The 66,017-nt window shown below is 44.0% G+C and overlaps 1 protein-coding gene across 3 annotated transcripts; it reads right to left on the bottom strand.

Moving 5' to 3' along the window:
• Positions 1-9,159: 9,159 nt before the first annotated feature.
• Positions 9,160-62,182, bottom strand: LOC139212656 (vacuole membrane protein 1-like). 3 transcript variants are annotated; one of them, XM_070843146.1, is made up of 12 exons: positions 62,107-62,182; positions 60,526-60,628; positions 60,280-60,418; positions 57,804-57,894; positions 56,378-56,488; positions 44,443-44,688; positions 40,646-40,777; positions 30,907-30,987; positions 30,398-30,514; positions 26,685-26,746; positions 11,751-11,853; positions 9,160-10,520 (listed from the first exon to the last, which is right to left on the bottom strand). In XM_070843146.1, exons 2-12 carry the CDS (start codon positions 60,602-60,604, stop codon positions 10,377-10,379), a joined length of 1,305 nt encoding a protein of 434 aa, XP_070699247.1. In that variant the 5' UTR covers positions 60,605-60,628; positions 62,107-62,182; the 3' UTR covers positions 9,160-10,376. The 3 variants fall into 3 exon arrangements, with proteins under 3 accessions (XP_070699247.1, XP_070699245.1, XP_070699248.1); XM_070843144.1 differs by having other exon boundaries at positions 60,526-60,625; XM_070843147.1 differs by lacking the exons at positions 57,804-57,894; positions 60,526-60,628; positions 62,107-62,182 and having other exon boundaries at positions 60,280-60,351.
• Positions 62,183-66,017: the final 3,835 nt, after the last annotated feature.

Here is a 66,017-nt window from a genome sequence, read left to right as displayed (position 1 = left end):
GTTCCACCCAGTTACAATCAGATTATATCTCTGTAATTCACTGCAGAGTCCGTCTACAGCCCCCCCTGTACCAGCAGGTGGCAGCAACAAAAAGGGAATTGTTCTCAGGGTGTGAAAGCCATTTTTCATTCATCCTAATATCTTCCTGTACAGCTGCACTTTGCTGAGGCGCTTTAGTCCCGTTCCAGATCCTGACTACATGCCCACATCATTAAATTGTGTGTATCAAGGCTTGTTAATCCCCTGAGTGGTGTAGTACTTCATCTGTAGATTTGTACTTCAGCCAGTAGCAGTAGTTCTATGTATTCCAGTCAAATTCAGAAATATAGAAGTGTCATAATAATAATAATAATAATAACTGCCCCATCACAGGGCAGCGTGTGCACGATGACCCACGTGTCCTCTCTCATCACTTTGTTTAGAGGAGTCTCCACACTTCCTGATGATGGTTGTGGTGCCTGTGGAAAGGAGGATGCCTGAAGTGGTTTTTCCACAGAAAAACTTAATCAACTAGTTAAAATCCTGTCCTCTCCCTCTCCGGCACTGAAAGTTTATCTGCTCAGTTCAACACGTGTCCTACTTTGGGGTAAAGTCCTCTGATGTGCACTGGAGGTCTCAGGTTTCCTCATCACACTCAAATTGCAAACTGGACCACGTCTGGCTTCCCCAAACTTGTGACGCCACAAAGCCCTGCCCGTACGCCTCCGTGTTAAACTCCGATTTGAGGCGAGCACAGAGAAATGTTCCCCCGTCAGTCGATGAACGTGTCCCTGCACTTCCTGTACATCACTGGGCACAATGAAGCTCAAACATCCAAGTGCAGTAACAATAAGCGGAGCGAGTTTTCAACAGTAGGGGGACTTTAAAAAGAGAACATGGCACAGATGGGTCACACTCGCATCAATTTACAGCAAGAAACGGGATGAGAATCTAAGGGTAAGTAATGATTAGTCATGATGACAGTGGGGTAAACAGGACAGCCTGGTGGAGGTGTGTATTGAACAGAAGTAATCAGTCAGCTGCAGCAGGACACAAGTATTGATCATTCCTTAAAAGAGTCTTTGAACTGTTCAACCACATCTGATCTCCGCCATGTGAAAGTAAAAAGCGACAGTGATTACAGATCCCGCTAAGTCCTCAGTTCTAGGAGCAAGACGGTCAATCTTGACCACAGCTTCTTTTATTGTGGGGGGGGGGTTGCCTGAAATCTCAGGCTCAGTAGGCCGAGGACGGGCCCCCTGCCGGGCCGCGTTACTTTGAGCGCTGCTTCAACTCCATCTGATAGTTTGTTTTACTTTGATTGGCCGGTGATCAGAACCAGCTGCACTGGGTAACGGAATCTGTTTTCTGTGTGTGTCCTCTGTTTTGTTTAGCTTTGTGTGTGTTTACAGAAGAACAGACTAGACACTGTTAGAGAGTCGCAGAGCTCTGATGTGGGTCTGTGTGATGACTTGAGGTCGGTATGATGTTCATTCAAAATCACTTTGCATATCAACTGACTGCGCTGCGTCCCCATGTTTGGACTGTGTCAATATGGAAGGTCATTCATTTAAAGGAGAGGGCGAAAGCTGTCAGCATCTTGATCTGATTTCTCCTTCCTTCATGCACACGGCTGGAGTTTACTGCAGCACGAGGACCGCTGGAGTCTTCTATTGTGATCTGAATGCTTTTTATGTGAACAATAAATACCAATAACTTGAGAACACAGTACCGTATCTGTCTTTATGTTCCACTGTCCTGTAAATACTGCTAACCTGATAAAATGGCAGGTGTGCTCCATTAAATGTACGGCAGCCTGTAAATAATACAAATGTTCGTGCTGGATGTTTCGGCTGTCTGATCAGAGCTGAGGCCCGACAGCAACATCTAGTGAGAAGGTGACAGCAAGATTAACTGGAGGGGGGTGAGGGAGTTTATTTTCCATAAGTATGAGCATGGGCCACAAAGTGAGTTTTGAAAAGGCAGATATGTCAGCATCTGGTAAAGTAATCCCTGTAACCCCTGCATATTATGTTTACTTTGTGCAAATGGCCACTGGCCTCACGGGTCAGCTTCCATGTCTGTGGGAACAATTAAACCATGTTTGAAATGTCTAAACCAACACGAGCCTGGTGAAGGCAGCGCTCACACTAGGAGAGACGGTTTTATGCAGATCTGGAACGAAAGCTCACAGGCTCAACACCATGGAAATGAATGATAACTGTGCATTTCTGGACCTTTTTGACAATTGCAGTAAGACAGTGAGCTTTAAACGTGGAAGGTAAGAGTCCGCTGATGATCGCTGATCTCTTTTTGGAAGCCTGTGTCTGCCGGGGAAATAACAGAGCTGAAAAAAGTAGAAAACATTATTTCCTCACATGAATGATAAAAAAATCTATCTCTAATATATGATTAAAAGTCAAGATTGAAATAGAAAAGTCACATTTTGACTTCAGTATTGTGACTCACCATGTGTATTTTTATTCATTTGAACTTATCCTTAGTTGTCTTTCCTTCTCCTGGCACCATGTTCTTTTCTTCCACATCACTGAGAATTTGGGGAACATACAAGAGAGGTAAGAACGTAAAAATGTTTAGTTTCCATCAAGAAATGTCATTTCCCTCGTGATACTGATTGGATTAGGACATGGTGTCGAGCGCTGCTGTACCTTGATAGCTGAGGGCTTCCAGAAAGGTCTTTATGAAATCCTGCTTGTGTGTGGGACAAACACGGACGCTCCTCTGCCAGACTCCTGCCTCCTCTTAAAGAAGTCCCCCTGTTTGGTATTAAGGATCTGGATGAAGCACTACTGCACTGGACGTGGGGGTGAAGACGAGGCCTGGTGGTCATCACAGAGTCTGGAGCGCTTCGAGGGGCTCAGGTGAGGTTGTTAAAGCAGCAAAAGTCTTTTGGTGGAACATCTCGGCAGGACAGCCGGTCCAGATGAGCTGGGAGCACAGTGTGTTTGTTGTCTAGTCTGGTGTGGATGTGTCTGGTTTTGTTTGCTCTTTGTGGTCGTTTGCAGCACGTTGATGGGCGCGCTGTATACAACCACACCGATGTGGGGAACAGGCTTCATGCAGAGTCTGTGGACAAGACTAAAATTATCTCTGATTGCAACGTCATGAAGACTGAGAGCTCAGGTTTGTAATAGTAATATCATGTGTTTCTGATGTGGGTATATAGACACAGAGGATTCTACGGCATGTCTGACAGATCTGTCTGTTTTTGGCTGAACATCAGAGCAAAAGGTTGAATCCTGACAGAAGTTATCTCCCTCTGGTTCTGGAGGACTTTCACAAATCGCACCAATCCGATACAGTATGTCTGCTGGTATTGTCCTTAGTAAGTGGACATGACGGCACTGATCCACATGAAATACAGTTTCTTTATTGTTGCCAACTGTTGGACAGAGCCAGCCTCGCTGTTTCCCTGCTTCCAGCCTTTATGCTAAGCTAAGCTAAGCTAAGCTAATTTCCTTCTATCTGACTGCTGTGCTTTAATTTGTGCACAGACACAAGAGGGGTGTTGATCCTCTGCTCCAGCTCTCAAAAAGAAAGTAAACCGGCATATTTACCAAAAGGTCAAACTTTAACATGCATGTTAGCACGCTAGCTGTGCGTGCTAACAGTAATGATAGCATGTGGCCTGAAGTGCAGCTGAAGCTAACAGAGTTCAGTTCAAAGTGATGACAGATGAGATCGCAGTAGAGACGATAAACCCTTAAGATGTAGATAGCATAATGGTTTTTCGTCTGGCACCACCCTCGGGCAGAAGATCCTCTCCCACTAGTGGGAACGATCTACAGTAAATCCAGCAAAAGTGTTTCCATTTTTCATCCATTCAGCAATTTATGATTTCTGATGTGCACTGGGCACAAGAGCCTCAGAGCCGTGCCAGCACGTCTGTTTTATTAGCCAAGATAACAGCCTGAAGTTTTGTACAACTACTCATGGTCCCAGGGGGAAGAATCCGACCGACTTGAGTGATCTGACCCCACCCTGCAATAAACCAAGCTGCTCTACGGGCTTCCAGCGCATCAACAGAACATTAACCTTTGTCCAAGAATGCATCTTTGGCAGTTTTTCCAATTCATTGTGTTGTTGCATAATTAGCATGGAGGCTACGATGGAGAGGACAGACACACGTTCTCAGCATTGGTATGCTTGGAAGGCAGCGTGAGACATTCCTGAGGAATATTTCAAGGATGGCATCATGTCATGACACAGAAACCTGCATTGACACGTAAAGCTGTGCTTAAGCTGCACTCAGCGCCTGAGGATAAAGTGCGGAGGAGTCCATACTGTCAGATTTCAAGCATTCCAAAGGTTGACTCAGTGATGTCCTCGCACATCAAAGGGGTGTGTTTGGTCCCACTGCGTGTGTGTTGGAGTATTAGTTACATTTCTACGATTTTACGCTCACTCTGCTCTCAGGCATGCTGCTGCTGCTGCTGCTTCATCGTGTTGTTCCAGTCTTACTACAGCAGTGCAGCTCCCCGTGTGTTTATGACACACCTAAATGACGCAGTTTCCTTTGCACAACTCCTGGGACACAAAAGGCAGGAGAAATGAAGACGTACGACGGGGCCATTATGCAGGTCTCAGACTCCTCTCCGTCTTGTTATGACACGTAGCCGCAGAAAGAGAGAAGGACTTTGTGTGTTGGAGCCATGAAAGGAGCCATGCAGCCCCTTTGTGAATGAATTTGCGTGGGGCAGCAGAGGACAAAGTTTAGTCTCTGATATCTTCCTCTGAAAGCTCCTTACTTAACTAAATAAACCAGACAAAGCAACTAAAACGTGATTGATGTTGGAAAATCTTCCGGTAGTCTTTGAGCAACAAATACACCACCTGAATTAGATGGGAGCGTTAACTCCTGGAGAGAAAAGGAAGGCAGAGGAGCTACGGATGTGTGCGTTTCGTCACGGTGCCCCGGCATTGCCACCTGGCATCGGCCATTAGGCTGTCTGCCATGTTGGCACAGTGTGGGCAGGAACAGCAGATGCTCCTGCCTAACTAAGCTCTGTTAAAATACCCACACATAATTTAGTTTAACACGGGGCAGGGAGGTGTGTTTTGTTGTGTCACATTCAATCCGGGAAACAGTTCATCAGTAGATATAAGTGGTCTGAATGATTGTATTTAAATAATTGTAACTCATACGACGACGGAGGCCAGCCGAGTGCCTGTTGGTGAGCTCAGTTCGACGCTCAGTCTTTGTGAATGGACCTCGTGATCTCATGCTTCAAATGAGACCAATAATATCTCTCTTCTCAGATGGGGAGAATTATGAAGAGTCTGAAGCGCTGATAAGCTCGTTTGATCTTGGCATGCCAAAGCCACAATAAAGGAATCAAGGCTTTTGGAGCTGGGGCTTTGCACTCACCACAGTCATGATGTGTGTGTGTGTGTGTGTGTGTGTGTGTGTGTGCGCACACATATAACCATGTGTGTATGACAGAGAAAGACATACCCATGCACACACAGCTCACATTTCAATAGTTACACTCTACATGTAATGTGTTCCCACACTGGTTTTATCCTGTTGTGCTTTTATTTTTGAATACTGGATTTTTTTTTTTTTTTCTGTTTGTTCTGTGTAATCTGATTATTTTTACTCTTTACTCTATTTAATGTTAAGCACTTTGTAACTCTGCTTGGAAAAGTTAGAAAAGTATTATCATCATCACATTTCATTCAAGTAATTTTAATAGTAATTTCATAATTTTCCTCAGTTTTCTTGCCAATCAAACAGCTACCAGCAAACACTCTAATACTGAAAAACCACCTCTAGCTATTTAAAAGAATATATAAAGTAAAAATACTTTGCTGTTGAATTAATTTAACTTGTTTATTTAATTAACAATTCAAAGAAATTTTCAAATTACATCCACTCCATCTCTCTTACTGGAAATTCAGAATCTGTGAATGAGCATGTTTTAACGCTGGACGTAAGAGGCCTCTCACCTTTGAGTCATTTCTCAGGTTTCTGGTTTCCTCATCACTCTTGTTTCAGTTGCATATTAAACCGTGATTAGCTTCCAAATCAGTTGTGAGTTCAAGTGAGCAAAGAGAAATGTGAAAACAGCCTTTGGGTGTCAAACTCTGCACGAACATCACACATCAGAGTTGAGAGGGTGTAAATGTAAATATGTTTTTCCAAACATCAATGTTCAGCATGTCACTTATTTCATTATTTGTCATTTTGAGTTTGGAAAATACTTCTCAATAATATTCTTCCTAAAAATCTCCCCCGTCAGTTTGATGCTACACAGAATGATGCTGTATCTCCTCTCGTTCTAAAAATGGGGTGTTCTGTAAATAACATAGTGGGTAATCCTGGGTGACATACCCATAAATTGTAACTTTCCTTGAGTAAGCATTTATCTCTGTACCATGTGGTCCGCCTGCTCCCTCCACTGTGGTCCCACATGACCCCCTGGCTGCTACTCCCAAAAACAAAGGACCTTAATGTGATTTTGAATTTAAAAAAAAGGAAGAAAAAAATCCACATGGTCAGCATAATTTAATGAGACAGAGTGTGAAAGGAACTAAGTGGATAACCAAATGCAGTGGGCTTGTGGGTGGTGGATGAAGTCAGTGATATTTCAGCATCCCCCGGTGGTTAGCCCGCTGACAGGGAGGGGAAAAAAACTGGAGAGCGAGAGACAGTGAGGGAGGTGGTGTGTGTGTGTGTGGGGGGGGGGTGAGAGGGCGGGAGGGTTACTGTGCCAGAAATTAAACCAGTGCCACCGGATTCAACTGTAGAATATGTAGAGCATATGGGGAGATCAGAGGGAGAAAGAGAGGCAGGACAAAAGCAGTGTCATTATTTGAATGTCAGTCCTCCAGCCTGTTTGGACAGGCAGGATTTGCATGTTGGGTTTTCAGCCGGAGCCCCGGGGTAGGGTGGGGTTGGGTGGGGTGGGATGAGGTGGGTGGAAATAGTCATCTTCATCGTGCTCAGGGTGTGGCTGCTCTGGGAACAGGACTTTTCTCTACAGGGGTCTCAGAGCGCAGGTCGCACATCTGACCTCACGACACTAGATCACACGGGGTGCGAACGCATCAGCGTCAGATTTTTGACTCAATAACCACAGAGAACTGATCTGAAATCAGAAATACCTGAATCACACCCTCATAACATCAGTATAAAGAACTGTATATAGTGTATAATGTGTGATGCATGAATTCGTCGGCTTGATTCTTGTATTCTACGGTTCTCTGGTGAGACGGTTGGGTCTAAATACAGCTTCAGTGTGTGACAAGAGTATAGCTATAATTCACAACTCACAGCAAAGGCTTTACTTGGAATCTGAAATAGAGATGATGTCAGTGTGGAGAGCAAATCAGTAATGTGATAAGCGGTTGGATGTGAAACATTAGACGGCGAAATCGGAGTTGTGATGGACTCAGTATCCTCCTTGTCCCTCTTTCTCTGCTGACATGTGAGATTCTTTGGAGGCCTGAGGGTCAACACCGGCCCAGTGTGGTCAAGACTTATCACATAATGAACAGAGCACCAATCCTCTTTTCAACAGACTTTATTTATAGTGAAAGCAGGTGAAAAAACAGAGCATATACACATTGAAAATAACCCAGGTACAGACAACTGTTAGACAAGAAATACAGGCACTTACACATAGAAATATAAACAGAATTTCTAGACAAACATGCGCACACACACACACACACTCAGACAGGCATGCCAAAAGGGGGCTCCCTTATGGAACAGGACATCCTGAAACTGCCAAGAAAAACACTCTCTAAGCCAGCGAGCCATTCCAATGATTTTGCTTTTATGACCAGGAAAAAGTTTTACCCTTTTGCTCTGTTCTTGAAAAAAAAAAAAAAAAAAGAATCTAAAATAAAACTGAGGCTTTGCTGCAAAAGTATCCACTGGTCAAGCAATGATTTTCAGCTTTGTATAATTACCAATTTGTGGCCCTTAGAAAAACACCCCCTCAAGAGAGTTGTTCCAATAAAATGCAGCCTCCTACAAAAAAAAAAAAAAAAAAAAAAGTGTGTATTGAGCAACAGAGGAAAGTAGTCAGTTAAAGAGAAGAGGGAAGTGTAAAAGGGAAGGGGAGCGCTGGGTGAGCACTGTGTGTTCCATACCTAGCACTGGGTGTCACAATGTGATGTGTTGCAATAAGGTGTGTACTGTCTGGATTCTCTGGAAATTCAAGAGGACAGAGCCAACTAGCACGCACGCACGCACACAGAAGTACACTACTGACATCACTACATCTGCATTTGCAAACATGCGAAAACACAGCTCCCCACATGAAACCACATAAAAACCTCTCACACGTCAGCATGGAGGAAATAAACAATAGAACCGTGTCTCTGACGCTTCACAAGCGGTTGGGATAAAGAGAAGTGACATCGCAGCACACACCTCTAAATGGGAACTGATGCTAACTGAGACAATGACAATAACAGAGGGAGGACAAAACAGGATGCTGGTCAGATGAAAGAGCCCGAAATGTCAGACAGCCTACAGACTGTTGTCGCCTTGCAATCTTAACAGCCAACACCAGTCTGATAAGCTATTTGACAGGCCGAGAGAGTGACGGACATGCCTGAGACGTACGCATGTACAGACACGACAACAATGAAATAAAAAAAAAAAAAAGAAAAGAAAAAAAGAATCCTAGTCCGACTTACCATGACAGGAGAAAAGAGGAGATGTGAATGTTCTGACTAGAGCTGGTGCAGAGCGCAGGGTTCAGCCCGCTCAACAGTACCCCTCTGTTTTGAATCTACTCGAGTGATTCGTCTCCTGGCTCCGTGACTGGGGCAGTGCAACGAGTTCATTCGAAGGTTCAGCTGAGGTAACGGCACAGACGCTTTTCACTGTGCGCTTGAGGGTTTTTTTTTCTCCCTCCTGCTTGTGCCTGCTCTAGCGCCCACTGTGCTCAGTCCAGCGTAGCACAGCAGCGGTACAGAGAGGGAGAAGAAAATAGCACATTTCACTGGCAATTACGAAAAAAAAGAAAAAGGGAAGGTACTGCATGTATTGAGAGCCAGCTGACGTTATCCAACGAGCAAAAAAATGGCAAAAAAAACCAACAGTGATCATGTGAAATGCAGGGTTTTCTTTTGGGAGCTGCTCATGTAATGTCAAACATGAGCTAGCTGTCCTCAAAGGGATAAAAAAAGCTCCGTGGACATGTGGAGACAAAGGAAAACACTTACCACGGCACAGACTGTCTCTAAGTTAAAGGGAACAGCTACTATCTGCTCTACTTCCACGCACACACTCCTGGTCTATTAGTGGGGCACAATCTGCTTTAATCTACACTATAAAAGATAAAAGGGAGAGCAACAAATGTGGCAGCCATGCAAACACAACCTACTATCTGTGTGTCGTTCTACGGCTCACACACACACACACACACACACACACACACACGGTCGTGGATCTGATTCAGTGTATGGCTGCATCTGGTAAAGTAGCCCCGGGCTGACTCATGTGCTCTCTTCCTGGAAGCAGAACAATAAGGGCAGACAAAGGGACCAGCAGGGTGATTCATGGCCGATTTATCATTTCTCATCCAAAAGTACCGAGATGAGCTTTACTGCACACACAAAAGAAGCGGTCACATAAATCACCACGAACAGCATGAAACATTCATTAACATCTCTACTACAGCTGACTTAGAGCTCTACGGTGTGGAGACATGAGATGGCTCTGACGTGGACACGCTTATTTACAGTCTATTCACATGTCTTATCTTACCACAGCCAACACTGCACCACAACTCTACAGTACAGCAATAACACAGAAGGTCTTATCAATACACCAGTAAATATAGATCAGAAATAAGTAGGCCATTACACGAATAAGTTTGCGCTGGTTTTACAGAACACGCAGCACACAATCAAGAGAAACAAGGCTAGCTTATTCAAATGAAGTGGATTCAAGTGACTCTACGGACACATAAGACTCTAAGGTTCTCCTAGTGGAGCAAACAGTGCAGCCTAAGGCCTCACTGAGGAGAATTATTGCCAGCAGCTTCTTCTCACGTGCTCAGGAGCTGCTAAAAGCACCAACATGGACACTTTTAACAACGCAGCGGCTTACTCACACGCACCGCAGCAAGCACCTACCTTTCAGAGAACAATCGCAGATAAATCACTACCAAATGCAAAGCCTTCACAAGCAAGTAAACGGAAGTCCGAGTTCAACATCATAAACATGTTGCTACGATAACAGGAGAGAAACCAGATGGAGGCTGATATATATATATATATATACACACACATGTATATATATATGTATATATATGTATATGTATATATGTTGGGGCAGCGGCCAGGAGGGAGAGCAGAAAAGAGGAGATGGGTGCTTCCGAAGTCGATGTTTCGCCGCGATCGCTAGCTGGCCTTCACTCCGTCTTGCCCTCAGAGTACTTCTGCTGCTGCTTGCGCTTGGCGTAGCTCTGGGCCATAGAGTTGACAATGGAGCAGACAAAGAAGCATACCATGATGACCACAACCTTCTCAAAGAGCCATGACAGCCAGCTCTCCTCCTGCCAGGAACCACAGAGACAACAGAGAGAGAGGAGCGGAGGTCGGTCAGTAAGCTGAGGGCCGCCACCACCACCACCCCCCCTTCACCCCACACCCCGCTCTCCTCTCTGCTCCTGATGCTGTAGGCTAGGTGGGGATCCAGCTCCATGTGCAGGACAGATAGAGATCAGGGGTAATAAAACACGCGGCAGCCCCCACCGTCCTCCCTCCGAACGCCCCCACTGACCCCAGCCTGCAGCCTGCCTCCACCAAGTTAAATTGCCTCGCTTCTCTTCTGTAACTGCAGGAGGCTCAAGTTACAAGAAAAAAGGAACATTGTTCTAGAAATGCCTTAATCTGTCCTTGTGCAACTCACTCTATCCTTTTTCCCCCTCTCCTTCCTAGTAAGCAAAAAGAAAAATCGTTTTCAATGAATCACTTAAAGCGAGAGAGAGAAAGAGGGAGTGAGAAATGGAGAGGAAGGGAAAAGCTTTGAAAGAGAAATAGGCTACAGCTACAACTGGCTCTTTTTGTTCTAGACAGGGGGGTTTTGATGGATTGTCACTGGAGGAGGAGGAGGAGGAGGAGGAGGAGGAGGAGGAGGAGGAGGGTGGGGGGGGCCCGCCCCGGTCTACAGTCAGTGCTGGGTTCAGGCGGGGCACCGAGTGCAAGTGTGTGTGTGACACATAGGGGAGTGACCACACTCACACACACACACTCCCAATTGGTAAGATGGAGCATGAGTCAGCACGCCCCGTGCTACAGTAGTACAGTTCAATACAGCGAGTGGAGCCAGACCCCACACTGGCCCCTCTCCTCCTCCCCTCTTTATCCTCCCTCCCTCCCCTCCAGCCCGCCCAGTGCAGCGCTGACCTACTCTGTCATTCTGTCCCTAAACAAGCCTCTGTAATCTACTGTATCACCGCAGGTTAGAAGGTTATAGTCAAAGCTACAACATCAACAGTCCCCTTAGACACATTAAAACAGATCCAAAAACACCTGAAACTGACTGTTTTTACTTGAAAGCAAACGGCACAGGTACAGAGGGTTAAAGACAGAGTACGCTGTGTTCATGAGAGAAAATGGGTCAGAGATATAAAGGACGGCTCAGATAAAGAGGGGAAAGGGACAGAAAAAGTGGAGGGAGAAGGAGCGAAAGAGGCAAAAGTAAGGGAGCTGCATTCTTTTCTTGGCGCGCACACATGAATGAATAGAGGCGGCGAGCTGGGGGCTGAGGCCCCTGTACTTACAGTCGGGATCCCCTCTCCGGCACGATGGTGCAGCTTGGACTTCTGGGCCTCCAAGTACTCCCTGAAGGGCTTCTGCAGTGCCGCACCCAGCAGTGGAACAGCTCTGCCTCAACCAACAGAGAGAGAGCGAGGGGGAAGGGGGGGTGGGAGAGAGGAAAAGGAGGGAAAGAGGGAGGGAAGGAAGAGGAGAGCAAAAGAGAAGAGGTGGGGTGGGGGGGTAGGGGGGGTGGGGGCATGGTGGAGGGGGGGGGCACACAAATCACGTCACATCATTGTTACTCACCAGCCCAAGGGCAGCAACAAAGGGAGGCATGCTGTCCTGTGTCCTGTACAGTGTCGGTCTCCCCTGCTTCCTCTCTCCGAGAAGAGAGAAAGACGGAGAGAGCAACGAGTGCAATCCCTTCACTGCTCATCCCCACAAACACACACATAAACACACACACACACAGAAAAAAGTACAGCCTGTACCACAGCCATAGAAAACAGTGCTGCTCAAAAAAACAAAACACAGTAAAAAAGAAAAGGAAAATCAAAAGGAGAAAAAAAGCAGAAATAAAGTTGGCCCGTCCTCATACAGCAGCAGTAGTCACCAACATTCTCCCGCTCTGCTCTGCTCTGCTCTGCTCTGCCTCTCTCTCACACACACACACATACTCGGCTTCCTCCCCGTCTCTCTCTCTCTCTCTCTCTCTCTCACACACACACACACACAACGGTGAACTCGTTCAACTCCCCTGCAGTGCCTCCTCTACCGCTGCAGTGGGGAGAAATGAATGACTTCTCAGAACTCTCACATTTATCACAGGCGGTTCCTGTAAGAACTGGTTTCAGCCAATTAATGAGGAAGTGAGTCGTACCCAAGCTGTGTCATCACTGGCTGAGATCTGGGGGGGATGGCCCACAGAGGGAGGGCGCTCCTGTAAGACGGCCCATATTAGGAAACCCTTTACAAGATTTAGCCACCAACTACAAGCATACTACTGAATCCCCCCCCCCCGCCCCCTCACCCCACCCCATCCCCCTAACACACACACACACACACACACACACAAGCAAGCACACACACTCAAAGAAAAAAAAGAAAAGACAAGACGCGAAAGACTGCAGAGAATGCCCTAGAATCAGCGGGCCATGCCTAGGCTGGAGTTAGTGATTAATCACTAAACAAATACATACTAAAGACCTTCACTGATTCTCTATGTGGCTACACACAGCCAACACCCCCCCACCCCCACCCCACACCCCCCCCTGAGCTGTTGCTTCTAAACATTCCTTATGTTCAACTCGTACGTCTTTTGTTCAAGTTGCAGGCATCATCAAAGCTCTGAGACACATCGAAGATCTGAAGGCAGATTTGCGTGGGCAGTCATGTCACATACGGTTGAGTTTATAGCTGATAACTTTCTCTGAAGGAGGCAAGTCATTTCCGTCCCTCCCCACCTCCACACACACACACACACACACACACACACACACACACACACACACACACACACACACACACACACACACACCTATGTTATGGTGAGAAAAAAAAACAGATTGTGTTAAATGATTGAGTTTACAACAAGGAAGCCCTTTAGTAATGATTAACTTTATACCAGGTAATGGATCTCCTACGTGTGAATGAGCATAAAGCAGACAGGAAGTCTAACAGATGGATCGCGCTTAAAATTACACAATAGAAAATGGTCGGACACACGGTATCAAAAATCAAGCTGGGATTTTTTTTTTTTTTTTTTGGAGGGAAACAAAGCCTCTCCTATTCCCATCCCCCACTTCACAAAATTCCTAACATCTATAGACAGAGAAACTTACCAAAGTAATTCAAAAATATGTAACATGGGTGAAAAGAAGAGGGCCGTTTAGAAACACGGGAGAAATGCACACGTTCAGCAGATAAAAGTAAACAGTCAAGAACAAAGAGTGAGAGCAACAGTTTTCAGAAATGGCGGGCGAATCATCTCCTACACGATGAGCAATACTGAGTCATGAGCCCGGGCAAATCCACCAACAAAGAAGCCCAAAGCTAGCAGTCTAAAACACGCTTTAATGCCTCACAGTCAGGACCGTCTCCTGCTCTTTCCATTAAAAATCTCACCATTTTGTGCTCTTTGGGAATATATTTTCACTTTCTGCAGAAGGGGTTGTGAAATTGGTGGATGTAAGATTTCTGCTGTCAGTGTGTTCATGATTTCACCGTGAGTACTTGTGCTGAACATCATTCTGTGTCTGTGGAAGAAGTTCACAAGATAAACTTTCTTAGTCTGAGATAGCATTAACTTTTTTCTTTAAATGGCAGTCACTGAGATACTTGTGTCACTTGTGCGTGTGTTAAATATAAGCAGTAAATAGCCTGGTGTTGTACAGTAACTGTTGTAAAAGTTGACTTTAATGTTCAGTAAAAGTTTGGAAATTTAAAATAGTATTTATAGTGTGAGACAAGACGAGGGAGGGAAACCTTGAAGCTGAAATTTCTAAGATGTAATTTAACAAACATAAAGCCTGAACTATTTACTCAGCAGCCACTGAACAAACTTTAACACAACTGGTTTGTTAAAATCCTGTGCTGAAGGGAGAAAAAACGGAAAAGTCCTCTTTTCAAAAGTGACACTGTGGCCTTGAGAAACAGAAATAAATCAGTTTGAACAACAAGATACACACTTACACTTACACGTAAGAAGGAAAGAGTCTAATTTTTATCCTCTTAAAGTTTTTTGTCACATTTCTGTATTAACTATAATGACTCATTTAAATCAAAACTGCCTAGTTTGGTGAAAAAGAGAATACTGCAGGAGCCCTGCAGAGGAGCAAGGAGGGCTCTTCTTCTAATTTAGAGGTCAATTTAATGCACAAAATGCAGAAATACTAATGATGAAAATAAAGCTCATATATTCAGGTCTATAATTTGATTTAATCAGCTGAAACAACTGGAACATAAATGTGCCTATAATTACATTCAATTTACAGTTTTTGTCTTCCAGCAGTTTTGCCCCAGTCTCAGGGGGAAAAGAACAGGAATTTGTGTCTTCTGTAATTTAAAATAAACAATTCTTCTATGTGTTTCGTATGATGATTGTGGGTCTGCATTCAAAAATATAAAAGGATATAAATCTATTATCACGTATAAAGAAACACTGCTGTTCATCTGTCACATCCACAAAATATGACTCTTCTCACTTTCATCCTCTAAAGAGAAAAAATACGGGGTCGTTAAAATGACTAATAATAACAATAATGACTTAAGTCTTAAAAGGTACAATTTTACAACCTCAAAAGCCTCCATGTGCGGATCCTATCAAACTTTATAACACTTGTTCTCCAGTTGATTGAATTACTTCCAGAAGTTTGCAGAAAGCTTAAGGGACTTCACTTTCATGGGTTATAAAAATGATTCCCAGTAAATATATGTGGCTCATTATCAACCCTATGGCTGTATTTTATAGACCTGCACATATTCTTAAACATGAGCATGAGTGTGTGTGTGTGTGTGTGTGTGTGTGTGTGATAACCGGGAACATGTAGGCTTCAAATGGTTAAATGATCAAAGCTCTATCCAGTGATTTCCTTTCATTCACTAAATTAATCAATCAATTAAGAACAAATTAAAATTTCTCAACCAGGTATTAGATACAACTAGGACACCTGTATTTATCACTTTCTCAGACGTGACGAACAATGGAAGCTAAGGGGTGTCATGTAAAATGTTATAGCAGGTATTTTAAAAAAAGAAATCAACATGTAGAAAACTTTAAATGTGACGTGTGTGTGAGTTCAGTTTATTTTGTTGATGCAGGTAAAAAAAAAACTGTTTCAATCTGCATATATGATGAGTTCAAATAAAACACCAAACACACACACACTAAATTGACATTTACTGTGCACACACACTTCTCTTTGATCAAGCCTGTGCCACTCGTATGCAAAATGACTTGAGAGTGCTTTGAGAAGGGGAATACCGCTTCATCCTAAAATAAATTCAGAGTGGCCCAACGCAGTTTGATCAATATTTCTGAACATGAGCAGCTCTCGGCCGGATTCACAGGAGAAACCACAGCACCACCACAGCCACAGACAATGCCATCGAACACTTGGCTTTTCTTTTCCTCCATTTTTCCAGATCATTCTCAGTGTGGTCACACAGTCAAACTGTGCAACACAAACACATGATCAAGAAAAACTGTGTGTTGAGTGAAATTCAACAGTGCTGTCTGCTGATAGACTTTACAAAGTCAATTCAAGATCAATTTTGCATCAAACCAATGAGGCATTAATTTTATTATGTGACCAGCTATTCTGGGTTTGTAAGGACAACTGTTGCCATCAGCACACACACACACACACACACACACACACACACACACACACACACACACACACACACACACTTCACACTGTTGCCATCAGCACACACACACACACACACACACACACACACACACACACACACACACACACACACACACACACACAATAAATATGTGGAGTATAAATATTTAATTTCTCCATACAAAAACAAAATTATTCAAAATAATAAAGACAAAATCACTGTGAATATTAAAGAGCAGGGTTATTGAAGATGCTGCTATATTTTTTTGAGATCTGCCACTGCTGCCCCGCCTCATCAACACAGAGGGGTCACCGCTTCCGTCTGCTAAAGACTCCAGTATAAGACGTGATAAAAAAATATAATGTGTACTATCATCACACTGAAGGTGACAAATAGATATTTCTTAACAATAGTCTCCTACTTTTGCTCATTTTTTCTAAAGAAAAGCTAGCACATAAGGTATAATACATACAATGCTTGTTGCTGGGCTGCAGGTTATAGGTACAAAACAGCATCTTCTGCCCCAAATGAGGGACTCTAAAAATTACAATAGGGACCCAACAGCTCCACTGGTCTCATGAGGGGTGGAAATCTAAATTTGTGTGGTTGGAAGAGTCTTGTATTCCTATTGTCACATAACCTCCACCTGCAATAAAACAGCACCAACCAGTGTCAGAAAACATTCCCTGTCTGCTACACAAGGAAAGAAGCTAACTGGATCAATAAGCATTAGAAATGAGGGGGGTAACTTTTACAAAAAAGGAGGCATGGAGGGGAAAACCCTACATCTCTCAGCTTCCTGCAGCGTGATTATTGCGTCGAAGGGCTAATTTGTGTCTGCCATCTCATTTTTAAAGAATTATCATTTCCTGCTGCTGGAGTGTGGAGCGTGTTTAGGCGTCTTGTGTTCCTTTGCCGAAAACTGAATTCCACAGGCCATGAGTCAGAGGTGACCTTTGACCCGTCTGCCCCTTCTCGAAGGCTGCCACCTCCAATGGCACTCCAACACAAAATTCACAATGTCTTGTTCTTCATGTTAATGAAATCCTGACAGTGAGCACACACAAGATCACACACGCAGGCACACAGCACGCGTGCCCTGACGTCCCGGGCAGGGGAATGATAGAGAACAAGGGCTCACATGACAGCCAAACCCTGGCCAGGTCCAACTGGTTACGACATCGTCACAACAACTGGCTTAGGCAATCGCTAGTGTTACCCAACGCTCCACAGGGCCACAGTTCACACCTAACATAACAGCACTGACACCGCGAGGCACGCACGCACGCACACACACTGTGGTTCGGCAGCACTCTGACCCGACGGACCTCTGCACCATCTCTGTGCAAAACACTGACGCTCTGACTCATTTCTTCTTATCAGCTCAGGGCCTGATAGATTAGCACTGCTCCAGTTTGATTTTATTGAGTGCTGGCATAATGAAATAATGGAATTATGGGAGGAGTGTGCCCCAATTTATCGTGAGGAAAATTTGGATTCACGTGCAAATGTTGTAAGGTAATATCTGTGTGTGTGTGTCTGTTCCTCCTCCAGTTCAACCGGGCTTTTTCCCTATGACTTCACCACTAAAGCATGAAGCCCACTCCTGGACGGAGATCCCCCTGCCCAGCGTGTTTATCACATCCCTGCTTCACAGCCATCCATGTGTCAGCCAGCACACACACTTACACACACACACACAAGCTCGGACACATGCTATCCTCTTGGGAGCCGGCAGCGCTGCCAGGAAATCAGGGGGCACCAATTATAGCAGTCTATTATTCCTCTCACTTCCCAGACAGCCACATAAAACAGCCCTCCAACCCCTACGACCCCCCAGGTTCAGGTCGGCATGCCCACACAGATCCTCTTGGTCTGGGTGTGGAGGTGTGTGCAGTTGCTGGGTCACTGGGTAACCAGGCCTGGACCCTTGCGAGGGTGAGAAAGGGTTGTTCAATGAGTCAGATGTGACTGGAGACACATCCAGACAAGTCACACTGCTGCTTGGAGAGCGGCAGCGACAGGCAGGCTGGAAATAGAGGAGGAGGTTGAGGAACACAGAAGAAGAGGTGTAGGGCAACCACTCAGAGTGTCTCCATCTATGGTGACACTGTTTCCTATGGGACAACGTGTGGCCCTCTTTTCAAATGAACACAGCTCATGACCCGGTGATAACCACACCTACTGTATTTCTTCTTCAGTGTACACTTTATTAGTCTCAAATGGGAAACTGTGCAGTTTGCAGTTGCAAAGTCCGAAACCCCAGGAAAGCTGAAACACACAAGAGGGCTTAAACGAACACATTACGCCACGTTTAATAAATGTGAGGGGCAGAAACACGCCAAAGGAACGAGGTCATGGGGTGGAAAATTAATGGCACGTGGAATAAATGAGAACCTGAGACCGTTTGAAGCTGGACTGTCCCATAAACGCGATGTATGTCACTAATCCAGCACAGCAGGTTGGCCAGAGAGCACAAAAGTGTATGTGTGAGACTATAGAGTACACTGTGAGACTGCATGGAGTCAGTGTGGTTCATACACACTGTGACAGGCTGCTCAGGCAACCACATAGGTTACGATGTACCTGTTGAAAACCACAATGTGCCGTATATCTTCCGCTACTCTGGCTGCTGTATAGGTGACTGCTTTTCAAAACAACAAGGGAGAATTCAGCATAGAGACAGGCAGCGAGGCACATCACGTGTGTTCTTGTAGCATAGTTCAAACACGACAGGAGCAAAAAACAGTCACAATGCCAGACATGATCACAGGTATTTGATCTACTTTCTAATCAGCTGTACACGTAGCCTTGCACTTAGTTTGACATGCTGCGAAGGGTGTGGTTAGGAGCCACCGAGTAAAGACCAGTGAAAGTTCCCGATGTCTGTGCCACAGTATGCTACAGCATATCTGAATGTGCTGGAACAGCACAGAAGAAATGCAGGAAATCTAGCAAAAAATCCGACATCGTTTCCCAACAAAACAGTTACGTTGTGTGAACGTGATTTAAGATCCCATAGCAGTCTAGTCCAAAGATTTTCCAGGTAGTAAATTGTGTTCAAAGTGATGAATCATTGAGGTTTGACCAAATACAATAATAAGTAAATGATTTATCTGTCTGGGATAAAACAAATAAAACACATCCTCCTCATAATTAAGATTTATAGTTGCCCTGGTTCCATCCTGCATCCTAACATGCAGGATTCACCACTGGACAATACTGAACATAGTTATGGTGCGAATCACCACAAAAACCTGCTTCTCAGTAACTTGTCGCTGTTGTGATTTGGGCCGATGGGGGACAATGAGTGTGTTTTGACTGAGGAGTGGCAGAGGCAGGGTGGGGAGGGACAGGGGTCCGCACGGCTGGCCGGCTGGCCCGTGAGTCAGGGCCTGTCTGGGATGACTCCTCTCACAGAACACAAACACACACACTCATGACAACCGGTGAAATTACAGCACACATTATGATGTTCATGGGATTTACAAAACAATGCGCTTCAATGGATGACGCTGATTAAGAGCTCAAGGTCACGTTGGGCTCCCTGATAAATGAGCTGCTCTAAAAGTGAATCAATGGTGTACTGTTTCCTAAAACAACACACAGGCCGGTTGCCATTCTGATGAGTGATGAATAAATACATTAGTAATTTCATAGCCTGAGCAAGTGTAGGAATGGCCTGATGAGTGAGCAGCATGTGCAGCGTGGAGATGTGCAGAGTGTGAGACTAGGGGACCAAAACAAATGAATCAGGGATGAATAAAGCAGGAAGTCCTGGGACACACATTGTGCCCGAGAGGCACATAATATGACACCAGACCTGGAACACGCATCTGACCTCTCCCTCTCTTTGTGTCTTTCTCTCTCACACACACACACACACACATTAACCCTTTCAGATCTTTGTGAACCGAGCACTATTATCCACAGAAATAGCCCCACAGTACACAATCTGTGCAATAAGTCTTCTTGAACGATTGAATATTATTCTAAACGGCTGTGGTAAGACCTTCTGGCTTAGAGTCAAACCCTCTCTGGCTGTTACTGCATCCGTATTTCTGTCAGAGCTTGAGGGCCAGGGTAATCAGAATGGAAGTGGGGGAGATGAGAAAATGGACGCCCCGCCGGGCCTTGCGTAAACTTAACGACGCCGTATAAAAAGCGCGTGGGCTGCGACCTGCCGCTCCATCCCTCACACCGCACTAGCTTGCCCCGTTTGCCTCTGATCCCGTCATTCTCAGTGAGGCGTCTCACTGCGTTTGGGCCGGAGGAGAGCAGGGCAGGGCCACGGAAGGACTAATCAATGCCATCTTTGTCAGGGTGCTTCTCAGGTGACCGGAGCACTCGGTGACTAACAGATCGAAAATACTCCCTGCAGATTGGGTTAACGGGAAGGCTTTGCTCATAGGGCTCAAAGAGTGCTTTTTATAGCACCGGGGATGTGACAGATGATTAAACAAATACATTGACATTTTGGATCTTTTGACAAAAAGATACACAGCAGACTGTCTGCTAAGGGGCTCTAAGTCACCACATGTGAAACAATTCAAGCTAACAAGCTTTAGCATGGACTGCACTTCACTTCCTTTCACACAAAAAAAATATGACTGATCAGAGGGACCCCAAATTGGTGCATTCTGCTTCACACAGACTTATGTGGTGAACCTAAAAAATCCCTGTTTGATAAATGACTGTCAACTCTTACAAGACCCCGTGACAGTTACCTCCAACCCAGACAACCCCACATCAGCATGAAAGCACACAGACCTAGTTTCTATATGAGTGGTGGTGGCGGGGAGCTCAAGATTGGTGAGAGTTCAGTGGAAACAAGCAGTAACAGACTTTTCTCCCAGAACTCTCCTACTTTTACAATCACTCACAAAAAAACCTGTAACTGTCGTGTTTGTCAGCAATTTCACTTCTCCAGTAACCAAACTTCCTAAATGTCCAGAAGACTGTATGGTGACCTGTAGTAGAAAACAGAAACATAAGAGGAAATGGATGTCTTAAAACTAGCGCCAGGTGCCTGTAGAAATACTCAGACAGGTATCCTCTGCAGGTGAGGTAGAAAAATCAAGCCTGTGTTAGTACTCTTCTCACATCTTCTACAGATTTGGTGCTCACATTCACAGAATCAAAAAACAGAAAGAAACAGATCAATCAGTGTAGAGAATTTAAAGTCTGAGTCACTATTAATTGATTCACTTACTACAGTAACAACCTTAAAGGTCCCAGTTAAAGTACAAGATGACTGTTAAAACCAATGGCGGCTGTCTTCCCTCTCATTTTAATGGTATAAAAAGATGCTGATTGAGATCTGGAAAGTTCCAGTGTGATCCAGTCGGCAGCTCAGGCATCCCCCGGCCGCCCTGCCTTGACCTATGACTCTCCCCTGGCCTCCCACAGAGCAGGCCCCCTTGCGGTGATGGCCTAATGCCGGCAGCCCTATGTGGCAGGAACAGCCATCTGCAGGCCCATTGTGCTGGTAATGGGCTCCTGACTTGGAAATAGACTCACATGGAAATGCGAGCATTCGCATGGAGACGTGCAGGGTTCCCCCCATGGCCCCGGCACGCCAGCTTCTGCTGCATAATCTTTTCAGTTCTCCACTCTTCCTCAATGGCTTTCTCCCCAAGAGCCTGACAGTGAGAACCCCTCCCTTGACACTTGAGTCTGTAGGATTTGTCAAGCTCCATACAAGACACAACTAACTCAATCAACATGATGGATTATTGAGAGGAGTTATTCAAAGTACTGGTGTGAGGCCAGAAGATGAGATCCTATCAGACGAAGCTGTGATGCTTCTCCTGTTTCACTCTCTCTCTCTTTTCCACATTCTCACAAACACACCATAACCTACCACAAACTTTGTAGTTTCCCAGACGTCTAGAGAAACTGAATCCAGGCCCACCACAGTCACCACTGACAAGGTGTAAACACGCCGGAGTCCTAAAGACGGTGAATCACCGGCACTTCAATACCAAAGTCACCCAACGGGCATCGTCACTACAACTGTTCTCATAACTAGAAAGGACTTCTGTTTTTTGCTGTTCACATATCATCAGGCATGGCTGCTGAAAAAGTGGCACAGATTGGAGTCAACAGCTCAGCCCTGACAACACATCACACGAGGAGACTGGAGGCCCAGACGGCATGTCACACACAGGAAAGCTCCCTGTTCCATTACTGAATGCTATGGGCGATTTGGAGCTTTTCCTGTTGTGTATCACCACCTCACTGGCTGACGAAGCTCCAGCTGAGATAAGAGAAAGGAGGACAGGGAAGGTTGAGCACAGAAAAAGAGGAATCTGTTGCCCTGAAGTGATATAGAGCACAGCAGCAGGGGCTTCTAGGGTTACTGACCTCACTTTACACATTAAACTCAGGAAGAATCAAGGGCAGAAAATGAGCATGTTGTGGAATAAAACAGGACCCTGGTCGTATAGAAATATGCGAGATCATTTTTTAAGGGTGTTACAATGTAATTCACATGTTAAAATTTGAGTGTAAAAACTGAAGCACAATAATTTTTCAAAGAATGTTTATGGCCTGATATTTATTCTTATCAAATCTATAAAGTCTCAAGACTTAAACAAACAGGAGGAGTTTTTTTAAACCACTGGAGCCTACATGAACACTTTTAAGGAAATAGCAGCATGAATCCTCTTGATACACGACTGTTTCAGATCTTGATCAAAGCGTTACTCAATGCCAGTTAGCAGAATTTTCTCCAAACTTAAACAACAATGACTGTACACGCTCTCTTGAAGAGAACACATGTGTACATTAGTCACAGGACATCAGAAACTAAGGCTGAAGTCTGATCAGACACACAGCTCCTTCCGACCTGGTTATCACTCCGTGCTATCAGCCCAAAAGGCATCTGAAGAAGGTTTTATTGTGACTCTCTGGCAGTTCAAAGGACACTATCTTTATTATTATCCTACTACTGCTGACAGAAGGTTATAGATTTAACCTTAAATGCTTTGCATGGCAGGAAAGCAAGAGTGAAACCCATCTGCCAGAGACATAAGAATCTGCTTCCAATACACCCAAAGAAGTAATACATCAAGTTTGAAATGTCTGACAAGCATTTTTTTTTTTGTCCCAAACAGACAGTAATTAGAAAAACAGTCGAAAAAGGAAGAACACTTCACTTGATTGAAGAACTGTCGAGGGGCAGAGCTATATTTTTCCACCAAACCTTTTCTTGGTCTCACTCTCTAAAGGAACATCAGACTGTCATAAATGTATAATGGAAATTTTCAGTCACTTCTCTTCAACTTGTTCTAAAAAAGGTCCTTTGCATATTCTCTATATTTTATTTCCAGCTAGTTAAAGACTTGGTTGGTCACTTTTGTTAACAGGGTGATGAAAATGGCTGTTGAAAGTTTTAAAGCCTCGCAATGTTTAAGCCTCAGATCTTTATGTAACACAGCGTAACATCTTTTAGAAATATACCCAGTAGAGGCCCATATTTAGAAATAACATAATTTATAGAATGAATTGAGAAAGACATAGCATGACCAAACAATGACACACAACTCTGAATGACACACACCTATTTTCCCAAGTGTGTTGCGACACAATGTTTTCTCAATGAAACTTAATTTGTGGACACTCCCTGTTGAGTGAGTGAGTGAGTTGATCTTTCATCACGACAACAGGAATATTAACCAAACACACACACAATTTTAGTTCTACTCTAACAGTGACATCAGGCCTTTTTCAAAAATTAAAGGTGATACTTGATTTAAATTCAATAATTATCAACTGAAATAAATACTGACTCAAAACGGTACCAAAAATAAGACAACAGTTCTGTGTTAATTTTTCAAAAATATTTTCAGTAATTTTCAGATAATTTGAAATTTCCTGTAAGGCTTTACACTCAAACAAGTTACGGCCACTGACTTCTGTGTTCAGTGTGTGTGTGTGTGTGTGTGTGTGTGTGTGTGTGTGTGTGCCAGCTAGCTCATCTGACAGCATAGAGCAGGAAATTAATTGTGTAGTATAGTATTAAGTCATGCAAGAGTGAAATCAGCAACAGTCCAACAGTCACCTCAGTCACCCCCAAAGACAAATACTATCCCTTCAGTTCACAGACCAAACAAAAACAGAGACTAAACATTAAACCTCCACTATGTTTTTTCTGTATTTAATCATCAAGCAAAATCATTTAGTTCAAAGTGAGTTTCATCAGCGAGAGCTGAAAAGAAGATGATAGCCAACGCTCCACATGCTTCATCAAAAATAGCTCAAATGTTATAAAGCCAACAGACCACACAACAAATTAATGTGTGGTGTAAGAATTTTCAAAAAATAAAATCATCAAACATTTCTCGCAGGCATGGCTCTAAATCATTAATTCAGGAATCTGTTTATGAAGCATCGAGAAATTAGAATTTGCAGAAAATAGTTTCCATGCGCTCAATAAATCCAATTTAAAAAGTAAAAAAAGAGTGAAATGGTTAACACTGCCGCTCCGACAAAGTTCAGGCTTCAAATGTGTCACTGACAGTTCTGGAAAAGTCCAGAGGTAAGAAAAAACATGATGTGGAGGTTTAATGATGTGACTTATGAGAAAGAGGGCATCCAGGGGACAAAGGTTTGAATTAATTTTTATGTGTGTGTGTGTGTGTGTGTGCACAAAAGGTCCGTGCGCATGCAGCTGTGCATGTGCACAGTGGGTGGGGGCAGCTGCAGGTGCCTGCATTTAAACGGGTGTAAAGGTGTAAATTTATTTTCAAGCCCCTGCATAGTTAACACTGCCACTGCAGTGTGTCGGTGCCTAAGGGGTTCAAATTGAAAGGCTGTCACCCATTCATAAGGTGATGTGTGATTGAGAGTGAGAGTGAGAGCAGCAGAGAATCAGAGGTGAAGGTGGAAAGGCCTCAGTGAGGAAGGAAGCTGACGGTTGACAGGTTGTAATGAGGGAAACTTCCTCTACAGAAGAAGGGGGCAGTGAGTCAGACTGAAACCTGTCAATATCCAATGATCTGTCGCTTTGAGTCTGCAGCTCAATGAACAGTGACTGCCAGAGTGCACAGGTCTTTCACAACCCCACAAACACACACACACACACACACACATATATAGTGTACTTAAAAACCTTTTAAATTTCTTGTAAAGCTTGTAAGCTCTACAGATCACACCTGAAGTATAACATATTTCATGTGCACTGTACACTGTAGCACTGAAACTGAAAGGAGTCAGGTTTTATCTATAGAAATACATTTGTCAAGAAAAGAACAACAGCAGCTTCTTTAGCAGCCATCTTCCACCAAAGTCTTCCAAAATTCATTTAATTCTTTTTTTTAAACAAAGAAATGTGCAAAAACGCAACACAGCAAGGAAGAGAGCTGATGCAATCTCATCGCTTGATTTCAGCAAGTGTGTGTGTGTGTGAGAGAGAGAGAGAGACGAATAGTGCATGAGCATATGAATGTGTAAGTCTGTGTGTGTGTGTGTGTGTGTGTGTGTGTGTGTGTGTGTGTGTACTAAGCGGCACTCCCACCAGCAGGTGTGTTGAGGGCAGTTTCCAGCTGCAGTCCCTGGCATCTCTACAAGGACACCCATCATGGCACCCATCAGCACCCACACCCAGCTTCAAGGCTCTTTCAACTTTTACATCTAGCCCGTATTTTCAAGAAGCACAGATGCTGTGTGTGTGTGTGTGTGTGTGTGTGTGTGTGTGTGTGTGTGTGTGTGGGGGCATGTCTTAGAAAGTTTTACCAATTTTCCATCTTTAAAATGAATTTGTATCTAATGGCTTCAAGATAAAGCCCGTCTCCTAATCCCTCTAAAGAACTTGATGCTGCTGGTATATTCTACTCTACTCTGGAGCTGTTTCCAGCTAAATTTCCTGTGTGAAAGCTCTCCCATCTGAGACTCAAACTCCATTTTTTCTTTACTCCCAAGAGGCTTCAGGGTAAAAAAAAAAACACGAGCACATCCTGCCTGAGAAGGTCTGACACCTGAAGGGCCGTATTTTATTGAGAAGAAAAGAGGTTAGATCATGGTGATCCATCTCTAGACACTCAGTGGCAGCCCCATCTTTTGGCTTGTGCTCCCGATGAGATCAGGTACGAAATATACCACTGGTTAAAAGGGCGGCAACAGTGCATCATGACTGACAACGCAGAGAGGAGATGTCTATGATAGACAAGAGTTCATCCTGTCCTGTGCAGCAGCTAGAACATGTTCATGCCCATAGTCATCTAGTGGAAAAATCCAAGCCATTAATCACCATGTAGACTATTACAGCAGAGCGAGGAGCCAAAAGGGGAACAAAATGTGACAAAACCTCTGTTTCGAGGTCTGAGCGAAATAATCCAAGCGGGATAAAGCAACAAGTCATCTTCCAAAATCACCCTGTTTAATTTAAAGCCGCCTCTGACCCCGTCTGACCTTCATCAGAGTCACAAAGAGGTGGAGGGGCATAAATTACCTGAATGCCAAGTGACCACCCAAAAGGTCCCTCAACCGTCCAGTCCTGCGTTAACTCTTTCATATGTGGTAGCTGTGCACTCCACAGGGTGCTTCTGGTGAACAAACACACAAGTACACACACAAGCACACACCCGTTGAGGCTTACTCACCCGATGAGGGAGACCATCTGCTCCACTATGTGCCTGCTGAAGGTGACGATCACAAACAGTTTCTGTATGACAAAGAGACACACAGAGAAAGAGCGAGTCAGTTTGTGAGCCATGAGGTCAACGCTGGGCTGCAGAACAAGGCAGTATGTGCATCATAGTTTGATCAGTGATTCCTTAACTCCCCCCCACACACACTCTACCCATTATGCCCAGAGCCCATGACTTGCACCACCAAGACAGTTTGGTCTAAAAAGCAGCCACTAAGACACCCTGCTTGTCATGGAGAGCAGCATTAAAGGCCTGCGCTCTATGACACATGACCCACACAGTACGTCAGGTCAGCACATCACACTGGCTGTAATGAGAGGAGTGTGTGTTTGTGTGTGAGTGTAAAGGACGGATGGATACAGGAATCAAAGGGCATGTGTCATGGCTTAAGAGGGGGTCTGGAGGCCGGCTCCTGTCTGGTCTGATTCCTGCTTGGTCATCGCGCCACAAGGGACAGACAGGCGACTGGCAGTCATTCTGGCTCATATCAGCCCTATGTCTTCCTGCAGGGGGGCAAGAACACGCACCCACTAATTGACCAGATTTTTCAAGGTCCTTAATTTGCCCTCTGAGATGCTGTAGGTTACTGTATTCTTATAAACAAACATGCGCTTTGACCACTAAAAATGTGGTTTGATCCAGTAACATCTAGGTTGCCTTGAACATGCCATTAGAAAGGCTTAACCCAACAGAGCTTCTGGCGGGTAGATCATTACAAACTCATGTTGTGCAGAAAAGGATTGTTCAAACCCGCAGAATCTTATTTTAAATTCCAGTCCAGATCCCAAGGTTTCCAAAGATGCTAAATATATACTGCTGAATTACAGGGAAAAGTGTATAAAATGATACACGAGACATCTAGAATTTTCCTTTTCAAGTAATGATGGAGCCATAAAAATGTCATTTTGGATTTGAATATCTCACTCAATATAAATGCATAGTGTCAATTAGAAAAATATACCATATAGCAGAAACCTGCTGAAGAGATGAAGGTCTTACTTGGACCACAAGTAGTCAAAGAAGCCATGTTATTTCATTGGCATGGTTCTATTTGTATTGAGCCTCATGATAAGCAACAGGCTCGATCACACTGATCACATGACATGAAACACTACTTCCTGACACTACTGACTTTGGTAATTATGTCGACTAGAGGTTTTCAAGCACCGACGCTGCAAACTGCTGTAATTGGAAGGATATTAGCAATTAAGTAAAATGAGGACCACAAATGACTTCCAAAACAGTTTCAGAACAATTCTAGCATAGAACTGTAAAGATGACATGAAATATAGGGAGTGAAACAAATGTCAGTGTCAGTGAAGACAAATAAGAGAGACAGACACGTCAGTACAACATCCACTGTCACTTTCACGTGGCTATACGGAGTATGAATCCACACCAGGAGGCCCCAACGCCAACTTTAATTCCCTGTGACAGCACTCTTTGATCAGTGCTTTGTTCAGTGTGAGCTTATATAACATGTCATCCAAGTCATACGCGTATTGTCATTTGGTTGTCTTCTAATTTGTCGGGGCGTTAAGCTTCAGGACGTCATTGAAGGTTTGACCGAATGAACAAAGGGCTCGCAGGCAAACTGTTGACAATGTCGCACAAAAAACAAAACTTGGAATTGACATGAGCAGCAATAAAAAAAAAAAAACACTGACATTTGCAACCATGCTATTTCTGTGCCTCACAGAAAACAAACATGAGACGGTGCAGTGAGTAAATCCAACTGCAGCGTTGGTGAGACGTTTTGGAGTAATGCACTTGAATATATTGTGTTTTGTGCACCCACATGTCCTTAACAGACACTGACGACTGATCTATCATCCCACACAAAGCAAGGAGGAAGGGACAACAAGATGGCCGACAACACAGGAAAGCTGACTAAGACGCCTTAAATGTGTCTGCTCGGAAACTGACGGTGACATGGTCTTGACTCGTTCAGCTCACTGATTGTGCTGATAAGAGCTACGTAAATCCCAGTCATAACAGTTCACACACACACACAGGCACACACAGGCACACACAGGCTCTGCACTAGTTCTCAACAGAAAAGAGCATTCATTATCAAGAACCAGGAGATGAATTGAATGTATTGTAATATTGGAAGTGAGAGCACCCTCCTTTAAACGTTTTACAACTCTGACAATGCACAAGTTCAGATTGAAAAGGGTGGAACAATAACAATTCTCTCATTTCACTTTTGCTACATGAATACAGTCCTCTGCCACACCTCACAGCTCTTCTGTCCTCAGCAAAATCACCCATCTCAAGGGCCCGACATGTGTAATATCCATGACATCACCCATCATCCTCAAGTGACCCGCTGCTTTACAAAGGCGCCGTCGATAACCAATCAACAGCGGACACAAAGGAGGGAAAGCCTCATGAGCATAAAAGGAAGCGGACGCGGCGCAGAGCGAGAGAGCCTCTCCTTGGGAAATGGTGAGAACACACCTGAAGCGCAGGTACAAACCCAGATCAAAAACATGCTTTGAAGCACACACACACACACACACACACACACACACACACCACAACCCTCAAAATCCCCTTTTGTTCCCTCTTGGCCCACGTGGGAGAACGTCACCTGCTCTCCACTGCACTTTCTTCTACCACTTCTTGGTTTGTGCACACACACACTGTAAACTACTGGATCATTTGCATTAGAAGTAAAACCTGAGTTTGAAGAAAATGAAACCAAGCAGCTACAGGAGAGATTGGGGGCCCCCTGACATGCCGGAGAGCCGGGTGAAGTCTTTCTTTCCGTGAGACACACCTCTGTCAGTGGGGCCCCCTGGGACCCCTGGGTGTAATCTGGTACTGTGTGTGTGATTGTGCCTGCCATGCATGCAACCCCCTCTTCCCTCCTACCCCCCCTCCACCTCTCTCTCTCTCTCTCTGTCTTTCTCCATCACCTCCCACAGACAATGTTTATCTGCTTTAGCTCGCGCTCACTTGCTTCACCCCCGCCCTCCCTCCTTTTTTTCTCAGTTTGGTGCAGGACAATGCTTTCTGCGTATGATAAGGAATGAGACAGAGTGAAAAAAAAACATTGCTTTTAACCCTTCCTCTCTGTGTCACAAATTCCAGCGTTTGCTTGGAAAACAGAAAGTCGAGCCCCTGACGGTAATCACAGACATACTGCAAATTCCTGGAGGCAAATTCAGGATTTTCCAGGATTAGAAGAAACATTTGTGATGCCAAGTCTCCTAACCTTCTTATTGGAGGGTTAGGATGTATCCTTTTCTTTGCTATAAGTTCTCAATGTGCGGCAGTCTGAACGTTCTACTCTACAATGTACTGGGGGTGCTGCAGCTGCAGTCACAAAATGGTTGACTCCCCCTACTTTGGCTGCACAAAATGGCCTCCTCACTACCAGCAGAGTACAGTACAGAGAGGCTGTGCACGAGTGTGATTCATTATTTAACACACCTCTCCCTCTGAACAATATTAAAGATGCATGCAAATCTCAAACTTTGGCACAAATATGTTTTGCTGTTTCTCTGCAGAATGCAATAGAAAATACAAAGGACAAGTAGCACATACCCAGTGCTGTGAATCTCTGCTTTACTGTGTACAATTCTCAGCTTCATTTCTGTGGACAAATCAGCCCAGGCATTATTTCCATGGATGTATGTTACTGAACTGCAGCTCACCTGAATGTGCATTTTGATGACTGCTTTCCCAATGAGGGTTGCACCAAAAAAAGTCCAGAAGGGGACCAAAAAATGTCCACATGTTATTCCTGCCAGGTCAAACAAGGGATTTGGAATCTGGGGAAAATCAACAGAGATGATTAGACTTAATTTTGTGTAAATTCACCTCAGGAAATATAATACAAATGGTACAGAGAGAATGCAAGACATGGAAGATAGTAGCACAATATTGAAGCCCAGGCAGTATTTTTTCTTCTGCAAATTTACTTTACATCTGTATTCAACAGGTCCACCTACACAAGGTCACTGACAGTGACATGAGACAATCTGACACTAATATAATGTGCATTTCATATTTATTTTTTCTTCACATGCTGAACAGATCATTACTGCCATTTCCTGTCAGTGGTGCATAAATATCAATATTACATCACAGTGATTTTAGCTGATTAATCCCATGGATGCAGAATATTTTATAGAGCAAACAGGTCATGTGTGAGTTAACTTACAGAAGCGCAGGCCAAGATCCCAAAGAATCCGACCCTCTGGATGAATTTCTGCACTGCTACTTTTGCTTGGGTGGCAAAGTCCTGAAAAAAAAAAAAAGAAAGTAGGAAAAATGTGTAAATAGAACTTTACTTGAGACTTGCTGAGGTTTATCTGATGCTGATCACATGCTGTATGTGTCCTGTGTGCACAACACGGACAGTGCTTTGCCCACAGGACACATCCCAAACCTGCCTCACAGTTTTTTAATAAACAAAAAGTTGCAAAAAATAACAATTTGTTCTTCTAATTATTGTTGTAGAGCTTCTATCAGACACATTTTATATTGTCTTAATAAAAGCTGAAGTATGTCTGACAGATTCAAGCTGTTAAAAGTGATTATTAATGATTTATATTTCACATGGTAATAAATTATTCACTGTTAATGTCTGATAAATGTCAGATTGATTACTACTTTTTTTATTCAAGTCATTAATTGGGCTACTGATATATTTATTAAAGGCAAGTTAAAGAGTTTCTTTTGTGTTATAACTCAGCATTTATGTGGAGGAGGGAATATCACAGAGGGGTGTGAAATAAATGTGTGTAACCAGCTGCAATGCTGTTTTTGAAGTAATTTTTCATGAATGCTTTGAAGCCCATTCAAATGTGACATTAAAATAAATGAAAAATGTAGACTAACTTCTCAGTTTTAGACAGATCGGTGATCTGCTTTTAGGAGCTCCCCGTCTTCTCTAAATGTTAATGTTTCAGCTTATTTACAAATTATTGTCAGTGTGCTGTTATTGAACCTTTCTATTTTATATCTAAAAACACATTTGTGTCCAAATGAAACGAAAAAAGAGTGAATAACCAGATTTTTATAACCTCTGCTTGTTTTTAAATAAATGCAAAGGAACAGAAGCTGCAACAGGAGGATTTTCTCCCTCTGTAAATGTGTCCTCAACAAAAACTTTTCACCAATTATTGAGCAAGATAGCAACTGACAAACCAAATAATTACATCCTCAGAAATTAGATGTACAGCAGTGCAAACTATTTCCAACTTTAAAATCACATATTTTAATGGCCTCAGAGTGATTTTCACTTACTAAATCTGAGAATTTGTCTTTCTCAACCCTCCCAAGGTGAGGTGCTTAATTTTAAAAAGTACAAATCTCTAAAATCCAATGCTTTAACATGTACTTTTCAAAATATCTAGACTGGTTTAATTCTAGTTTATTCACATTTACCAAAGTAAATGTGAATAAAAGTAAGGGATGAGGAACTCCTGCTGGGGAAAATTTGCCTGCTTGTGTTTATTCATCACAAAAACCATCAACTCATCTAATAATAAACAACTTCTCAGAGAGAGAGAAATATATTTATTTAAATGTTTAAATGAAAAAAGTGGGTTTGAGAATTTCAATGAAGTCCTGCAGTAGATTCATGAGCCTCAGAGCAACATAAATATCCTCAAGTTCACAGCTAAAATGCACTGATTCACCTGCTACATATTTTAAAAGAATTGGGCAGCTCATCTTTAAATACAGTCCTCCGTCCTGGTAAAGTGATAAACTAGTTTTAACACATCTGAATCTTACCTCTATTGCCAGTTATTAATTCCATTGTCACTGGGAATCCCAGAACAAGACTCTGGTCATGCCAGTGACTCACAAATTCTAACTTTTCTTGCTGGTCTTGCCCTATCCCCCTTGACAGCTCCACAAAAGCCTCTTTTCACAGCAGTGACACACATATTTCCCAATATACCTTTTCTGGGAAGAGGAGCCTTAATCTGTTTGGATTTAACCTAAACTAGTTCTGGGAACACAGTGGGATTGCAAATGAAACGCCTGATCCAGGACCTTTTATATTTTTGGATGACACATTCAGTATCTAGGTAATTTGAAAAATAATTACTTCCATATCATACTAGAACTGTTAAATTAACAGTAATTGTTATTTTGTGACTGAGTTTGATTCTGTGTGAAAATCAAAACCCTTAAAACAATAGCATCAAAATACACCGAGGATATTGCATTTCCAAATGCGAGAATTTTAATCAGAGAATTCTTATTTCCTGGGCTTTAATATGTTAATAATCTGATCTGTTGGCAGTAGAGAAGATGGATTTTACAGCCAAAAACTCCACAAAAATGTTAATTCTTTGATATTATGTCCACACTTGACTGAACTTATCTCTGAAAAACAGTAAGATTTTTTTCTCTCTTTGCAAAGTTAATGTAATTACTGTCATAATAGAGCCTCTTTTTAAAAGGCTGTCCGTTCTAATACACACTGTCGCCCATAAAGTTGGAATAAAATGTTTTTTACCTCTTCTCATGAAATGATTGTGACAATGTGATTTATTCTTGATAAATTAAGTTTATATCTTCTCAACTTTACTGATCAAACTCTTCCAAACATGTCACAGTGAAACTTAAACCACAATTAACCTTTGCAAACTGTGTGTTCAGGCTTTAACTAAATTGGGGGTATTGAACAATTATTCCAACTTTATGGGAAACAGTGTATTTCTACATTTATGTCATGTATATAAGATGAAGCATTATTTTTTTACACAACTCTTTACAGGCAGCCAGAGCCTCTTCTAAATAAATATTTGGCAGAATAAATCCTTATATGTACGCTTCATTTGTCCTTACACAGAATTATGCTCACAAATAATACTTTTCTATGCTTTACTTTAAATCTGTGTTTGTTACTGTAAGCAAAGCATATTTTATAGCTCACACTGGCTATATGAAACTATACTACTACTAGATGTTTCGTATTAAAAGCACCTTTTTGAGCCTTTCACATTTCACTTCACACTCATCTTATGTGTGTACAGAGAGCAGCAGCACATGTAAAAACCTCACGATAATTAATGAATAACCTCAAATACAGTTGTTAATAATAAGAATATGAGGGCTTTTATGAGACACCCTCCATCTAAAGAAAACACACCATCTTTTACATTGCCTGCTGATATGAACACATGAACATGTTGGTATTAAAACTAAAACATTCAACATTTATAAACCTGTTTATTTCTCCTGAACCAAGTCTTAAATTCTCTTGATATTTCCTGACATTTTTCATGTAGTGAATTGTTTCCAAAAATGCATCTATTACATTTTAGAATGAAACCCTCAAACAGCCAGTGGTCAGTGGTCTAAGTTTAATTATGTGAAGTCTAAATATTCTGAATGAATGTTTGCTGCGTGTAAAGTAGATTCTCCCACTAAGAGCACATTTTTGTCACCTAAAATAATATCAATTCAACTGACAACAACACAGAAGAAAAAATCTAATATGTTTCACATGAACATACCAGAAAAAAATGGTTTTCTTTCAAAAAGTAAGGCCTCCGTTTCTAAAACAGCATATTAAATCAGAAAAACGAGACGCAGGAGGGGGCTGGCAAAACATGATCATACCTAATATGGTCAACAAAACCAGCACAGTGCTGATGACATTCTTTGCGGGGTGCAACCGAGCAGGCAGGAAATTTGAGAGACATGGGAGGTCGCCTAATAAGGTGGTGGTGGGGGGAGCAAAGGGACCGAATCTGATTGGTTCACAATTTGAATTTCTGCTTCCACTGACGTCCAATCATGAAGGTTTCTCCTTGGACCGGCCTGTAGTTTTAATCCTAGCCTGTCCCCATGTGTGCATGCGTGTGAGTGTCCGTGTGTGTGTGTGTGTCCGTGTGTGTGTGTGTGTGTGTGAGAGTTGCTCAGCTGGCGGGAGACAGGGACGGAAGGAATGCGTATGGTCGGTTTACAGCTGAACCGCTGAGGACTGTGTCTGGACCAGGGACACCTGACAACTGCCGGTGTTGCAGCACAGTCGGGGCCCTGCAGAAACAATCAGTGCCATGGAGACGGCCTGTGAATCCCATTCGTTTTCTGACATCATGACACCTGCATTGTTTATATTAGGTGCCGTAGTTGAGCTTTTGGCTCGTGCAGTGAGAGCGAGCATGAAAATATCACCGCAGCGTGAACAAAGGGTCCCCGAGGAGGTGAGGGGAGGGTGTAAAAGGGTGAGTGCGCGAACTTGTGACACTGTGATTTACTATAGTTGAACTATGTACTTGGACTCTCTCTCTCTTTATTCTGCATTTCTGGACCAGGGAAGCGCCTATCTTGGATGGCTGGGGTTCAGACATCCAGACTCTGTTGTTGGCGGCTTATGGAAAATCACCATCTTTGCCAGGCAGCTTGCCAAGGGCTGCCTGCTGCCCCCCTTCCCCTCCACCCCCATCACCACCGGCCTGCAGGGCTGGGCTTAGCAGCAATTACATTTGGTAAGATCTTGTCAAGGGTGCAGCGTCATTAAAACCATGGAGGTTTTGGGTCCAGGTTTGGCACAGATGCTTTACTCAGCAGTCTGCACAGTCACCCCACATGGAGTCGGCCTCTGTGGGGAACAGCACTCACATCTGATCTGTTGTTTATCAGTTTGGATTTTTCCCTCCTATACCGCTGAGAGTCAGATAAGCCAATTCCTCATTTGAATAAGCAAATCACAAGTGCTCCTCAGAGACCACATTATACCCCCCTCCCACGCCCCCCACGCCCCCGCCCCGCCCATGTCTGTCATGTAAAGTGTAGTTTTTGAAATACAATGTGCATCATTACAAACAGAAGAAATGAAACAAGCCTGTTTTGATCACAGTAAACACTGTAAATGCATTAACGTAATAATAAATGGTGAATAACAGGGTGTTCATCACAGGATTAGCATTAATGGAACCGTGCTTCCTGGTTGATCAATGGACAATTAGATTAAATTCTTATTAGGTGCATGGCAAAAAGTCTGTAAGTGCAGGAACGTGTCCTGTATGCACGAAGCAGGATGAGCTTACATTTAACATGATGGTTTGAATATCTGGTGTTACAGTTGCCAGGTGATGACAGTTAGAAATGAGAAAAGTCCACAGGGAAAAACCAGTGAGAAGGCAGTTTTTTGAAGTTGATATAGCAGCCCCAAAGCATTAACAGAAATGATGGCTCTTTATCTTGATATACTGTAAGTGTAAACAGGATCCGTTTCAAATGTCAGGGTTTCAGTCAACTATGATAGTCACGGTTTTTTTCTGTTTGTTTTAGATCTGCTGAGAGGGTTCTCTTACAAAAGAGTGGGTTTTTCATTGTGAAAAAGTTGGCGAAGCAAGTGCTTTGTTTTCAGTAGTCTTTGGTTGTGCCGATGGGGTACAGAGTTCAAACGTAGACAAAAAGCAGGCAGCGACAAGGCACTCCGCTCCATGTGGAAAATTAAAGTGTCAGACAAGGAAAAATCTATGCATAGCCTATACACAAGTCAACACCCACGCACATTTTTTTCTCTCCCTCTCTCTGTGTTTTCTTTTTTTTCTCAATGAAAGTCTTTCACACTGAAGACACACATCTCCGGAGCGGTCGCGAGCCCCCCGACACGATGACGGCTAAAGTTCATCTCATTAACTCCTGACAAGCCCGCGCCTGCTCTCTCTGGCACAGGAAGTGGAGTGATTAAGAACTCCTGATGCAATAGAAGCTCCAGTCCCCTTTCCAGAGACAAGAAAAAAGAAGAGCTACACATTCAAATCTATCTGGACACACACTCACACATACTCAAAAAAAAAAAAAAATGCACCCCTGAGTCCACGTTGACAAATTCTTTAACAAGCTGTGGTTAAAGGGAAGCTGGTTTTACTCTGACTCACCCCCCTCCTTTCAAACAGTTTACTGGAAATAAAGAGGGAGGAGGAGGGAGGGGGCACTTTCAGAGAAGTCACGTGACGGGGCCGGGCAAACCACAGCACAGAGAGCCTTTGAGTGCAGTAGGCCAGGGGGGAAGGCAGGCATACGCCCAGCGCAGATGGCCCTGATTTGAGTTACAGGAGATACGATCCTGGGAGTTGGCAATCAAGAATTCACAGCCTGTTAACCCCTTTCGTGCCGGATGGAAAAAAAAAAAAAAAAAAAAAAAAAAAACACAGGACAGGAAATAACTTCATTATCAAGTTACAAGCAATCATGGACTCGATCCATGCAGGATCCTCCGAGACGGTCTGTGTCAATACTGAGGATTCCTCTCCGGCTCACGAGTGCTCTTGTACTGAGCTAAAGTTTTAAGAGGGGAAAAAAAGCTGATGCTCATGACATCAGCGTCTGGAGCCGTTAGAAAAGGCATGACTTCATTATTCTTGAATAGCTCTGTTGAATGAATGAGAAAAAAAAAAACCCCAGTGCTGTGCTGCTGTGCATCACGTGCACTTGTGGCAGGAAGTTGGCACATGCAGGCTGGGAGAAATACCACTGGGTTTAAGTCAAACTGCTGGCACCTACGAACCTCTGTGACTACAGCGAAGGGGACAAAGTCAGCATCTTAATCCAGCTCTGCTGCCACAGGGCGGAGAGTGTGTGTGGGAGAGTCTGAGCGTGTGCTTGTGGAGGAGGGTAGGGTTGAAGGGGTGTCACGTCCTTGTGGACAAAATAGAACCACTTCCTGTCTAATACACAACGATCCAACAATATCAGTGTTTCTCCAATATAATTCCGGTGGAGTCTGTTTCCACTTTGGCTTACTACTAATGACTGTCACCTCTCAATCAAAAAGTGACACAAATCCACAGCAGATGAATGCCTCCACCTGAAAAGGTGGAAAAGTGAGAATCAGAGATGTGCTGCGGGATCTCCTTGAGCGAAAGAGGGAACCCTGAGAACATCCGAGTAGTGGTAAAAGCCCTGGCGAGACAAAAAATGTTTCCGTATGTGGCAGGTCCTCGCTGGTGCTAGCAATCTGCCTCCAGATGCTGTCCAATCACACGAGCACACATTACATACATACACATGGCTGCCAGATATCATCAGCGAGACACAGAGAGAGAGAGAGAGAGAGAGAGAGAGAGAGAGAGAGAGAGAGAGAGAGAGAGAGAGAGAGGGCGCAATGCACAGTGGGAGACAGACTGTGTGAGAAAGAATAAAGCATAAGAACCGAGGGACAGAAAAAGAAACAATGTCAGAGAGAGAGAGCGAGAGCGAGAGAGAGACTACGGCTGTGTACTGAGACAGCAGCATGCAGCACCACATCTAATCTGCCCTCGTACAGATGCCAGACACACAGGCGATGCTCCCCTGCATCGCGCTGTCAGTTTGTTTGGGAAAAGACACCTAGGAGCTCCTCAGATGATCATGTAGACAAAATCTCCTCTTCCCATGCCGACCGATTGGCTCACTCTTCCACTGTCTCTGCTCTTTTCTCACAGTTTCGGTGGGAAGCGCCACATTATCAGTAAGTGATGCCATAGCTCCGCTCTGACACGTGTGGTCTGGACGTCAGGGCTGCTGTTGGTGCCGACCTGCCCGGCTGTCCACGGCATTAAGAGTAGTGGACCTTACGGCAGGTGCTCCGTTCCCTGTCCTTTGTTAACCAGTGCACCAGATTCTTTTTGCCACATTTCTTCGTGACTTCCTTGAATCTGTTTCAGTATTGGTGTCTCACAGGGTCACCTGAGTGTGCGTGCTGGCAGTCAGACAAACTCTGCTGATGATGAAGAAAAAGTGTCGATGTAATATTTCCCAGCATATCTACTCTGTGAGTACTCACTGCTTCGAGGGACTCACATGCTTTTATGTTGAAAAATGATTTAAATCATTTGTTCAAACATCATTTGGTATACTTAACTTTTATTAACTGCTGCTTAGCATGCTGTGAGTGTGTGTTTGGGAGAACGGATCACCCATTTCATCATGAGGGCATTATGTGAGTATGCCTGCCTTGACATCAGTATTTAAGTTGTGGCCAGATATGAAACATGGTTCAAAGTTTTGTCCCAAAGAAGGGAGGATTTTTTCTGCCACTACAAATGAATTCAGTAATTCACTGGTGAGATGCTCTTATTAAAGGGCACCTTGTCTGAGGGTTTCTGTTCAGGTTGGTTTAGAGGAGCAGAGAGGGAAGCTGCCTCTAGGGACCACGTCTGTCTGGGTTAAACTTATCACTATAGGTGGATGATTATTATGACATTATTATATTATTATTCTCAAGCAGATACCAACTAATTGAGATTTTTACATGAATATAAAATACACGGTACACATTGCGTGACCAGGCAACCCACTTAGTGAGGGTGGCTCCAACGACAGGTGCTTTCCCCGCGCACATTCTTTTTCATCAGCAGCCATGACTGTTTCTCGTTGTTTGAGTCAACTACTCGAGGTCGCCTGAATAACATGTTGGCGTGTTTTTGGCAGTTTGAGGAGACTATGTTTTTCTATGAGAGAAGCTTTTCTGTCATGATTTCAGTGTGCAGCCAGCAGCAGCCTCAGGCAGCCAGTGGGAGGCAGACGGGCTACCGCCAGGCAAAGTGTCATGGGAGTCAAAAACATGGACTTACTGCACCTTTACATGTTTTTTTCCATATGTTGTATACCCGAAATAAACACTGGAAGTGGACTTTATGATTACTATATGAGAATAATTTACTTAGTACTGACTTATCTAGTAGAGTAACTATCTCCACTGAGAGACAGCAGTAATGAAAGTAAAACACACTGAGGGAACTTACACACTCACATACAGTATCATGTGACTATTCCACATTTTTTGCTGAATATCTCAACAGTGGTCTCCGTTTGAGGACCACTGCTTCAGTGTTATCATTACTTTTGTAGTTACAGTAAATCAATTTGTGCTATTTTGAACAAGCAACATAAGTGCTGTAACATGAGTTGAGTGATTTGCCCTTTTTGCTTCTCAAAAGCTGGACACATGTGAAACCATGCTGGCAAGTCTTTCCAGTTCTTCAAACAATTCCAGCAAACAATTTGGAAATGCTGCATTAGCATTAACGAGTCACGTCTACACTACGACTAGACTGTTATCAACCCCGTGCACATTCTGTAAGGTAAAACACATACTGTAAATAAATACTACATATCCCCTCTGAGTCGCTCAGTCGTCCCCTGATAGCTGGGATGCCCTCATTAAAAAATGCATTTATTTGCAAACAGTCTGGTGCTGCTTTCTACCGTTTATTTGCAGATACAAGGGTAAGTGAGTCCATTGTAAAGTTCAAAATCATCTCTGGATGCTGGATTGTTTTACTGCACTTGACCTGTCTGACTGTTTGACCTCCACGGTTGGAGAGAGAAAAACATTCCAAAGGACGAGGACTGTGTCACGACAGACCGGTCTGATGAAAAGCTGCAACAAGACCGCATGCATGTTTCCCCTCATTCCTCCTCTTCCATTCATAATCTCAAGAGGGTGGAAAGATAAATATTTACAATGAGCTGTTAGGCATTGTTGAAACATTTGCAGGGATGTTTGATATGAGAACTTTTTTTTACAGGGAATTTCAAAATGAAGGGCCGGAAATGGCGGGAACATTTTACTCAAGTGCATCATTGCTGTTCTCTTAGTCATAACGTTGTGAAAGCACTTGATTCCCGCTGGACCGTTGAGGCACTGCAACAGGGCTTGGTCTGTGATCCACACACACACACAGGCAGGATGAAATGTGGTAATAAAGTGTTAGTCCACTGCAATCTCCCTGAATGTTCCACTTCAGGAAGATTGTGATGACCAACAATCATAACTGTGAAAATAAATCAACGCCAAAATAGAGTGATATGGAACAAGCATGCAAGTGCAAAACAGCAGGAAGGTGAGAATGAAGTGAAGCAGGTAGAAGTAAAAGTTAAAGCTTAACAAGCGGTGTGGGGGTTAGAGGTAGAAAGTGATTCAGGGACTGGTGCATCACCTGAGTAGGCTGGGTCTGGTCCAGCATCTCCTCAAACCTCTGGTAGTCCTCGTCATCGGGGTCGGCCCCGGACAGCCTCGCCGCCCGGGCCATGAAGTACGGGGGAAGCTCTCCTATAGCTGTGCCTGCACCCTGCTCACACAGAAACACAGACACACATGTGGAGACTGTTAATTACCGCTGCTCGTGCTCACAGCACTACCTGACATGATGTTCTTTGTGTCCCATCATGCCAACAAATCTAAGCCCAACATGGCTTTAGAAAGACAGAGAGAGATGTTTGTTATTGTGCACAGAACAACTGAATTGAACTAAATTGCCTGTGTAGATGCTGTGGCTGATTTTACTACTTGACATTGTATTTTTTATTATGTATTGAGCGGCCTGGTTGTAAAAATGCTATATCTGTCTTAGCGTTATGTTTTAATACTTAAAACAAGCATGTTACTGTGGTTCCTGGGGGGTTAATGGAGCAAAAATATCAATATCCACTATCCAAAGGAGCTTGCACTGCTTGACGCCAGGGATTGTGCGATAAGAGTCCTTAATGAGAATAAAACGGAAAGGATTTACGAGAACGAAAATCTCACAGATTATTAAACGATCATGGATACATAAAACACAGGCCCAGAGAAGGTGAAAAAACAGATGCCACCTCTTAACAGCATATCAACACACTGCACCACTAACTGCTCCGTTCCAATCCACTTTGGACACGTGGAAAGCTGCGTTTCTGGAAAATGTAGGAAGTGCTAACAAGCCCAGGGGGCTCTAAAGGAACCAAGATATCAATATCTAACAGCCAAAAGGAGCTTGTAGCTATAAAGCGGTGGAGCCTGTGTGATTCACGGGGGGGTGGTGGGGGGGGGCTTAACAGGAAGAAAACGGAAGTGATTTGAGAGAAATAAATCCTCAGCGCTCGGTCGGTTCACCAAGTTCATACCGCCAAAACATGAGGACGGGGGGAGAGAGGGGTGAGGGGGTGAGGGCTACAGACTTAATTAACACAATGAAAACAGCCGCCAAGAAATGCAGTGTTTTTGGAGTTGCTCACAGCTCATTACTTTAAAGTTTCCAGGCACAGGGGGAGAGTAGGGGGATGCGAGAAGAGATGCTAAGGATACAGTTGGTGCAGGTTACAATTACAGATGGCATATGGATGATTTCAAGCCCCAACAAATCCCCGACATCTTACGATACCAGAGGTGAAAAAATTCGTGCTCTTGAACTGTATTCACTTCTTCAGATGGAATCACAACTTCAGTCGCTTTGAGAAGAACATAACTAACTAATCACAGCCACATTACTTATATGTAGCTGGATGGCTGAGCCAGAAGATGATTAGTGAGTAGTTAGCAACCATGGCAGCGACAACAAGCCCAAACAATCATTCTCAGGAGGCGGTGCTATCCCAAAACCTGGCAGTCTGCATCTTTAATCTGGACACCCTGTTCTCTTGTTAACACTGCAGTCTTTGATGAAATCTGCCAGTTTTTTCTCATAATGGAGACGTGCCCTAATCTCCCTGGCAGCTGCTCCATTCAATAGCTCTGCCTCTGTTTGTGAGCGTGCATGAGCCTGTGTGTGTGTGTGTGTGTGTGTTTGTGTAGGGGGCAGTGAAATATGTCCACCTGCACAGTGATGGTGTTTGAAGTGGAGCACTTAAGGGAGCTGCAGCAGTGGACAGAGAGGCTTTAAGAGGGAACAAAAAACGACAAAGAGAAAGGAGAAAGAGAAGAGGGGAGAGAAGAGGAGAGGAAGAGGTGGATGTAGTGGTGGTGGGGAGGGGCACGTCTCATGTCTCATCATCAGCGTATCCAGAGGATGGAGACTGGCAGGAGGAGGGAGAATGCTGGCGTGGGTGCTTTGAAAAACCGTGGGCACAACAGGTGTCTCCAACTGTAGAGCTGACAAGCCTTGGCCTCGGCCATGCCAGGCTGGGGTTACAGGGGTGTGGTGGTGGATCCAAGGGGATTGGGTGGCACACACACACCCACAAGCACAGACTCCAATATCACACCTCGGAGCACGGTTTTGCTGCTGTAACATGCAGCACCAATAAATCAAACCCACCAACTGTTTTACATGCAGGAACACTGCGCCTGCACACACCCACACAGACACACTAAATGGGACGCAGATATGTTGAAGCGGTTTGTGAATCATATAACAACGTGAGGCTATTATAAGGGGTGAAAAGTGAGGATAATAATATCACAGTTCAATAAATGTCATCAATAGAAGGCCCTTATTGTGTGCAGTGGTAGTACAAATGTGTATTTGTGTAAGGGGATGATTATCTGATTAATCAAATATTTTTTATTGAGTGTGTGTGTGTGTGTGTGTTGCATTTGTCACAGTTTGCATGTGTGAGTAGTTAATGTGTAACAAATTATAAGGAAGCCTGACGGCCAGTTGCAGTAGAGGACAGGCAGTGCATGGGCTGCCTGGTTCCTATAAAGCTCCCGGTAGTGAAGAAGAAGAAGCTAAAGGATCTGTATTTCCCCCTCACCTCAGCCCCTTCCACATTATGTAGAACAAGGAAACAGATAACAAAGAATGATAAAACTCATATCATGTGTCAGTGACCAAGTTCTCCTTTCTCACTCTTCGGCAGTTCTGCCTTTCTCACAGTTAAAAGAAAAAGGAAACTGACAGTAACAGCGGACGTAAAAAGATACTGCAGCTACAAAGAAGTCCCTAATGGAGTGTGACTTCTAGATCACACATATCTGTACTGTACGTGTGTGTGACAGTAGCACAAGCCATTGTCAGTGGTTTCACAGTAATTCTGAGACATGAACCACCGGAGCCCCGGTCTGAGAGTAACTAGACACGCGAGGAAAAAGTCCAAGCTTTAAACAGAAACTCTGGCATTAAAGCTGGCATTCTAAAGTTTAGCATGTTCTTTTAAAATACTTTTACATGCTGGTAAAAACGTTTCTGCTGTAGCCGTGAATAAAGATTGTAGATTGAGATCTTTCTCGGTAACCACAAGGCTGGTTAGAGGTGTGAAACCACCAAGACTGCATGGGGGAAATTCACAATAAGAGGCTGGGGTTTTCCATGTAACGGAGTTATCAATGAATACATTTCCACTCACAGTGTGAACGCAAATTTGCATAATTTCTAACTTAAGCCTTTACTTGTGGAGGTACTGCAAATGAATGAATGAATGAATTAATTAATAAAAACAAACAATAACCACATATGACAGTGATTCTGAAATTAGGGTCTAAAAGAGATCTTAAAGATTCAGATAATTCTTTGTATTAAGACGTTAACAGAGATAGAAAACATAGGGACGACCATGTTTTCACCTCTTTCACTGTTCTCACACCACAGCATATTATTGCTAGATGCTATATAACATGCACGTCATATAAATTGCACGTTAACTAAGAAAAAAAAATCACAATCTGATTTGTGCAGCTAATCTGGAGTCCTTCGCTTGTACAGTTTGACCCTGCCCCTTCACTGTTGGTCATTTCTTGTCTCTACCACCCGCTGCCTAATGACACCTTACAAAACCCACTGGATAAATTGAAAAATGCATGGTGGTCAATCTGAAAGCAAGGCTGTTTTTCTTAGCTCTTGGGAAACTGTCATTTGGGAGATATGAGGTTTTCACCTGACAGCAGCAATATTTCAAAGCACACATTCTGAACGCTGGTCAAAGCTGTGGCGAATGTGCGAGGTCACTGCAAGCCGAGACCAAAACTGAGCCATGAGAAGTGTTTACGGAGGCTGAACTCTGTTCCGGTCTACAGTCCGCACAGTGTGTGACAGGCACTCACCCACATACAAGCTTCCAGGCGCACTTTGGAGATGATGGTCCACAGAGAGATGCTTCCCTGGGTGGCTGCTGACCCCGCCAACCCATCCACCCCCGCAGCCTCCACGCCCACCTGCTCAGCATCAGAGCCTGGGGCTGGGGTGTCCTGCTGATGGGGGCAGACTATTTGGTCCGGATAGGGTGGCTCAGGGAAATCCACCGAGCCACATTCATAGGCTGCCAACGTCACTGATGCTATGTGTGGTCCCTGAGAAATAGAGAGAGAGAAAGAGAGGAAGGAAGAAAAGGGGTGAAAATAGAGTGGAAGTGAGTCCACCGGTTGGAATAAGTTTTGAGTCAGCGGAAGACCCCTTTGTTATTAGCACAAGGAGAAAGTGACAACAGTGAGTCAAATACTTATTGATAACATGAGGACAGTTATACGTGGGCCAGTATCTAAGGCTGTTCCTTTCAGAATGAGTTACAAAGGCCATTAAGAAATTGAGAATTATGATTAAGCTGGAGCATTATGCAAAAGACTGCTTCATGTTGTTTCAGAACCTACAGGGAAATCAAAGAGTCAGCAGATAAAGAGTGGAGAGGTGGAAACCATTAAAGATGGAAACCACAGCTGGGGCAAAAAAACACTTCCCAGTCACCTTTCATAGGTGACACACACACACACACACACACACACACACACACACACACACACACACACACACACACACACGTGCACATGGCACCACAGGAAAGCAATAATAATAATGAAGAAGAAGAAAGAAGGGGACTGTCAATATGGACTCTCTTCAGACAGAGTTTATTAATGTCTGACTGTTCCTGTTGTACGAATGAGACATTAGCATACTTAAGGCCCCGCCGTCTTTGAAAGGGCCCGGTCTGGTTTACATTTCTGGCTCTTCTTTATTTACTCGTTTCAATTAGGCTTCCATTGAGAAAACAGAAATCAAAGGGAGGACCAGAGGTGCAGGGTGGATCTCTGCTGTGTGGTGAAAGTTCACCGAGCTGTCGGCTTTGTGTTCTTGACTCGGCAAACCCTAAAACAAGTCATCCCCAATGCTGCAGAGTGGAGAGACTCCCAAGGCCACACACACACTCTCACACTTAAACTCAATTACACAGAAATACCAAAATGAACATATCAAGAGGGGAAATCTCCATTTCAATACACTTCTGGCATTTTGAAATAAAGTAACAGCATTGGTCGTTTGAAGTCTCCTTTCTCTAACTGCACCTCTATTATTTTAAACATGAGCAATTTAACATTCCTCTGTTTAAATGACGTAGCTTCTCATTTAACACGCCTGTTTTGAAAGGTAATTTCATGTAAAACACCTGTTTTTCAAGAGTAATTTAATTTCCTATTTCAGCCAAAGCAAATGTCAAAATGAAAAGAACAGGGGACAGAAAGTTCTAAAATGCCTGTGAAAACTATATCTAACAATAACTGCAGCATAAATTCACTCAGAGTTGTCTGAGGGGAACAAGGAAACTATTTGTACAAATGGCCGTCGGTCGTTTTACACTGGCTCATTAATACACTAAGGTTGATAACATCGTCTGAGAGCACAATGTTTGATTAAGTTTAATACTGAACAGGATCCAGGCAGGAAGAAAAGGTCATGTGACTTTGCGTTTCCTCTGCAAGAATGCATGTTACACACTAAACAATGATCTAAATGGATCTGAAATGGCAGCAATGATCAAGCAAGTCAGTAACACTGGTGCGATCTCTGCAAATAAAGGCAGGTCCAAGGAGTGGGTCTATGTAAGCGGGCCCTGTGTACTCTGTCTATTCCATGTGTTTACGCTCATGCGTATGTGTGTAGGAAGGGTGCTCCCAGTGACGCACATGGGCAGTTTGGCATTACGCAATGTAGCGCCAAAGCGATCTGGCAAACCTGGGGTGGGACTGGAACGTCCGGAGCTGCATGGGACAAGGCAGGACAAGACGGGACGTGGGAGGGCAGGACAGTGGCGTGTGAGGCAACAGGAAACAGCAACGTCTTCTCTAGGAACAGTGCACTCTCTTCAGATGACACAGATTAGTCTCTATACACACAGTGTTAGGAAGTAGGCACAGTCACTGAACTAAACCCTCCTTAGAAAAGAGACTTAAAGAGAAAACAGCTGATGTTCACACACTTGTTTTCTTTCTTTTTTGTTTTTTTTGTTTTTTACAAAAGCAGAAGACAAATGAGAAAATCTGTGGTGACCCAGTGGGAGAAGTCAAGAAACTCCCAGCACTGACCCAGCCGGACTGGATACTCCCCACCCTCATATCCTCCCCTCTGACTTTCCAGTGGGATCACTCTGCCCTGACACACACACACACACACACACACACACACACACACACACACACACACACACAGTCCTCATGCAGAACGTTTGTGTGGCCAAGAAAGACTATATTCCTCATGCTCACACCTTCCAACTCTATCCCAGGTAATGTGTGTTTACCAAACACACACAGACAGCCTGCCAACAGAGAGCGGAGAGTGTTGCGTGACTCAGAGTACATCCTCTCTCCCTCTCTCTGTCTAATGCTGTGTCACTGCTTCTCACCTTACACAAAAGCCCAGTCATCTCATGTTGTCCAGGTGACTCACCATTAATCTGCAGCCCAGCCCACAGCATCCATCCAGGTGCTGTGGCTGCCGTCTGTCTCATTCTGCTTCTGACTTGATTAGACAAACAGGTATACAAACTCACATTTCATCTTTTCGTTGGGAGGCATAGATAATTAATATCAGGGGGAAAATACAAAACACACAGTAGAGGAAGTATTTTTTCCTCTCTGAGAGAAACCATTGTTCTACCTTACAGACTGTTTACTATAAACAAAGTGGTGACGGTTTATGTATATGTGCTGAAATAAGTATTCCACCTCCTAACTGTGTCTACTTTGAGATTTGTGTAATGTTGATGATGTTTGCAGCCACTAAAATACACGTCAGTACTGACAAAGGCACAAAGTTCCTCTCTCTGACCCGATGGGATACACAATGGAGGCAGCATTGCTGGGATTCCTGTGGTGACCTGCAGAAACCAGCAACCGGCCTCCAATACGAGTGGGATCCCCACTCCTGGGTATGTGTACATCCACAGAGAATCTGAGGAGACACACGCAGTTTGGCTCCAGTACTATAGCATGTCAATCCTATGTCATCACTATAGAGTAGAGTGCATGTCAGCGAGGGCATACGGTCTAACAACCACAGCATGATATCACTGTGAGCTATCAAGTCAAACTGCCATTTAAAGCCCCAATGGGACTGGTTTTATTTAAACATTACCTGCACTGATCAGTGATTTTAATCCTGTCTGGAGCACGTATACGTATGTGGGTAATGTTTCACGCCTAACCCCAGAATAACTAAAGCCCCACTCACCTGCTGGTCCGCTGGAGCAAGCTCTTTCTACTTTGAGTCAATCTCTGAGGTTTTTTATGCGGGAACTGCTGCGTAAAAACGTACATTTGTGTGAAAATGAAGGAAACAGAAACATAAAGGCCTATATGGCTAGCAACAACAATAGCTCATCAAGCGGGCTGTTGTAATGGCAGCTGGTAGCTGGGTTTTTTTTGGCTGTTCCTGCAGAATGTCCATATCTGTTTCAGACCACATCGTGTTATTTCCAGATGGTTAAAATGCTGCACAGACAACGAGTGGAATTACAGAGGAGCACAGTAAATATTTTATTCCCCAACTTGTCCTGTAATGCTAATCCCATCTGACTAGGCTTTAAATCAAAGGTACCATGTGGAGTGACCACTCTGAGCACTTAGCAGAAGTTCTTCATGAGTGGGTGCCCATTTTGCACGAAGACACGCATGCATACGAGTGTACGTGGGAGATGCAACACAAATTCCTGCTGCCGTTTCATGCTAATCTGACATTCTTCAGATGGTAACGTGACGCTCCAAGAGGAAAACTGCAAGCTAGCAAACATCGATGTAAACAATGCAGGAGGTACATTTTTTTTTAATGGATTCGCAAATGTCTTATGAGGAAGGAAATGCATTCAGCGTTTCATTCATTCGGCGGTGTTTTGGCGTGTATCCCTGAAGTCCTGGTCACAGGGATCGCCTATGAGCACAGCAGTTGCTACAGCACATGAACGGAAAGGCGCTTCCCCCCAGTGCCACAGCAAGAACCAAGTGTGCGTCAGAGCGCCTACTGAAGGAGGATGTGAAAGCTGGTTGGCCAATCGCTGCTGCTGAGATGAGCTTCTGACAAGGACTATCAACCACCTTCTCTGCTCCACAGGATCCTGCACCGCTGTTATAATAGTCTTGAATTTAAAACACTACAAAACACAGTGACAGTGTTGTTTGTGTTGGTTCAGCAGACACGCACACACACTCACAGCATGATGGACCAGTGTAGGCGTCATGACTTGAATTGTACAAGGACGGGGCTTTTTACATTTCTAATTGTAGCAGACTAAAAGCACTCATGGTGGAACTTCCTCACGTACTACCATAAATTTCAAACTCCAGTACATTCTCATTAAGGAAACACATGCCTGTCACATTCAAAGTGTCAGCTGTCCTTAGGCTATAAATACTTTAACAAAAAATAGATTTTAATCTCTGCATGCTCTCCCAGTTTAAATGTTGTGTACTGAGCTGGACTTTAAATGATCAAAAATCAAAGAGATACAAAGCATACAGGGAAATCATGACCCCTAATTCATCATCTAATCAGGAAATCCTAGCAGATGCAGCCCATAATTGTCCCGGCCACCAGTCAAGGCAGGACTCCTTGTTACATTATGGTGGCAAATGTAGCTGCTTTTGAAGGCCCAAACCAGACATTAATGGGTGACCATAAACTGACCAGTTCTCAGCGACCACGGCCGCAGGATGGTCCAGTCATTAACAGGTCGCTGTGGTTGTCAAGGGCCATTTAAGCACATTAGACACGGTCCGCCTAGCATAACCTGTTAACCGCTCCTCACGGTGGAGGACTGCTGGAGGACAAGCAGCACAAACATTAGAGGTTAGTTCGTTATGAAGAAGCCCTGGTCAGGGTCTCTGAGAGAGGCAAGAGAACGCTGGAGTGGGGCCAGAGATGGAGCAGAGGAGGGGCGGGGGTGTGGGTGGTCGGGGTTAAAAGTGGGTGGTAAGCACACACACACACACACACACACACACACACACACACACACACAGACACACACACACACTGGCTGTGAGATGTTGGAGGTTTGAGGGGCTGGTCCCAGTGATTTATCCATGTGGTTTCACCATATGACTTCATGCTCAGAAACCTCTCCCTGACTAGCAGACAGACACACTCTGACCCCCCACTGACTGAGCGATCAAACACACAGAAGACATGACTTTCATTTCATTTCAATCCAAGTGATGTGAAACTGCCCTTACATCTAATGTTCAAATTCAGGACTTACAGTTGCAAATTAAATAAGCCCACAGTGAACACATTGTAAAAAGTCCAGTGTCCAGTTGCAATTACTTAACATTTGAGTCATTATTGAATTATGATTATTGAATGCTTTGTTTCAGTGGTAAACCTGTTAATGATCAAACAAATGAATCACTATTGTTTTCTGCAGTACTTTCTCTCTGTGCTTAATCTGTAGTTACATAATGTTGTAAAACGTGCATAAAGCAGATCACATAGTATGTCTAGAAAAGTATGTATTTTAATTCTACACATTAAAAATAAGTGACTTTGACTCTGATGTAAAACAATTTTGTATTATCACAGTCAGAGCAGAAGCGATTCAACCAGTTAAATGAAATGGCAACTATTTTTATGAACAATTAATTGTCGAGTCGAGGGTTTTCAAATAAAAATAAAAAAAATTACTGCTTTTCTTCAGCTAATGTGATAGTAAATTGAACATTTTGACAAATTAAGCAATTTGAAGACGTCACCATGTGCTTTTGAGCCATGTGATTGGCATTTTTCACAATTTTCTGACATCCTGTAGACCGAGAAAATAGTTGGCAGATCAATCAAAAGTTTTGTTGCAACTGTAATCACAATATAAAACAGAAAAAAACCCTAAAATCTGAGACATACCATCACAGACCCACTTGAGGCTGTGTGATGGTGTGATGGTGTGATGGGTAACTGAAAAGCACTGGGTGACCTCCACAGTACAATGTCAACTAAACTAAACAATGCTTCAAATAACCTTAACACCTGCAGCCGGCCGGCAGCGCTCTGGTTTGGTCTGGTCAGGTTTGGCTTGTTCTGGCAGGGTTGTTGGTGCCGTTCCAGACTGGCTACACACTAAGCCCACTTTGGCCCCAGATTGGCTTCCTGCGGTCTGTGTGTGTGTGTGTGTGTGTGTGTGTGTGTGTGTGTGAGTGATTGTGTGTCTTTAAAAGCGAACGGTTATTGTACTTGGTATTAACAGGACTCCTGGGGCCTCCAAGACACAGACAGACAGACGCATGCCTTGGATGGCTGGAGTGTGACAGTTAAGATTGAGAAGCCATTAGAAACAACACACACACACACACACACACACACACACACACACACACACACACACACACACACACAAAGCTTCCAGTTACACATCTCTATGGTATTTATCTCTGAACATGTTTGGTGAAGATGAGTAAGTCACAAGACGTTTGGGCAGATCCAAGTCTCCAACCTTATGAAGAAGAAAATTACTTAACTTAACAGAATTAATTAAAAATCATAGATCAAAGCAGCTGTGTGGTTTTCATGTTTTCTTTTTCAGCCAAAGGAGTTAAAAGCCTTTTGTTGTGGTATTTCATATTCAAACCCAAAGTTAGACAATTCCCCAGGGGAGCAGCTGCAAATCTGTAACTTACCAGTGTAAAATTCCCAACCAACGAATCTTTATGGTATGTAAGTAATACTGCCTGTTCAGTAGTGGGAGGATCAAATCCGAGCGATAAAGTTCTGACACACTATCTAGATGTAGTTAAAAATTGATGGCTTCAAATTGAATTTAAGAGGTGTTAAAGTTAAAGCGAGAGATCTGTTACTGCCAGCCAGTGGTGAGTCAAGAGTAGCTTTTCAGCTTTTCAAAGAACTACTGAATTTGATCCTCATGTGTCACTCATGTACCGGGTAACGTGCAAAGTATCGGGTGAATACAGGAGCCATTATGCTATGCCGAGTCATGTTTGACACAGAGCGCATGTACAGCAAAGTCAATACAATTGTGAATGACTATTTTGGCACCGTGTATATATACAGTAAGTCCACACCCGTCAGCGTAAAGTCAGCACTTTCTAAAGAGCCGACCTGGAGGCTTATCATCTCTGAGTTCAGAAACAATTTCAAGTGAGCCAATAAAAGAAAAGAAACACTTGTGAATGGTGGAAAATGTAGACCAGGTCATACAGACGAGCGGGAGTGTGTGAGTCACAAGTCAAACAAAGCGACCGGGTTTCTGTCTATGTGAACATGAAGGTGCCCTATTGTTCTGGGATTGTAGCAAGGCTCGTCACTGTAACAGCCAAACTATGGTCAGGTGAGCGAGGGGTAGTGCACCCCCCCCACACACACACACACACTCACACACAGTCTTTGTCTGATATCCTGCCATGCTGTGACCGAGTTTCTCTCGCCCACATGTTCTTGTCAGACTGAGAACGAGTGGGCAGATTGCACTTAACTGTACAACGGCATATGAGCAGGATAAACTTTTAGGCCCTGAGCAGCAGCAGCAGTGTGTGTGATAGTAACAACAATGCAGAGACGGCGTATGATAGACACACTCTCAGACCTGCTCAGCGCTAACAGTGCCAGTTGGCACTAATTAAAGCTGTGCTCCTGGTAATTGCCAACAACCAAAACTTAATTTTAGGGGGTTTGCTGAGTAAAATCTGTTTCTACACAAACCTCCTCTGCAACATATAATTTAGCAATCCTAAAAGAAACTTAATACAGAAAACTACAGAATGTCGCTTTATTTAGATGAGCCACTGGATTATTTTTTGAAAGACAAGAGACTGTAAATCATGCTCCAAACATTGGATTTATTTTTTTCGATATCCCGTATGATTGGTGTTGAGTTTTTCCCCAGTGGCTGCTGGCATTTATGCTCCCGGAAAGACACAACATGTATACCTCTCACTCATAAAACAGCTCAAAGCCAAGAGGGAGAGGGGGGAAAAAAGAAAAGACTACCCTAGTTGCTATTATGTAAACAGCAACGTGCGTGGCTTCAATTATAATGACTTTAATTCTTTGTTGCTGTTGATTTAACGTTGAGCACAACAATTTTCATGCTGCCCATAATGACTTAATGGCAACAGCCATTACTGAAAGTAATTTAATGGTGGATGACTCAGATGAGCTCTCTTCTAAAATATTTACAGCATTTCCCAAGCTTTCAAGAGTCACACTCATTGCTAACCCCTTCTCAGTTAAAAGAGGATTTATGGAGGGCAGTGACACTAGTTGTCACTAGAAAACAAATACTTAAAAATCTAAGTGGGGATGAAAGCCGGTCCCACTCATAATTGTGATCTTCACCATCATTATGGCAGATACATGCGCAGGTGCAGGACTTGTGTGTGTGTGTGTGTGTGTGTGTGTGTGTGTGTGTGTGTGTGTGTGTGTGTGTGTGTGTGTGTGTGCGTTGATCCTCGCCCCGCAGCCCCTGCCGAAATGAGATCTCTCCAGTGTTCCAGCATGATTTTATTGTTTTCATGGTCTGTATTATAAGCACCCACCCACTACCTCCTCCCTCAGAGCAGCTGGATAAAATACACTTGATGGTGTGCCAAGAAGTGTGCTTTTTTCTTCTCTACGCTTGAGTTGCCGGATTTTATCTTTCTCCAATAACCAGTCCTGTCTATGTACAATGATCTCCCGCAGTCTCAGTGGGACACAAACACACAGGGCAGCAATTGCCCATGTCAGGGAACAGGAGACTGCCACTTCTGCTCTGGTTTCATTGACTGGGATGCTTTCAGTGTTACTGGCTCTTCACCCCCCTCTGCCGGTGGCTCTGCAGCACCCTCATATAAATGTTTACTGCTTCCCGCCAACCACTAAGGATGCGTGCTGTGATGTGTGGTCATTTATTTCCAACAAAACACCTAGAAGCAGTTGAAGATTGTCGTATCATCTTGCCAGACAATAGGCAGAAACCTTGCATCTCGCAGTACCTTTTAAAATGACGTCCACACTGTGTCAGCAGAGAAAAATGTGACCACACATTAACGGTAACAGGAGGAAATGAAAGAATTAACGTCAGTCGAGGAGTTAAGTCGTTTAAATAAGTCAGAAAAGGAAGAACAAATGAAGGTAGGAGAAGTCATATGACAACGCAGAGTCACATGCTGTGCCATGTGAAAATAGCACTACAGAGGACCTTAGTGGTTATTACACTGCTCACATTTACACCTTTGTGCGTCTTGAAACAGACACGAGGATCACCAAAGGACTGCTCACGTGATGGTGGTGGAAAAACTGGAGCACAATAAAATGTATTTGTTTGGAGTTGGTAGTGTGACATTCCACTATGCTCTTCAATAACCTGATATATTATTATGGAACCTTTTCAGTTGTTAATATGATGATACAACATTTTGAAGTATTACAGTACTCGTCTGCACTGATTTTTCTGGTTTATTGATCACTGGCACCCTCTGCTGACTGTTTCTAGTGACGAACTGGGCCACTTACAAACATCTAACTATTTAGAAATAAAATAGCTCTAATTACTTTCTATTAATGAACTAACTGATCGATCTGCTTGACAGAACATGATCATGGTATATATATGATTCTAATACACAGAATACAATCTATGGCTGCAAGTGCAACTATGATGAAGATTGTGTTTGCTATTGAGATATTCAGGCGGGGCTACAACTAATTATCTATTCATCTACTGTTTATTTCCTAGATGACATGCTCGGCCAATAAAATGTCAGAAAATATTGAAAAATGTCCACCACAATTGCCTCAGATGTCAGTTTACTATGATAGAAGAGATAATATCAGATGGAAATCATATTTGAGAAGCTGGAACTGAGCAACTATCAAAACTGTTGCCATTCATTTTCTGACCGACTGATTGTTTGAGTTCTGCTCTCTGGTTTACTTTCCAAATGTTGTCATGGGTGTAAGTCAAAGTCAAGAGCTGGCAAACACCCAGGCCTAATTTAGTTTTCAGTTTCTGGCATATTATGAAGTCTTATAGACAGGAAGGAAAACAGTGGGAGGAGGGTCAAGCTGCAAGTGTCAGGAGTTGTAAGTTTGTGGGGACATTTTAGCAAGTGTTCTGAAATAGTTTGACCCAGTTATAATCACTGACCCAGTCCTAGTTCCTGAAAACAGGACAGCATGTCTGCTGGCACTCTCTACTGTTCACTTACCACAGAAATTCTCCAACTTTTTTACTGTCAGAATCAGAAATATCTGTCAGGACCCAGAACTCTGCAAAAGCACTTAGGACTCTTAAGGCTTCCTTTAAACCGCTCTTACACAGAAAAGACAGTTTAGTGCTTCTTAGGCTCACCGCTGAAGAGAGGAAGCAGGTAAGACAGGGTTCCTTATATTTAAAAAATATGCTTAGACAAAGGTAATACATGATCATCACTGACGACAGGCTGTTATATTCTGATTTTATCCAGCTGCTTTAGCAGTGAATTCATTCCAGTGTGGACAAGTCGGCCTGCCGTCCACACGTTCAGGTCTGTCAGCAATGTTTCATTATCTCTAGGACTGTCGGATGGTGTAAATGCAGTTACAGAGGCATTTTCAGCCCACAAGAGGTGTGTTCATGAGGATATATAAATTGTTTAAAAGTGCAATTTAGTTTGGTTAACCTTTTAAAAACATCTCATTTGAATATCCGCACCAAACATCACGTAAGCGGCAGACTAAATTAAAAAATATCTGCACTAGTATCGGCCTTTGAATAACAATATCAGTCAAACTCCATAAAAAATGCACGACAGCAGCTCTAGCAAGGAGCACCAAGTTCTGTCGTGAACCCAGTGACACCACAGCATGCAGTAGCAGCTACACTCACTAGATGGTGACATCCTACTTTAAAACCTGCTGAAAAACTGAGCTGGGCCACTAAGGAAGAGCAGAAAAAAACCCTCTCAAATTACATTTGGAGGCGCCAGAGTTTGGCTTTTAAAAACAGCAGAATGGAGGACAGGCACTTCAAAGTTTCCAGTTCAGCACCACTGGGCAAGGGCACACGAGTGCAACAGTGGAGTCCCTGATGACAGACGGACTCAGAGCAGAGAAGACAAGCAGATGTTTTGGGACCCTGATCTGATCAGCAGTAGAGACCCAAAACCTCCCCACGCTCAAAACAGAGCAGAGACACTCAGAGACGGAGAGAGAGACAGAGAGTTAAGGGAAAAACAGACAGAAAGAGGAAGGGAGAAGGAAGGGGGGAGTAAAAGGGGGACTGTAGGCAGAGGAGAGACATAAAAAGGAGAATGAGTAAGGGGAGGGAGTGTAAGAGAAAGGACGAGCGAGTGACACAGTAGGGAGCAGGAGAGGGGAGAGAAAGGAAAGAGAAAGAACTCGAAGAGAGGGAGGGAGAGTGTTTTTATCCTCATGTGCACTCAGTCAGAGGGGTCAGTGAGTGCGATTGTTCCTGGACTGCCTGTCAAAACAGTGCGGCTACCACAGTGCCTATTCATCTCCGCCCCACTCTGAAATGCACGCCCGCACTAACCCACTCCAACATACTCATGTATGCATGTGCAAATGCATAAGGAGCCTCCGAAAGCTTTTTTAATAATGCTCTTATTAAAGCCTTAGCAACAACCCAACAACAGTCTCAACACAGCCTTTTAAGACCTGCGTCACTGCACCACCATCATCCACTGTGTTTGAGTTTCACTTTGGTCATAAACATGCACAGGCAAGTGAATCACTGCAGTGTGAAGGTGGCGAGCAACTCGTGGAGAGTCACAGAAAACATTCTCTTACCAAGTACAGGAGGAAGGTGTGCAGGCCGGTGCCAAGACCCACCGAGGACAGGATGCCCAGGCCGACCCAGTAGGCGCACCACAGCGTCTTCTTCTCCATGTAGCGCACATACTGTAGAGGCCAGAGAGAGGGACGGTCAACCACATGGCAGAGACACATGCAGAGAGTGTGAGGAAAACAAGAACGGGATGAGGGGGTGGGGGGGGGTGGGGGGGGTGCACGCAGAGAGGAGGGGAGGGACAGACACAGAGTGAGAGAAGGTGCGAGAGTGAAAGTGTGCAAAACAGAGGGCACTTAAAAGGGTGGGAGAGGGCTAGTGGGTGGTAGAGAAAGAGAGCGAGAGGAAGAGAGTGGGAGAGAGACCTTTAGACACAGAGTTTGTTGTTGAGTTTGGAGGACAGAGCCGTAGGGTAGGAGTGTTCAGCACACAGAAGAACAGCACCATTATTCTTTTTGGTGGCAGCCAACTCTTACACAACTAGTAAAGTAAGGCAAGCCAAGCACTCTCTATCTCTCTCTGTGTTCCTCTTCCTCCTGCTCATCCGCCACTATCACTCCATCCATCACTCCTTTTACACCTCCTCCCTCGAGCCGAGGCAGGTTGTATGCAGGAGGAAGCATGGAGTGTGTAGATTACGGGAAGAAGGGAGGGGACTGACGGTTGGAGGGGAGTGGGGAGTGGGGTGGGCTCGGACTGACGACTCCATTTCCCAGGAAACCCAGCAAAACAAAACACCACTTAGTCCCTCTCCCTTTGCTGGCAGAATGCTGGGAAGTGCAGTGCCAGCCATTGGTGAGAGTGTTACGTATAGTTACTGAGAACTGATTACACAACTCCTGACTCTCTGTGCATAACATTGAAAAAAAGAAAAACATTTTATGGCAGTGGAGTTCAAAATACTACAGCTCATAGCAGGAAGAAAAGACAGGGGGACGGTTCTGGCCAGATCTATAGCACTGTATACTTCCACAGATCCTGTAGTTTGCCCTGTGGACCTAAGAGATTAGTTAGAGTAAAGTTAATAATTACACCAACACGACGTAGGCACGTTCACACAAACACACACTTGTTAGAGATGATGTTCTTGCAGGTATCCTCTCTGTGCACACCTAATCAGGCATGCAAATATGCAGAGCCTAAATAAATAGTGAATGGACTGCATTAAATAGCACTTTTCCACTTTAGTAGGACATAGTGCTGGCACTGGTTTAGTGTCTTGCTAAAGGACAGTGTTCAGTAACCTGCACTCCAACGTCATGAGGCAAGCGACCACCACAGAGAAAAAATACATATTTAACTATCCCCTCCCTTAAAAGGCTGAGCGGCTTATGTTAGCCTAACAAACTGAGCAAAGGTGCTGACCTTCCATAGCACCCAAAGTGTGGTTATAACGTACGATGACAAGTATTTAGAGTAATCAGTCACCTTCTGGTGTGTTCCTTCAATACAGTAGGCAATGGAGAGGAGGATTAGCAGGATCAGCAGGCCAAACACAGTCTGTCTTTGCTGCCAGAGCCTGGTTGAAGGAGAAGAAGAGAATGAAGATGGAAAGTGATGAATGCAAGTGCAGGGAGGCAGAGATGGTACTGAAGGAGGGCAGAAAGAGTGTGAGGGCACTTTAAAAATAGATGAGGAATCATTAACAGCAGGAGTGAGACAGTATTAGTGAGAGGAGAGGATGCAGTTCTTTGGTGGAGGATGCAGCTTTTGCTTTAACTTTGGGGGGAGAGAGACATCTGCTGGGAACTATTCAAGCCACTGCAATTATAGCCTCAGCCAACAGGAGCAGCGTGTTCTCTCTCAGGATAAGTCATGTGGGTAAAACACTGTATATACACACTAACTATGTCCAGACCCTAACCTGCTCCCCCCCACCACAGCAGTGTCCTGAGGAGGGCACGTGTTAGCTCACACAGTGGAGTGCTCCTGTGCACACATATGAAGAAGTAAGTCAGTAAAAACATTATAATCACTGATGGTTGACAGTGGACACATTATACACTTGTGCTGATATGGATGAAAGAATAAATGACTTTTATTTAAGGACTGTATCTAATGTAATGATGGAAGAGTTGACTGAGTTACCTACTTTATTACTATTACTTTAGTTATTTTAAAGATGAATATTTTAGATAAAAATGAGCTTATAAAATACAATACTTACATTTTAACCACTAAGCTCACGCCAACCTACTGATTTCACTTCTTTCTAAATGTATTTGTAAATAATAAGAATAAAACACATACTAATACTAACCTTTTACTGCATGATGAGTACCTGTTGCTCATGATACCAACTTTTTTCTGCTAAGCTAAAGTTAGCCTGCTAACGTTTCCATGGTGACGCCTGGTACTGTTAGCTGCTGTAAGCTAACCTTGTGGCTAACAGCTGTCCTCAGGTGAACAACATGTTAGCTAGCTGCCTGCTTGGTTAACTTACCAGTGAGTCCTTCAGTCCTTCACGGGGAGTCTCAGGCAGACAGGTTCAGACACAGTGAGGCACTGTGTCCCTGACAGACTGCTCCTCAGCTCACGGCTTTAAACTGCTCTCTAATGTCTCTACAGTATTTGTGTCTGACGGGCAGCACCGACCACACCACGCTCCTACTGTGTCTCTGGGTTTTAGTGCAGAGTCATTTCACCAGAAGGATTCCTGACAAAATCATAGTCTCTCACATCTCCATCCCAGTCCTCCCTCTGTTTCTCAATTATTTTCTCCATTTACATCTGAAGCCAAACAAATGCAGAGCCACAGCACTGAGCAGTGTGATGCCCCCCAGGCCCGAGTACACATGCTTTAAATTACAAACCACTTCTATCGGCGTTCAGGATAAACTTCTCTGTGCTCGTAAGCCTTAATGTGCTCGCATGTGTCCCCGCGCAGCAGTTACAACCCCATGTGTTTTGAGTGCTGGTGAACAGCAGCCTGTCTCAGTCAGAGAAGCGCTCCTGGTGCTTGCGGCTCACCACATCCTCTTGTAGTTTAGAAAATAAACACGTTGTCCTCACACACTTAACCACAAAGGCCTCCCTGAGCGTACACTCTGACCTTCTTCTGGGCCCTCGGTGTCAACAAAGATTATTTAGGTGTGTAAAAGACAGTTTGTGCAGCACGGGGAATTTGTCATCAAAAGCAAACCCCGTCATGGTCTGCTGCTTTGTGGCTGAGGTAAAAATCGGTGAGGTGGAGAGACCTCGTCGACTCTATCAACAGATAGGAAAGGGAGTAATAAGAGGAAAAGAAACAGATGAGCAAATGCTGTAATGACTGTTTGGTGTTACATTGTAGGTTCCATTAGGCGTCTGACTGAAGACTACACTATGAGGGAGAAGGTGGTGATAGCACTGAGACAGTCAAGGTCACCTGCTGTCTGCCTCTGTGTGTGTGCCTGTGTGTGCCTGTGTGTGCCCGTGAGGCTCAGAGCGAGGACAGGGCACGATCCCTTTTACTTTCACATCCTCTTTTTGCCTGAGATTGACAAGAAGCGCCGTTATAAATATAACTGGCATAAACTCTGCTTAGTTGCTGTATTGGCATCAACACACGACTAATAAAACACATCCGACAGGCTGATCTTCACCGTTTATCATCTTTTTACAACTTGAGCACGTGCATTAAACAGCTTCTACATCACAGCCTGAGTGTTTTAGTCGAAGTGTGTGCACTGTGGCACCAAACGTCCACTGATTATCTCATTATCTCTGTTGAGGATCTCACTTAACGGTTTATTGTACAAGCATCAATGTTGTTTCGACCCTCTAAATTAAGGGACAAACTTCTATTGACCATGACGTGGAGACAGTCAAATGGAAAATAGAGGAAACAGCTCGAGTGTAACTCTGCAGAGGCAAGGCAGTGTTTAGAGACGGGGGGAGGTGTGCCTCCCACCCTTGGCCTCACCTCTGTATCCACTCTTTAAGGGTGATGAGCAGCTCCAGAGCAAAGTAGTGGAGTGTGAGCAGAGGCTTCTTCCATAACACCACAGCTTCACGCTCCTCGTTGTCCCTCTGTTTCCTCTCACCTGCAGGCAGCTCTGTGTCTGGACACACACACACACACACACACACACACACACACACACAGACATTGAATTGACATTTTTGAATAAAATGCAGGTATTTAAAATCACAGGTTTGCTCTAATTACCTGTCAGCTCTCCATTTTGCTGTTCCTTGACACCCAGACGCCTCTGAGGGAGTTCACCTTCAGCCCCGCGCTCTTCCATCTCATTCACCGGTAAGGAGTCCTGCTGAGAGAGGAGACGACCCTTTAGCACATCACTCACTCCGTATGGGACGCTGCTCACCAAATCTGGAACTGATGCGAGCCCAAAACAAATACAGACACACACGCACCAACACACAGCACCTCCAGACACCGTTCACACCCATAAGTGTCTGTATGCACTCCCACACAGCAGCTGACCAGCCGTTGTTTTCCTGCTGCAGCATCTTCCAGATTACTGGTAACCCAATCAGGCCTGTGAGTGACTTAATCAGCGCTTTAATGAGCATCAGTGTTGACACAGAGAGCACATGTGAGCGTACACTCACAATAAGTCTGCCTCACTTGGTGAACAAGAGGCAGAAGGAACGGTGATATTTAGAAATGATGGGGGGAAGATTTTGCCTTTAGTTTCTTCAGAGGAAACCCACATGCATACATGTGTCTCACTACGGGGCCTCCGGGCTCTCAGGAATGTGCCAGTGAGCGGTGAGATGGGGACTCTGACATGGAGGAATGCAGCTTACCATCTGGTGGAACTGTCAGTGTCTCACACTCTCTCTCTCAGTGTGTAATCCCTCCATCCTGTAGCCCAGGTCCGGGCCTCTGGCTCCTGTTTCCATGCATTCACACTCACTCAGACGCTGAACAGCACTGACGCCTTCACGACCTGCGGACATCTGATTGATACAGTCTGGATTTTGTGAGAAGTTCTTCTTCTTCTTTCTTGTGAGGCTGCAGGTACTTTGCAGTCCAATTCATGCAACTCAAGTGCCACACAAAGGAAAATAAAAATATTCTCAGACGATTGGGCTGGAAGGCATTTGGAGAGCTCCTCTTGGCTTTCTCAGGAAACCGCAGACAAAAGCTTTTCATCACAGAGCCTTAAACACACACACACACACACACACACACACACACACTAGAGGTGCTGTGCCAATGTTTCATGCACAGTAGTATTTAAAACACCTTATCATTTCTCCTCTTGCACTGAGGAGAACAATGCATTGTCCAATAACAGGGATCAACAAAGTGCGTCAAAGTGACATCCTGTTAGCCACACTAATTATAGAAATTAGTGCCAAACAGGTCACTTTGTACGAGACGTGCACCTCAGCCGCTTGTGTACTTGTTCTGATCACTGATCAGTTATTCAGTTCTGATGCTTTATTCACAATCACTGCTTAGTAAACAGTTTCCGAACAACACTGCTGCTTGTGTGAAGCGCAGACGTGCAGCACTGCTCCAGCTCTTGATTGCGCAATCACTTTGTACCAAAACAACCCAGACCTGTTGAGTAACTCTTGTGCGAGGGACAATAAGAAACTCAACACAGAGCAGAGAAATTTGATAAGCTGCAATCAATTTTCACATTTCAAACTAAGACAACCACAGTGCACCGCAGACAGGTTAAGAATTCACTAAACAGAAAACCCAGCAGGACTGACATGTAACAGCATTGTAGTGTTCTAGTGAGGCATTAAGCAGAGAGGGTAAACTCACCGTTCAGCTGATGTTTAATCCACAGTAAACTCTGGGCTCAAGTACAAGCTGTGGTGGAGCCCCGGTGGCAATGTAGGGCAAAAGTACGCTACCCATGAAGTGCATCATAACTTGAGTGTAGGGTGTGGTGATGGAGGGGGCCAGTGAGGGATAGAGTCCTGATACTGTGTTGCCGGGGGAGGGGAGTGCAGGCTGACAGAGGAGACACACAGAAAGAGGGAGAGATTTCATCATTTGCCTGGTAGAAGCTCCAGAGAGCCACTCTAATTAAAGGTCTATAAATAAGTGGATCACTTTCCTGGAGCGCACATCTAACACATCTCAGTCCTCAGTAGGTTTCACACAGAGAGTGAATGAATGGCATTTGGGCAAAGTGAGCTCAACTGAGTCCCAAATTGAAGAAAAAAAAAAAAAAACCCACCTCAGGACATCATGTTTTTCAGGTCAGCACTAGAGACAAGAAGACCTCCACTGTATGCTGCCATGTTTGAGTTTCAGCGCCATCTTGTTTATCAGAGTGAGAAAAGTACTCCTGAACACTCCTGGTGGATTTTGTTTTTGACTGAGCACGGAAACAGTTCAGAGGTTTGGGCTTATTGTCTGTCGCATAAAGAAGAACAAGGGAACAAGGCCTTCTGTGTCATTTACTGCACAACATCGCCATCGGACTTAGATTACTTATTAGTATGTACTCTGCATTAAAGTGGTCGTGCACAGCCTTTGGACGCCCCCCAGAAGTCTCAGCACGTCAGGCAGATCACTTTCTTCCATGAGGATCTTGACCCGACATGTTGCTGAGAGGTCAAATTGCTGAGAGATCATTTAGTTCATGTGAGAGAGGGATCAGGTTTAAAAGAAAGTGATTGTCAGATTAGGGATGGATGTGGGACACCGTAACAGGCAGCAGAGGAGGAAAGACTGAAAAATGTGTCCCCCACTGTTTAAAGGCAAAACTTTCAGTGCATCATGAAGTGTCACAATACAGCTGAGGGGGTAAAGTCATCCATCCCTGTCATAAATGATTAAAAAAAGAATATAAACTCCCTGCTGAAAACATCCACGACACACAGGAAACAATAATGCTGTCCCCTTTGTCAGTGGAACAATGGCACCGTGCCTCTGCCCCAGTAAGAGAACATCATTATAGGCTACTTTCCTGAAAAGAGTTTAAAGAATACTTTCCCAGAATGATTACGCCCTCACCTGTGAGCTTTGGGGTTTTGTGAGAAATGTGGGACTCATATCCATCTCTGATCTCATAATCAAAAGCTCATGATGCCTTTATAGCAATATGTTCCTGAGGAAACTTCAATGTATGGTCCATTTATTCTAATTAGGCAAATCTTTAAAAAGGTTCGCTGAAAAACGAATGCAAACATTCACACTCGCAGCCGTTCTGTCAAAACTCTGTCACGTCTCGGCCAGCTGGCATCACGCCGGCTCAGGCTGGATCTTGGCAGCCGATCTTGGTTCTGTGACATGCCATCTTCAGGAGTATCTACTGTACTGCATCATATGGAGCCCATACCTGTCCGACACAGATGAGGGGGAATGTGTACGTAGAGAGGCCACACTGCAGGTGAAACCCAAATGTTACTCTAAATGATCTAAAACTCTGTAGAGACTTCAAAACTATTACAGCTCCTGATCACTAATGCATGTCACCTATAGGTGCACTGAACATTTTGACATGGAGCAGATGGAAGAATAACCTACATCTCTTAAATGCAGGACAGTGACATTAATGTGGGATAAGAAGGAAAACCATACAGCTTTTGTCTCTCTTGACCTATATATGAAATAAAACATTGTATTATCATGCCTATATGTCCAGGTTCTCTTCTAATAGGATAAGCAGCAGCCATGTTATCGGCAATAACAACAGTGACATTCTACAGACAGTGACAGACATTCGACATTAATACTTGCTTTTGTATTCATGAGTGGACTAACCAGACCGGGGCATTCCCACTTTGTTCAATAGAGGGCAGTGCTGGCCTGAAGTTGGTGTTGAGCTGACAGTACCAGTCTGAGTGTCTGAGTGGGCAAAGCCAGGTGCCCTTGAGCAAGGCTCCAGTGGAGCTGCTGGGCTGCTGTGGTTGTATCTGGCTGCTTCAGGTTTCCATGTGTGAAACAGAATAAGTGTGAAGAGAGCGGTCGTGAAGAAGAGCGTCCTCAAGCTGAACTTAAGTAATAAAAGATTCAAATATGCCCTCAGCTGTTAACATCATGTGATGTAACTAATAGCTATAGTGTACTGTTCATCATACTGACATACATCTATGAGCACACTCTTTCTATAGTCCATACTTTTTAGTATGGATCATTTTGTCATTCTTCTCAGTATGAAGTAGTTCAGTGAGAATTATTGTAGCAATGCACGCGGTATGAGCGTGCACTATTTTATTTCATTTGTATTAGACATTCAAATTATTTTGTATACTGGATACTTATAGCATTGTACATATTGTGCATAATGTGTGTGTGTTGCATTGCCCCCCCCATTTTTTGGACCATTTTACAGCCAAACTTTGATCTTTGAAAGCACTGAGAAGCATGATGTCTGATGTTCTCATACAAGCCACTGTCACTGATAGAACTGTCGAAAAAAAAACACAGCTGCAACTAAACAGAAGAGCACTTAGCTGGCGTTCATCTCCCAGCATCCTCTCTGTGAGCTGCTTCTCTGGAAGCTGGACCAACTCTGGCTTGGAGAGGAATCCCAGGAACAAGTTCAACAGATGAGGGTAGCTGAGCAGGCATTGAAGGTGAAGCTCTGCTCTTCACTCATAGTAATATAATGATACTGTTACGGCCCCAGAGCCTCCGTCGTCTCTCTCTCTTACTTTTCTGTTGCAGGTCCCTGGCTGGGCGGAGCATGCAATCACTAACCTGGCACACCTGGCCTGTGGAACCAGAGCCCTCTCTCCTTACATCCAGCCACCCATGCTCTTTGTTGTTATAATAAAATGGTCTTTATTTACAGTAAAGCCGCTCTTACACCTCCTCCTTTGTTGTGGCCGAGGAGCCAGCTGTGACATTATATAATCTCCCAGACTGCTTACCTGTCCCAATTACAGTATCAGAGTTAATGGTTGATTTGCATGTTTTGTAGGACAAACTGGAGGAGATTCTGGAAGCCCTGCGGAGTAAAGATGACAAAATAGATAAGGTAACAACTTTATGAAACCAGCAAGACATAATTTTATCTTAAAAAATATCTCTTGGTTCCACATTTAGCATCAGAGTTGTTGGCAGGTTGATGAAACTGTCACCTAATCTGAGCGTCTTTGTGTCTGGCAGAAACCCACAGATTTGGTTAATAAGCACAGTGAGATACAGGAGTGTTTCAGCACCATAGAGGAACGTACCACACACAGTGTACCATACTCCATTATTGTACCTTTTCTGATATTTCAGGCCTCCTGCAGGACCTCAGACGGGAGAAACGAGAGGAGTCGGCAGCAGGTGAAAGAAGACAGCAGGGTGTGTCTCGGTGGGGGTGTTGTGCCAAAGTAAAGGCAGCAGGAGCCACTGCCCTTTGTGCTCTCCTGTCTTTGGGTGTCATGGCCTCCATGGCGTCTGTCTGCAACAGTCCAGACCCTGACTGCAACCTTTGGAACATCGCCTCCAGCTGGAGCCCAACTTTGAGCCCCAACACACAAGCCCTCCTGTTTTCTAACACCCAGGCAGGTGGTCTGTAATACAGTAGGTAACTGAGAGGTAATTGTATTAGTTAAAAAGCTGAGCCCAGATTAGACTGAGATTAATTAAATTGCCACTTAACACTTAGCACCTGTCCGCCCAGGGAGGGGGGCTCCCTCGTTTGAGGTCCTTCTCAAGGTTTCTTCCATTTTTTTCCTGTTAAAGGGAGTTTTTGAAGTTTTTCCTTGCCCTCTTGAGGGGGGCGC

Source organism: Pempheris klunzingeri, chromosome 14 (genome assembly GCF_042242105.1).
Source record: "Pempheris klunzingeri isolate RE-2024b chromosome 14, fPemKlu1.hap1, whole genome shotgun sequence".
Lineage (NCBI taxonomy): Eukaryota > Metazoa > Chordata > Actinopteri > Acropomatiformes > Pempheridae > Pempheris > Pempheris klunzingeri.
This window is presented reverse-complemented; position numbering and strand designations above follow the sequence as displayed.

Coding starts and splice junctions, on each gene's coding strand:
- LOC139212656 (XM_070843146.1), bottom strand. CDS start 60,604: ATGGAAGAGCGCGGGGCTGAAGGTGAACTCCCTCAGAGGCGTCTGGGT. Junction 26,747..30,397: donor TCATCAAAATGCACATTCAG/GTGAGCTGCAGT, acceptor TTTGTCATACAG/AAACTGTTTGTGATCGTCAC. Junction 11,854..26,684: donor CAGATGGTCTCCCTCATCGG/GTGAGTAAGCCT, acceptor TGGTTGAGGCAG/AGCTGTTCCACTGCTGGGTG.